General features: G+C 38.9%; 4 protein-coding genes across 11 annotated transcripts in view; 2 read left to right on the forward strand and 2 right to left on the reverse strand.

Moving 5' to 3' along the window:
* Nucleotides 1-10,589, reverse strand: part of CLEC12A (C-type lectin domain family 12 member A) — an 11,937-nt gene extending 1,348 nt beyond the window's left edge. Inside the window, exons 1-6 of one of the 3 annotated variants that reach the window (XM_019436406.2) lie at nt 10,386-10,487; nt 8,539-8,772; nt 5,276-5,374; nt 4,791-4,979; nt 3,713-3,864; nt 2,222-2,328 (exon numbers count right to left, since the gene is read on the reverse strand). In XM_019436406.2, the coding sequence (XP_019291951.2) occupies nt 2,222-2,328; nt 3,713-3,864; nt 4,791-4,979; nt 5,276-5,374; nt 8,539-8,557 (566 nt within the window). In that variant the 5' untranslated portion in view covers nt 8,558-8,772; nt 10,386-10,487. Of the gene's footprint in view, nt 1-2,221; nt 2,329-3,712; nt 3,865-4,790; nt 4,980-5,275; nt 5,375-8,538; nt 8,773-10,385 lie in introns of all 3 variants that reach the window. The other 2 variants (XM_019436405.2, XM_019436407.2) reach the window with 2 other exon arrangements.
* An 11,459-nt stretch (nt 10,590-22,048) lies between these two features.
* On the forward strand, nt 22,049-32,650 carry LOC109259086 (early activation antigen CD69-like). Of its 2 annotated transcripts, none has more exons than XM_019436418.2 (5): nt 22,049-22,210; nt 22,709-22,828; nt 27,864-28,051; nt 29,005-29,111; nt 32,473-32,650. In XM_019436418.2, the coding sequence occupies exons 2-5, from the start codon at nt 22,756-22,758 to the stop codon at nt 32,585-32,587; spliced, it is 483 nt and encodes a 160-aa protein (XP_019291963.1). In that variant the 5' UTR covers nt 22,049-22,210; nt 22,709-22,755; the 3' UTR covers nt 32,588-32,650. The 2 variants fall into 2 exon arrangements, with proteins under 2 accessions (XP_019291963.1, XP_019291962.1); XM_019436417.2 differs by having other exon boundaries at nt 22,739-22,828.
* Nucleotides 32,651-35,501: 2,851 nt separating this feature from the next.
* CLEC2A (C-type lectin domain family 2 member A) lies at nt 35,502-53,924 on the forward strand. Of its 5 annotated transcripts, none has more exons than XM_053895255.1 (6): nt 35,570-35,669; nt 38,002-38,083; nt 45,439-45,513; nt 49,461-49,630; nt 51,542-51,645; nt 53,411-53,924. In XM_053895255.1, the coding sequence occupies exons 3-6, from the start codon at nt 45,462-45,464 to the stop codon at nt 53,517-53,519; spliced, it is 435 nt and encodes a 144-aa protein (XP_053751230.1). In that variant the 5' UTR covers nt 35,570-35,669; nt 38,002-38,083; nt 45,439-45,461; the 3' UTR covers nt 53,520-53,924. The 5 variants fall into 5 exon arrangements, with proteins under 5 accessions (XP_019291964.2, XP_019291965.2, XP_053751230.1 ...); XM_019436421.2 differs by lacking the exon at nt 35,570-35,669 and adding an exon at nt 35,952-37,031 and having other exon boundaries at nt 37,095-38,083; XM_019436419.2 differs by lacking the exon at nt 38,002-38,083 and having other exon boundaries at nt 35,502-35,669.
* Nucleotides 53,925-59,620: 5,696 nt separating this feature from the next.
* The window catches only part of LOC109259096 (killer cell lectin-like receptor subfamily F member 2), a 15,523-nt gene continuing 3,684 nt past the window's right edge, over nt 59,621-71,459 (reverse strand). The window contains exons 3-6 of the mRNA XM_019436439.2: nt 67,713-67,760; nt 63,613-63,761; nt 63,231-63,346; nt 59,621-60,674 (exon numbers count right to left, since the gene is read on the reverse strand). Of these exons, the coding sequence (XP_019291984.2) occupies nt 60,557-60,674; nt 63,231-63,346; nt 63,613-63,761; nt 67,713-67,760 (431 nt within the window). The 3' untranslated portion in view covers nt 59,621-60,556. The remainder of the gene's footprint in view (nt 60,675-63,230; nt 63,347-63,612; nt 63,762-67,712; nt 67,761-71,459) is intronic.

The following is a 71,459-nucleotide window of genomic DNA, read 5'->3' on the forward strand; positions in this document are numbered from 1 at the left end:
TCCTGGGTCTCCCTTGTCTAAAATACATTTTAATTATTATTTGGAGCATGAAGAGTATCCCAGCTACTCATATGTATCAACAGATAGGCAATAGCTAATGCTATCTTATTTCAGCATGCCTCTTCCGGTTTTTTACACCTGGAATATTTGCTGTCTTTTGCTTCCAGATGGTACCGCCTCCTTTCTCCAATACTTAATATGATTTAGAGTAATACAATTTTATTAGATTCTCCAGTCTGGCCGCAGTAGTAAATCTTCGACAATGTCTCTTCAAATATTTTTCATAATCACTCAAATCAAGAATTAACCTAATATGTGACACCCTCAGTTCAACATCGTCTCCAAGTGACATTTCCCCCCAAGCCATTTTTCAGAGATTTTATTCCGAAGTTCTGAATAATTACCAGCTCCTAATATAAGATTACTGAGCAAGGACCATGCGTCCAAGACAAACTTACAAGTTGAAAATATTATCTTTTGGAAAAAAAAATGTAGTATCAATGCTTGGGTCAACAAATAATGATCACCAATAATCATTATTAATGATTAATAAGTAAGCTCATCGGTTAATAACAAATAAGTTCATCAGTTAAATTTTCAAAAGTGAAATTTCCTTATTGGAAGTGACACAATACAGATGTCATTGATCACAACCCCTTTCCAGAAATAAATCCCAAAAATAACATTATTAATAAAAAACAAAATGAAATATACATTCATATATACACATGTATATACATTCATATATATTCATACATATATGTATATTCATATACATTCATATATATTCATATACATACATATTCATATATATTCATATACATCCATATATACACATACATACATTCATATATAATTATATATTATATACGTATATAAGTATATATCGTATATATGTTATTATATACTTTTTTATTTTTGTATTATTTCTTAATAATTAAAAATATATACTATGCTTTCTATTCCACCATAGATTATCTTCCCATTAGCAATAATAACAAATAAACTCATGGAAATTCTTCTTTTTCAAAACAAGATTTCATCTGTACTCTCTCCTGATGTACGCATTACCGTTACTGCTAGTCCTTTACCCCAAATGAGATTTTAAAAATATATATCCTTCTGTCCTCCGTTTGTACACATAGTATCCCTCCTTTATTCTGTCATTGCAAACTCCCAAAGACACAGCTGCTTAGTCTTCCTGACCCATATTCTTACATCTACTATTCCTATCTGAAGGAAAAAAAAAAAAAAATTCATCAATACTTGCATTTGCTTCTGGCCCACTGTGAGGAGTGTGCAGGAATCTCAGGGTATTTAGTGTGGCTGGACCCCAACATAACTGCCCTGCAGTCATACCTGCTTGACGTGTCCTCAGCCGACAAATATGTATAAACGTGTGGGCTTGTGGCAGTATACTGCAGATTGATGTTCTGGCTTCTTTCTTTAGTCTAATCCTGTCTCTTTCCCAATTTTCAGGCATTATAAAATACAAATGGGACTTTTGACATTGTTTTTATATGTGCTTTGTCTGTCTCTCCTCCCCTCATTATAGGTAGAACAAATATAACATATGAATCAATTTATAACGGTATATTTATAAGCACTTTCTTAATATATTACATGACAAAATATTTTGTGTATGCCATATATATAATATACCATGCCCATGCTCATTATCTTCTTTGCTGGAAGTGTTCTAGTCTATCTCTAAATTTTTCACTCAAAACGGCCATTTTAAATGTCGTTTACAACACAAATTTCAGAGCTAAAATTTAACTTTGGTTGTTCTATGTATTCTTACTGAAGGATTTATCACATTATATCCTTTTTATATATAGAATTGTTTAGTCTGTGCATATAATCAATGGTTAAGTAATGAAGGGAAGAATCAGTCTTTCTTTCACCTTTGAATCTCAGCACTTAGTCAAATTTTAAGCACGAGGGTAGAGCCCAGTGAATTTTGTTGGCCTCTATAATTTTCTGAGTTAAAAGTCTCACGGAAATTCCCTTTTATTGTACTACTACAAATACGTTCACTAGTGACCTGTCAAGATAATGAGAAGACGTTTGTGGCAACGTTTTTGCATCATTAAGAGCATTAAAGATGTTGAGGGTGCAATTTCAACCACAGCTCGTTTAAATTGTAATCTATAATGCTAATGGAGAGCACACCTTTACTCCAACCAACTACAAAAGTTCAATAAGAATAAAGACTTACCAGTCAGAGGAGAAAATTGTCTCATCCACTATCTTGTAATCTGCATAATATTTTCTGGGAGATAACCCCAGCCAGTATTTACGTAAGTTCCTGGATTTTACAAATTCCTACAAGAAATAGAGGTTGAAAACAAAAACAAAAACAATTGTCTCCCATTTCTGTGTATTACTTCACAACATAATTTGTGACAAATTACTGTTTTAAGGTAACATCTTTTGACATTATACTACTGCTTTTTGAGGTCATTAAAAAAAAATGAAACAAAGTGCCCGTTACTATAAGATTCCCTGCAACACTTATATATCATTTACTGCTTCACATGGAAAAGTATCTACCGGTCCATGCATTACTTTAACTTAGGGTTTGTGAAGTTCACCAACTTCAAGATTCAAATATAGAGCAGTAGTCTAGGGGCAAAGGAGGTGGTTAACCACTAAAACACAAGTTAAGAGAAACAGAAAAAGCAGAAGAAAAACATAGCAAAGTCAGACGAGAAGTGGTTACAGACTAGAATTTAGATCCAGTCCAGACTTTTGTAGCCAAAGTAAGATTTTCTCACTCATATCCAGACATTTTTTTTTTTTTTTTGAGTAAATAACTATGAGTGGATCCTTTGAGAAGGACGGGGTGTAGAAGTGACCATAGTTTCCTTTCCCCTGCTGCTATAAAGGCGGACAAAGATTCTCACAGTAGGGAAGCCGAGACTTTTGGGAACATGAGTTTTTTTCCTTAAATAATATTATCCAATATTATCCAATTATTATTCATAATAATATTATGAATATTATCCAAGAGAACAGAAATGCCAAGGAATAAGTAATGATATGGAGATACCACTTAGATATTAGAGAAAAAGAAAATGAATAAATATAAATACATAAATACACACATACATCTTCTACAGAACTCACTTTTCCTGGAACCCAGGGAATCAGTATAACATATCCGCTTGGCACTTGCCTTTGACATCCCATCTTAATCCCTACTTTTTTATACATATGTTATCCAACCTATCTTCTTATTGTAGGTTGTGGCGTTGACTTTTTCTCTTAGTTAAAAAAATACAAAATGGTAGAAACAAAGAATCTTCTCTATGTAAATTTTATGGAATTGGTAACCCTTAAGAATGATTTCCAGGTCTTCTATTTTTTTAGGTAAATTCTCAGAAATTGTGTTCTGAAAGTTGATTCTAAAGTTCTGGTTTGGAAAGCCTCACAGCCCAAAAGATTCTGGGTACCCCAAATCTACCCATCTGCCCAACCTCTGAGATTCCCTGGATGTTAAGGTCCTAAGCTACGGTTTTGGATCACACCTGAGATATACTACCTCGCAATAAACGTACTAAGTGTCAGTCACCTCATACCCTAATTAAAATAAGTGAGAATCATGTCTGGATTAGTACAAATTTTCTCCAACACGCCTCAATCCTCTCTATTCTATGATGGGAAAAGTGACTTCCTTCTTCACAGGCAGAGATACAGGGGATCTTACCAATACACTTTTGTTCTTAATCATCAATAGGCTGGCATTTTGAGCAGAACAGAACATGGCATTCTTTTGCCATGTTACATAGTTCTTAGTTACTAGGTAACAGTTGTCCTCATGCCATATCCACTTCTTTGGGCAAGGTTTACATTTGTGCTCTGAAAGAAGAACATAGTTTCATTTGGTTTGGGTTGATGATCTTCATTACTCTCATTATTCCCATTGTCCTCTGTGTTGAATTTACCAAATTTACTTGTCTTTCTTGCTTTTACATGAAAGGTGAAGAACCTGAATCTTGTGTTCCAGGTCCCTGTATACCACCGCAATGCATCCAAAACATAATCTGAACAATACATTCCAAATTAAATGTCCAGGGTATTTCAGTGTATTTTCCTAACTCCGGAGTCCAGAATAATGATGAATTAATTTACTTTTCTCTCTTTGCCATTTTTTAAATTACTACATGGCAATGAAAGCTAATCACAAAAACATTGTGTGGTAAGAATCAACCCCGCAGCCTGCATCAACCCATCTCCAACTAGGGCGTTTCTGGCTGTCTGACATTGAATACTTGGGGGAGTTTTCAAAAGCACAAAGAACATATTTTAGTTGTAATAACTATAGGAACTTTAGAGATATTGAAAGACCAATTACTCCCAATTCGAATGGCAAGACTTAACTATTTCTTTGCTATTGATTCTCATCAAACATTGACGTTTAGGAACAAGGTCACCTATAAAGACCTTCTCTTCTATCCTTTAAGAAAGATATAAAGACGTGACTTATCCTCTCCTCCTTATTTTCTATTGACCTCAGTGCTGAGAATAATAGTAAATTTCAGATTAGAGAAACTGTATGTGGTCTAATATTTTATTAGTTGTTATCCTCTGATAATTTGGGGCCGACAGTTGTTATTTTCTTATTTTTCTTTGCACAGTGAGTCCTTTGTCAAGTAAGTTTAATTCCTCTCTCCAAATAATGGCATCCCAGGGAAAGGCTGCTAGCTTTTGATGAAATAATTCTCAGTGACTCTAAGGTTTTGTTCATTGTCTAATAAATAGCTCACAGAGGAATATAGGATTACCTGGTTCTCTTTGGTAAAGCTCATGACATAATTTGGTGGCTATTTCTTGCAGTGTGAGAGATAGGTTCCTGATCATCTGGGAACTATTCATGCTATGCATCAATTGTAGAGAAACATTTCTCTGAAGTTCTTCTTTGATATTTTGTAGTGTATTCAATTTTCTCATTTCTTTCTTCAAAGTTATGTAAACTTGAGGTAAAAAAAAAAAAAAAGAAAAGAAATGGCAAAATATTTTAATCCCTCAACCCACCCATCACCTTCTTTCTGCTGAACTAGTATTATGCCCTTGGGCTATGGAGGGAAGGAGTCACTTCACAGGAGTGAGGGAAACAGACTACCGTATTTAAGTACCTAGCTGTCAATACCTTTTGTGGGTATCTCACCTACAACCATCCCAAAGCCTCAAATCAAGAGTATCCTGTCTTGTGAAACTCATAGAATTCTAAGTGTCTTTCCCTTTCCGTCAAAGCATAGGTAATACGTACATACGCTTCCTAAGATTCCTAGTCCAATCAGCAGCAGAAGGCATAGGAGAATCAGAGCCAAGGCTCTCTGATGCCACACATGGGAAGTAGCAGCAGGTTCTGTGGAAAGCAAAATGAGCGAACAGGCCGGAAATGGTATGCATCTTCATTTGAATAATTCATTCATTCATTCATTCATTCATTCATTCATTCATTCATTTTGCCTTTATTTCTTTCTGACTCTGGTAAAAGAGTGAGTAAAAACTCCAGGCCATTTAAAAAGAGCTTTTCAAAGAATAAGTAAAAAACATGTTGCTAATTGTTTTGCACGCAAACTCGTTCTCACAGGAGAGGCCGTTAATTGGTAGGCTGATCCAAGACACAAGGAGGCAAAGATGGGATTTAAAAAGGAGACTTGAGAAAACCAATGTATAATATATAATGTATCTTTTCTGTACAAATTTGGGGGAAAGGGGGAGCTAGTGACTAATAGAGAGGTCAATCAGAGCAATCCTGTCTTGAGTAGATGATTGTGATTGTCAAAGAAAATCATTTGTTATTTAGGTTCTTCCTCCCCAGATCCTGAGAATTTGGCTGTGGAACATAATTGATAGACTGTCTCTTGTAATGTCTCCGTGTGTCCTCCCTTCTGCCAAACCTTAGGCCAGATCGATATCATTTCTACATCCGAATTTCTTCATATTATTAGCAACAAACTTCTGTTGGATGTTTCTCTTTTGCTAAACACAGAAACCCTCGAATAGATCATTTCCCTATTTAAAAAAAAGCAAGAATTGCAAACTTTATATTATAAATTATTCATTATTAAATCACTACCTGATTTAAATTATCATCATTGGTATATACATGGATACTAGATGTTTCCAAAAGTATAATTCAGGAATAACATGATAACCTCATTATATTTCTGATCTGTGTTATGTCCCGCATCTCTTAGTTGCTGCTGTAACATTGTAAAGTTTAGAGAGAATTGAAAGTATAATGTAAAACAAATTTTTAGACTTTGAACAATAGTTAACGGTGAAAGAACTGTATAGTCAGGATCTTTTCTAAGGTGAAAAATATGACTTCAAGTGCTATCTTTCATAAGAATTATGTTCTCATCTATTTATGTACTCAATTAGTCAAAAGTTCTGTTCAATAGGAAAGGTTTAATGAAGAAAGGAAAATAATTGAGTTGTGTTTTGCTTGTTTGTTTGTTTTGTTTTTTTTTGGAAAGATCACTGTTACTGCCTCTGGACAACAAATTCATCATAGGGCTCAGTGTTGGAAGCAGGGAGAACAGCAAGAAAACTATTGTAGCATGCCATTTGAGAGAGGATAGTAGTTTGCTTTACTAGGAATAGAGAATGTGATGACCCATGAATCCATTAAGAATACATTTTGAAGTTAGAATCTATAGGACGAATTTATGAAATGTTTCCAAGACGTTTTTTCCTTGACAGAGGCGGTAGATAAGAAACATACACACTTAGAGGCAGTATAGTGAAGTAACAAAAAAAAAAAAAAAAAAAAAAAATGCGCAGCACATTCCTAGGGCTAGTGTGCCTGGGTTTGGTTTTTTTTTTTTTAATTTTTTTTTTAACATTTATTTATTTTTGAGACAGAGAGAGACAGAGCATGAATACGGGAGGGTCAGAGAGAGAGGGAGACACAGAATCTGAAACAGGCTCCATGCTCTGAGCTGTCAGCACAGAGCCCGACGCGGGGCTCGAACTCACGGACCGTGAGATCATGACCTGAGCCGAAGTCGGACGCTTACCACCCAGGCGCCCCAGTGTGCCTGGGTTTGAACGCTGGATAAGCTACTTTTCACATGGGACCTTGGACAAGTCATTGAATGTCCCTGGGCTTACTTTCTGCATTTGTTAAAAAAGAAAGCCATAAAATACCAGAGATTAAGTGATCTAGTATTGGTAATACAATTAGAACAGTGCTGGCACATAGGTGATTGTATTTAATATGTATTTGTATTTATATTTATATTTACATTTATATTCATATTTATATTTAGATTATTTATATTTAATGAGATGAGGATGATTAGGGAAAGGAAACAGTTTTAGGGGATTTTTTTTTTAAATACGAAACTTTCAGGTACAGTGTGATTTTGAATGGTATATTTTCCAATATTTCTTAACCTTTTTTCTCCCTTTAGTACTCTATGTGTCTTTCATTTAACTTAACCTCCAAAAGAAATAGAAATTTGGGGGTGATATACGCTTACTTAGTAGAAAACCAAATGACATTTTTTAAAGTTTTCTCTGTCTCTCTTTTTTCTCTCTGTTTCTGTCTTTCAGATACACACACACACACACACACACACACACACACATACACACTTTTCCTTTCCTTTCCTTTCCTTTCCTTTCCTTTCCTTTCCTTTCCTTTCCTCCTCCCTCTCCCCCTTTCCTCCCTCACCCTCCCTTTCTTTCTTTTCTTTCTCTCTTCTTTTCTTTTCTTTGCTTTGCTTTTTTTTTTCTTTTCTCTAATAATTAGGCTTAACATACCAGAATTGTGGTGTGTGTATGTATATGAGTATTTTGTAGCCTCCAATAAACATTTTTTTTTTTTCCTTTTCTAAATGATGAGTTAGATTCTGGAAACATTAACTGCATCGTATGGCTATAAAATCACATTGAAATCAAGTATCAAACTATTAAGTTCTGCTGAACAGTTCAACCAAAGCAGTCACTTCTTTTTAAATTAAAAAAAAATTTTTTTCATGTTTATTTATTTTTGAGAGAGAGAGAAAGAGACAGAGCATGAGCGGGGATTGGGCAGAGAGAGAGGGAGACACAGAATCCGAAGCAGGCTCCAGGCTCTGAGCTGTCAGCACAGAGCGCAACGTGGGGCTGGAACACACGAACGGTGAGGTAATAACCTGAGTCCAAGTCAGACGCTTAACCAACTGAGCCACTTAGGCACCCCCAAAGCAGTCACTTCTTAAATGCCATATATAAAATGAGAAAATTTAATCCAAAATGTAACCCATACTAGGGGAACTAAATTAAGTAAAGATTTATGAAAAAGAGCTCTATCCCCATTCAACCATAATATTCCCTGAGCTATTATCTCATCATTCAAAGAATGAATAGACCTAACAGTAAGCTAACGAGATGTGATATAATCTGATTTTACGAATGATATGTCTAACAGTATAGTAACACGTTCATTCACAAAATTTGAATTTGTAGATCTAAACACTATTATCTCACTCTTTATCTACTGTTATAGTTTAATGTTAAAGAAAACTTCCTCACCTTTCAGTCTGAAGTTCATGCACTCCTATGTAATTACATATTGCTACAGAGGACTGCTTAACATCCTTCTCTGAACAAAATTTGATTTCTCAGATGGTAATGGTCAAATTGGAGCAGTTAAAAGTAACAGAAGCTAAATTCCTCTTAATACGCCTTTCCGAAAAATCTTCTTGACCTTATTTATTATTGTCATTCTTTTTGAGAGCCTCTCATTTTCATTTTTGGCACTTGGAACTGAAAAGTATGGTTAACTTGGGGCACCTGGGTGGCTCAGTCGGTTAAGGGATCGACTTTGGCTCAGGTCACGATCTCACAGTTTGTGGGTTTGAGCCCCGCATCGGGTTCTGTGCCGACAGCTCAGAGCCTGGAGCCTGCTTCGGATTCTATGTCTCCCTCTCTCTCTGCCCCTCTCCTGCTTGCAGTCTGCCTCTCTCTCTCTCTCTGAGAAATAAGTAAACATGAAAAAACATTAAAAAAAAAACAAGTGTAGTCAACTTTAAATATTAAAGAAATATGTACTAGGTTAAATGAATAAGCAAAAAATGATGAATGAAATCCTGGCCAAGAAGAAAACATTTTACGGGCACTTGGGTGACTCAGTTGACTAAGCTTCTGACTCTTGGTTGGGGCTCAGGTCATGAACTCGAAGTTTGTGGGTTCAAGCACCTTGTCAGGCTCTGTACCGGCAGTGTGGAGCCTCCTTGGGATTCTTTCTCTCTCTCTCTCCCTCTCTGTCCCTCCCCCACTTCTCTCTCTCAAAAAGAAATGAACATTAAAAAAAGAAAACCTTTTATTGGTGTATTTCCCATCTTTATTTATCTATCTTTCATTGAAACCTCACAAAATAATCATTAAACATGTTAGCCTTTTTCAAAAGGGCACAATTAGCATACACCAAATTATGGCTGCAAGCTCATAATTAAGCAGGTATTGTTATCCTATTTTATAGATGAGAGCACAGAGCTTCAAAGGGTCAAATGAGTTATTCACCTCTGATCGGTTCCAAACCCTCTCCTCCATAATTCCGGCAGGTCAATAAAGTAGAGAGGCTTCCCCAGTCCCCAGACATACATGTGACACTCAAGCACACCCTGTCCTCACTGAACCCTTGTTTCTCTGCTGAAAAAAGGCGACGCCCAGGATTATGTCATAAGACAAATAGGATAGTGCTTGTCACAAGGGGGGGGGGGTGGAATGAAAGCCAGTTTTCTTATTGTATTTGTGACTAGCATTTTCTTAGCAAAATGAAGAATATGCATGACCATGACTCTCCTGGGCAACACGTGCTTCTTGTTCTAAGACTTCATTTCACTGAGGGAAAAAAAAAATGTTTCACCATCCGGTAAAATCAAAATATGAGTCTATCCCAATCATCTTGAGTGTGATGTTAAAACACAGAAAATTCGCAGAAGATGGAGGGTTCGATGTACTAATTAGCACCTTTAAGAAAAACCCTTTATAATCATTTTGTACATTAGTAGCTTTGGTCAAAATGAGAGGCTTAATTTAAAATTTCATGGAGGGGCACCTGGGCGGCTCAGTCAGTCAAGCGTCTGACTCTTGATCTCTGCTCAGGTCATGATCTCACAGTTCATAGGTTCGAGCCCCAACCTGGGCTCTGCGCTGACAGAGGAGAGCTTGCTTGGGATTAATCTCTCCCTCTCTCTCCCTGTCCCTGCCCCGTTTATGCTCTCTCTCTCTCTCTCTCTGTCTCTCACAAAATAAATAAATAAACATTTAAAAAATAAAATTCACACTGAAGGATCATGGTCAATTCACTAATACCTAAGGCCTTCTACCCTTCCACTCTTACCAACCTGCAACACTTCCCAAGCTCAGCGTCTTACCTTTGATTCCAACTGTGCCAAACTCCTGGATACTTTTCTTTCTACCGGAGTCCTGAAAATTGAGGTCTGCGTAAGTAACCTCTTCAGACATTGAGGCTATGAAAAGGAATCCCCCCCCCAAACTATTACTCTTTTAAAAAGATGAAAGTGAACTAACGGAGTTGAATGTTACACAGGAATTGTGGCTTTGAACTGCTGTGTGTAAACCAAAACTTACGCTTAGAAGCTTACACTTCTCTTTTCGCTGTACCAATCCCGGGAGTCTACAGATGAGCTGCAGCCTATGAGAGGCCTTAGACAGATACAGACACAGTTGCAAGACTGAAAGTATTTTTTTTTTCTTATCTCTTCCTTTTTCTCATTTCTCAATATCTACCAACTACCAAAGTGGCTTTCAAAATTGTTTTGGATATGATCAGTGTCATGCAAGGGGGCGCGGATCACCAGCAACACAGGTGCAGATATACAGAATTTATCGGAGAACAACCTTCCAGCAAAGAAATAACAAAAGGACACAGTCCTCCAACACTCATTGTTCTACAACGATGGCCTGGCACAGACGTTCTCTCTCGGTCCCGGCCTAGGTCCTGATAGGATTTGCCTTTTTGGGAGACCGCACAAACCCAGAGCACCCCCAGGGAGACACAGAGGACAAGCCCCACTCTGTAACTCTGTTACATAGGAATAGGTTAGCCTAAGAGGAGCGAGGGGACATCTAGTTTCTCTAGTAGCAAGAAATAGATTAAGGGATCTGGGGCCCAGGAACCACACCACGGGGTACACATGCTAATGGCCAAGGTGGGTATATCAGAGGCCCCAGAAATTGCTTTGTAGTCCGGGAAAACCGACGTAAGTCTTGCTGTCTCTCCACAGACTGGCTCATTCTTTTGTGAGCCAGCTCTCAGCTAAAGCCTACTAAAAAGGAGATGTAAATGAGTCTCCGGGGTCATGCAGGTCAGGATCTCATAAGGTTGATGCAGTCTTCCTAGGAGGCAGGGGTCCATTCATTTACTGATCAAGTGTAGAAAGTGAAGGTGGAAGTTGGGGCATGATTGTTTCTGAGTAAGTTCTTCCCTCATTCTTATTAATAAATCTGATGTTTTCAGTCACATGATTGAGGAGTTGAGAGACCACAGTGAGAGTGACATACTCAGGTTCAAAAAGGAGACCCACAGTCAGGATCCAAAGACAAAAAGCAAGTATATGCATTGAAAGGGGAGTTTGAAGAGAGTAAAATGAAAGGACAATTTGTAAGATGTGGGTAGGCTCAAAAGAATATAATAATAATAACAATAATATTTATGTATTATATAATATATAAATATATTTATTATGGAATATATAAAATTGTTATTATTATTATTATTTTCCCTTGAGCCTATCTACATCTCGCAAATGGTCCCTTTACTTGTATTTACTATTTGAATCTGTCACTGTGAACAATATTAACTGTTGCTTTAGGGGCATGGGAAACACTGTCGCCAATAGTGACCTGCCTCAATTTCCAACTTAACAGAACCGTGATTGTACTCCTTCTACACACACCAAACACTCCAAACCCTAGTCTGGCAAACCAGCAGCAAAAATTCGTCTCGTGAGCTCTCACGTATAATACATAGAACAGCTACTTCTGCTTCCAAATCAGTTCCCAGACAACACGCTGTGAATATAGGGCGTTGACCATATTCTGACAGGTGTTTTCAAGCATGTACAGTAGGTTATAAGGGGGCGCTCCAAACCCCTACACGACCATCTCCCAGGTTCTTAAGTCTTAAAAAGCATTCCAGTCACTTCCCTGTTCTACCAAGCTACCTGTTCTGAAGAAGTGGGCCATGCATTAAGTCCAGTGAGTTGTTAGTCACGGCTCCCTTCCTTGGCCTTGAAATTAATTTCTTTGTCAGGAGGCATGTTGTAAGAAATGCCATGGAGATTAAGAAATTGATCTGTAAAGCCATGACTAATGGGGCTGTCTGATGCATTGACTAGAAGAAAGACAAATCTGGGTCTGCATCAGTGTTCCAGTTTTTTTTTTAAACTCAATTTTCTCTCGTTTCTCAAATATCCCACACACGCACGCACGCGCGCACACACACACACCCTAGAGTCTCATCAATCCAGTCCAATCTGAATTCTTCTCTTTCATTTAACAAAACAGCAAAATGGATCTCATTAAGCTCATAGTTAAGATTGTACTTTCACTACATCCATCGAGTATTTCTCATATATCATCTTAACTTACAGGTAAGAAGTTTATCTGGCACAACATTTTTAGGAAAGAGTATCACAGATAAGAAGCCATCACAGTTCCTTAACTTTCCTTTCTTAGAAATATTTGAAGCCAATGGCTGCTCCTTTCTCTTTAAACACTTTTCTTTCTTGGATTCCATCTTGCCCTCACTTAATCCTTAATCAAATTATTCTTAATTTCAGTTATTATTTATTTCTATTCTAGGGTTTTCATTCGACTCTTGAATTATTTCCATGCGTTGACATTCTTTATATTTTTTTTCTCTTCACTTAAACACACTAACCATTTTTGTTTTAAATTTCCTGTCCAATATCATCACTATCTGAAAGCATTTGCAACTCATTTTTCTTTTTATTAATATAATTTATTGTCAGATTGGCTTACATACAACACCCAGCGCTCATCCCAACAAGAAGCTCATTTTTTCTCAGTTTGGCTTGTCAATTGGTGTTTTGCCAGTTAGCTTTTTCTTTTCTTTTTTTTTTTTTTTTAGGATGCCTCATATTTTTTTTTATTAAATGCCAGATATCGTATGCAAAAACAGCAGAGATTATGAATATTTTTTTTATTAAAAGGTGGGTTTTGTTTCCTGTTTTCCTGGCAGGCAGGTACAATAGAAACAGTAAGCCTTGATCCGTTCGAGTCCCTCAAGTTCTGTCTTGTTGGTTCTTTTTATAAATTTTGTTCAACCTTTATACTGATCTTTTTGTAGGAGGTTTCATGTGATACCGGCCATGGTTCTATGGCCAGAACCCGAGATCTCCTGGTTGCTCACTGTGTAAAACCTACTGAACACATGTATAAGAGCTAGTGGTCAAGCAATGCATCTACTCCGTTTTTTTTCCGAAACAACCCATACTAGGGACAGTATCACAGATGCAGAAGCATTAGCGGTTACTGTACTTCCCTGTCACCTGTTACACTATAGGGTCATGCACAGGAATCCGGCAGGTCTGGACGTGTCAGACTCCAGGTGGGAGATTGTGACGCTGCGCACGGTTGTTACAGGTGCAAGGCTGGGGAATCCTCAGCCCCGCTGCGGGAGCCAATGAAATTAGCTAAGAAATTTGGTCATGACGTTATGACATCGTGGTCAAGACGTCTCTGACGCTGCTGCCTCAGTATGTTCACCACAGAAACCGCCAGCTCACTCCTTACGTCTGTAACTGGAAGAGGTGTCGTGATTCCTCCCGTCACCCACATGGACTGTCTTAATCACTCGACTTTAGCCGGTTAACTCTGCAGATTCGCGGGAGCTAAAACGGAAGCAAATCCGTATTGGAGGAGGGAATGCTTTCCTCTCCTTCTTGTCCTGACTCTAAAGGGTGGCTGACGTTTATTCCACCGCAGCTGAGCAAACATTTCAACCTGGAAAGGCTGCGACGCTGGATCACTGGGACTGGCAGCCAGCCCCTGGAGGGGAAGACTCAGTTTCACTTAGTGTGTAGAAAGCTGGAAAGGGCGTCACTCCTGCTGTTACAACAGCGTCCGTCTAGATGATCTGCAAAATGCATAACTTCCCTGAAACCCCTCAGAGACCTGAGGTCAAGGGCAGACAGCTAAGCTAAACTTCTAAGAGACAGGGCTTACTTAACTTGGGGCAAACACTCAACTCGTATAAGCTGATGTAAAGAATGAAGCTAAAGTTTTTAACAAGTTGCTTAAGAGTGTGGGTTTCTATGATTGCTACAAGACACCAGGGTATGTCATACCCACGTGCAGGCACTTTACAGACCCCACCAGATGCTGGAACTTTGAGGACCGTTGGGGCAACATTAGACAGTTTCCTTTATGTTGAAAGGTTGGGGGGAGGTGAACAGCAGTCACCGTACAAAAGACGTGAAGTCCCATCTGGAAATGTCTCCCCTGCGGAACAAAAGCGTCCCTCTCAGGCCACAAGTGGACTAGGTGCAGCTCAAACTGAGACAAATGTGTCTATACTCCCGGGAGGGGGTGGGAACTGGAAAGAATCCTGATCGTATTCATACCCGCTTCTAGACTTACTCTGCTAAATGATGCTCTAGGCTCTAGTTACTCACAGTGGCTGCTTGTTTGACACCCAATCTGTCTCACTTCCCGTTTCTTCAGTGTTTCTCTCACCTTCCAGAAAACACAGCCTGCACCAGCTTCTTCGGGTCTTCTGTTGCCTTTTTCCATTTTCCCTTTCTCGCGCCCTTTCCACCTTTGAAGGGGTAGCAACGCATCTTTCTTGCATAGTCATCGCCTATCCTCAGTCACTGGGTTGTGTCCCTATGTGAGGGTTCCCAGAGAGCTGTAAGAAGGGAATCAAGAAAAACCCCACACCAAGCCCTGGAGCACCGACCCATTTCAAAGATAAGAAAAATCGTTGCGCCCTGAATAGGGCTGCCCGAAAAAAGGCAAGACCTCTAGTGCAATCTGAAATTCGGCCCCGAAATGGTTTATTTATGTCGCGTGCAGTGTTTTCATTTGTTGTGTTTGTCATATTTGTTGTTGATCTGAAATTCAAATTTGACCAGGAATTCTATATTTTAATTTGCTACGTCTGGGCACCCCTCCGTAAGCGGGGTGGCTAGAAAAATGGAGACAGCCATGTAGAGGTTGCAAACATTCTTTCAGTGAGAAGGAAGGTTTATCCTGACCACTCGACCTACCGTATGTTCTCTCTACACCCCTGCACACACTTATCAGTCGACATATCCAATACCCGAGCCCATGTTTTTTCATGGTATTTATCAAGTACTTAGGTGTCCAATTAATATTTTCCGAGTCACTGAAAGGCATCGAGAAATTACTGTGTTTTGTTTTGTTTTGGTTTGTTTTGTTTTAATGGAATGGCTTCTTGCTACTTTAGGTTCTGGCCTTCACAAGTCACAGAAAGCTTACTGAATGAGGGAGCCCCACAGCCACTGAGGTGTCTGCCCAGTCAGTTTTCCAGGAAAAGAAACTATATAGCATGAACCTCTAAACCCAGCCTGTCACAACAAGTGGAATAAAATAGTGCAGAATCGAACCTTGTATACTTCTGTACTAGAGAGCTTTATCCGGTAGTGAACATCTCTACCTTCGCTTACGTCTCAAGACAACTGGGGACCTGGTGTGGGACAAGCACTCCACAACTGCAGCGCAGAATTTGCTGGAGAGGAGACTGGCCAAGGGAATCTTGCCAGGCAACAGGCTGAAGCCTAGACTGTATTCGGATCATTACTCAGGAGACACTGGTCAAGCTCGTTGCCTGGAAACACTCTCTTTGCCAATCTCACCCTAGCACCTGTTGCAACACCGTCTTCTTGGTTCCTGCACCCCAAAGCAGGTGGATTCCATATTTCGCAAAATGTTGCCATGAGTAATATAATTGCTTTCTCCTTTCTACTTGGTATCCGAAACGTTGAAATGCTCATTGGAAAGTAGCTCTGCTCAACACCCAGGACTGTAAACGTGCAAAATGAGGAAAAAAGGTTTAGAGGATACAGTACGTTCTGAAAAATCTGAAAACACTTCCTTAAGGGAGAGTTAATGAACTAAACAGAAGAAAAACTCAGCCATGAGATTCCAGGAAAACACTGTGTGTATTTCAAACATAATTTTTACGGCTGGGATATTTCTTACGGTTCTGTCGGCCTTCCCTCCCACCTACCAGGAACTGATCGCCAAGTTTATCGTCAAGGAGGAACCGTAAACCCGCAACCTTCAGCTATGTTCATGAAAATGGGAAGAATGTACAGACAGAGATCAGAGGCTAGGAAAACAGATGAATCTGGTGTTTTGTAAGGACTGTAGCTCTGCGTGTGTGCACAGAAATGAACTTCAGTCTTTCATTGCATAAAACTCTCGGAGACTTTTTTCCCCCCGCACCTGAACAGTTTGGGGTCAGTCTCATAGCTTTTGTGGTTCTTTTCAGAAATCGTTGAGAGTCTCATTTCAGAAATTATTATGTCCAGCAGAATCTCCAAACTCCAAACTCTTCTATTCAAACTTAAATGTAAACCTCATGTTAAAAACACTATTCTCTGCCTGGGTGGCTCCGTCCGCCAAGCATCCAACTTCAGTTCAGGTCATGATCTCACAGTTCGTGGGTTCGAGCCCCGCAGCGGGCTCTGTGCTGACAGATCCTTTGGATTTTCTGTCTCCATCTCTCTCTACCCCTCTCCCACTCACACTCTGTCTCTCAAAAATAAATAAACATTAATTTTTTTTAAGCGCAGTCTTCCTCCAGCCTATACCACTTCAGACCTGGTAGCCCACAGGAGATGGGATGGGCTGTGTGTTTCCAACCTCACATGGTGGAAGAGAAAACTGAAGAAGCACAGATGTGTGCTGCTCAGAGCTACCTTACTGAGTGATTCCGTGGGTTTTTCAGAAATCACCGTATCCACCTGTTGCTTACTTCCTGTCAGAGATTTTTCTGTCTCACCTTTTGGAGTTTTATGGATTCTCATTTATGAGGGTTTCACTGCCTACAGTCCTCTTCGGTACCATTCTAAACATATTTGTGGCCAAATACACGTAATAGAAAATTTCCCATCTTAACTGTTTTGAAATATGTAGTTTAGTACTGGAAAGAGCATTCACACCATTTTGCAACCAGTCTGCAGAACCTTTTTGATGTTGCAAAACAGAAACCTTGAACGCCTTAAATAACAACTTTGCACTTCCTCCTCCCCACCCCCTCAGTCCCTGGCAACTATCATTCTACTTTGGTCTCTATGAATTAAACTACTCTACATACCATATACAAGTGGAATCACACAGTGTTCGTTTTTCTGTGGCTGGCTTATTTCACTTAGCATTACGTCCCCAAGTTTCATCTACGTTGTCAGAATCTTCTGCTTTTTCGAAGCTGGGGAACATCCCACGGTAGGTATATATCACATTTCATTCATTCATCCATCGATGGATCCTCGGGATGCTTTCACATTGTGGCCATTGGGAATAGTGCTATTATGAACATGGGGTTTACAAATATCTCTTCAAAATCCTGCTTTTAATTCTTTGAGAGTATATAGCCAGAAATAGAATTGCTGATTCAGATAATAATTCAATGTTTAATGTTTTGAGGCATCTCCCTATTGTTTTCCCTAATAGCTGCACCATTTTATACCCCCACCAATACTTACCATAGTGCATACATTGTTGTAATGCATCTTTAATGTGCCCTAATCATCAGATAAGTAGACAAAAATAAGCATAGATAGGAAATACACACGCGCACGCACGCACATACACACACACACACTCCATTATGGGAACTCTACCCCCATTATCTCATCTAAACCCAATTACCTCTCAGAAGCCTCATCTCCTAATACCATCACATTGAGGGGGTAGGGTTTCACCATATGAATTTTGTAAGTACGCATTTAGTCCATAACATAGATATAAAGTATATATGTACATAATGTGTGTGTGTATATACGTATATACACATATATATATGTGTATACACATATATATATATATATAATGTGGGTGTGTATGTGTATATATTTTTATTTTTATATGTACCTTTACAAGAGAATGTATGTATGTGTTAGGGGTGATTGTACATTACTTTTTACGGTCTGATAGGCACAAAATTCATCTATCATGGTTGAGTTAAATACCACCATGTTCCAGCTACATGTTTCAAATTTTAGTTTTCCAGTATAGTTATGCATATTTATAATATATGCATGGTATATTTACTCTAATTGTATAAAGTACAATCTTCACTGCTAGTCTTTCAGCCTGCGAATCACAATGTATAAAGTAGATATGCATGGTGATCAATGACCAATCATGTAATGTCCTTGTAAGTCTGTCAATGACTAATTAATGTGCATCTGTTTTTAGTTAACACTTAGACAATTGTCATGTTACGTTACCGCTTCATCTCATAATGATAAACTCATGTGATATCTTACAAAAATAAATAAGCAAAAGAGGGAACTGGTCAAAAATCATTAAAATGTAGCAAAGAAACAAAAAGTGATAGTGCTGAATGAAAGCGAAAGTCAAGTCGAAAACAGAAAGTCGAGTAAAAAGAAATAGCTGATCATGAGCATATTAATACTTCCACTTTTGGAGAAACTCTAGACATGCAGCCAGAGGAATTTTGTTCCAGATGCAAAAAAAAAAAAAAAAATGAAATGTGGAAAGCCCATACTTAGAAGTATGAAAGTTTAAGAAAGCATAGAAAAGATGCTTGGACCGTGTTATCGGTTACAAAGCAAGAAGGCAAGACTGTTCAACTTTTGTTTTAATGCAAAACTTTTTTTTTTAATTTTGTTTTTTTAATTTAAAAAATTGTATTGAGGTATAGTGGGCATACAATATTGTATTAGTTTCACGTATACAATAGAGGGATTTGACAATTCTATAAATTATCCAGTGCTCACCACGACACGTGTAATTATCATCTGTCACCATATCATTATAATATTATTGACCATATTCCCTATGCTGTACTTTTCATCCCTGTGACTTATTTATTTTATAACTAGAAGTTTGTACCTTACCAACAGCAACCCCCTTCCCCTCCCCTCTGGTATCCCCACTTTATTATCTATATTTATGAGTCCATTTCTGCTTTTTTTGTTTGTTTATGTGGTTTGTTTTTTGTTTTTTTTTTTAGATTCCACATGTAAGTAAAATCATATGGTATTTGTCTTTCTCCATCTGACTTCTTTAAAAAAATATTTTTAATGTTTATTTTTGAGAGAGAGCAACAGAGTACGAGCAGGGGAGGGTCAGAGAGAGAGGGAGACACAGAATCTGAAGTAGGCTCCAGGCTCTGAGCTGTCAGCACAGAGCCCAACGCGGGGCTGGAACCCATGAACCATGAGGTCATGACCTGGGCCGAAGTTGGGCGTCTAACGGGCTGAGCCACCCAGGCACTCCTCTCTGTCTGACTTCTGTCACTCAGCATAATACTCTCTAGGTCCATCCATGTTGTCACAAATGGCAAAATTTCATTCTATTTTATGGCTGAGGAATATTCTATTGTGTATATGCTATATCTTCTTTATCCATTCATCTATCTATGGACCCTTCGGTTGATTCCATATCTTGGCTATTGTAAATAAAACTACAGTGAACATAGCACTGCACACATCTTTTCAAATTAGTATTTGCATTTTCTTTGCATAAATACCCAACAGTGGAGGGGCACCTGGGTGGCTCAGTCAGTTAAGCCCCTGACTTCGGCTCAGGTCATGATCTCACGACTTGTGGGTTCAAGCCCTGCGTCGGGCTCCGTGCCGACAGCTCAGAGCCTAGAGCCCGCTTCGGATTCTGTCTCCCTCTCTCTCTGCCCCTCCCTGGCTCATGCTCTGTCTCTAAATAAATAAATAAATAAATATTTAAAAAATTTTTAAATGCCCAACAGTGGAACTACTGGACTGTATGATATTTCTATTTTTAATATTTTGAGGATCTTCCTTCCACACTGTTTTCCACAGTAGCAACACCAATTTACATTCCTACCAGCAGTTCACAAGAGTTCCTTTTTCTCTATGTCCTTATCAATACTTGCTATTTCTTGCTTTTTTTATACTAGCCATTCTGACAGGTGTAAGCTGATATCTTATTGTGGTTTCGATTTGCATTTTCTTGGTGATTAGTGACACTGGGCATCTTTTCATGTGTCTGTTGGCCATCCGGATGTCTTCTTCAGAAAAATGTCTATTCAGACCCTCTACCCACTTTTAAAAATATGATTATTTGGGGGGTTTTGGTATTAAGTTGTATGAGTTCTTCATAGGTTTTGGATATTAACCCCTTATCAGATATATCACTTGCAACTATCTTCTCCCATTCAGTAGGTTGTCTTAGCATTTTGTTGAAGGTTTCCTGGGCTGTGCAAAAGCTTTTTAGTTTGATGTAGTCCCAATAGTTTATATGTGCTTTTGTTTCGCTTGACTGAGTAGGCATATCCAGAAACATGTTGGTAAGTCTAATGTCCAAGAGATTACTGTTTACATTTTCTTTTAGGAGTTTTATGATTTTAGGTTTTACACTATGTCCTCAATCCATTTTGAGTTTATTTTTGTGTATAGTGTAAGAAAGTGGTCTGGTTTTATTTTCAGAGCACTCTTCATAAGTTTTTAGGCTTTTTAAAAAACAAAATAAGGGGCGCCTGGGTGGCTCAGTCGGTTAAGCATCCAACTTCAGCTCAGGTCACGATCTCACGGTCCGTGAGTTCGAGCCCCATGTCGGGCTCTGGGCTGATGGCTCAGAGCCTGGAGCCTGCTTTCGATTCTGTGTCTCCCTCTCTCTCTGCCCCTCCCCTGTTCATGCTCTGTCTCTCTCTGTCTCAAAAATAAATAAACGTTAAAAAAAAACACAACAAAATAAAAGACTTGAATTCTCAATGTTTCTGATGTTTTTTTAAAAAAATTTTTTTGATTTTATTAAAAAAATTTTTTTTAATGTTTATTTATTTTTGAGAGAGACAGGCAGAATGCAAGTGGGTTAGGGGCAGAGAAAGAGGGAGGCACAGAATCCGAAGCAGGCTCCAGGCTCCCAGCCGTCAGCACAGAGCCGGATGTGGGGTTCAAACTCACAGAGCTGTGAGATCGTGCATGACCTGAGCTGATGTCGGATGCTCAACTGACTGAGCCACGCAGGCGCCCCTTAAAATTTTTTTTAATGTTTATTTATTTTTGAGAGCAGAGAGAGACAGCGTTTGAGCGAGGGAGGGGCAGAGAGAGGGGGAGACACAGACTCTGAAGCAGGGTCCAGGCTCCGAGCTGTCAGCACAGAGCCTGACACCAGACTAGAACCCACGAACCACAAGATCATGACCTGAGCCAAAGTCGGATGCTTAACTAACTGAACCACCTAGGCGCCCCTCAGTATATCTGATGTTTTAAATACAGTGTTGTAAAAAAAATAGCTTTATTGGTTTTTTTATTCCCTGTATGTTTTTGAGGGAGAGTAACAGAGTTTTCAATATTTCAAAAAAAATTTTTTTAATTGAGGAACAATCATAATTTCCCCCTTTGATTATTAGAGTAATATGGCTTGGTTTTTGCCTGTGTGTCATTTTTTATCATCCCATTCCACTGTGGAAAGGGAAGACTGCCTATACATGAAACTAATTTTCATTCAAGCACTAAAATTTATCCAATTGTTCCTAAGCAGTCCATAGGGGGAGCTAGAACTCAAAAACTGAAAAGAATGGGGGTGGGGGGGGGCAGTATTTGAAAAAAGTAGGAGGGATAGCAAAACCACCTTGTGGCTAGGTTTCAGGCTGTCGGTCCACATGTTGTAAAATTGTCTCAGATTTGAGATTTTAGGGTGACTATATAAAGCCGTCCAAAATGAGGGGAATCGCCCTCCCCTGCCCAGCTGGGGGGTTAGCAGGTGGGAGGGAAGGAGCCAATCAGAGACTGAGTTCTCAGAGTTGTCTCTGTGGTCCAGCCAATCCCAGGCTGTTGAGCCCTGGCCCCTGGGGTAAAGGTAGCGGTTGACGCCTGCCCGCAGGCCGTTACTTCCCCAGCCTCAAAACAGAAGAGCCTTGTCCGTGAGTGAGCCTCCGAGATGGAGGGCAGTAGGGCTGAGCATAGCGATGATACTGATGGGATGCAGGCCATGGAGCAGAAGGTCACGAGGCCAGGTAAGGGGCGCCACGGAGCTTGACCTTGGGTACAGGAACTGAGCCCTCCCATGATTAGCCTACCATCCCTTCTGGATCCCAGCTTGCAGTCCGAGCAGTTTTTCTTTAACTGTCCATAACCTGGCCCTGAAATAAAAGCAGGCATCATTAATAAAACAAAGGATTCAAAGAAACGGTGGATCCACCCCTCTGCACCCGATTTTTTCCTTCTTAGAAGAGGCAGAAATTCATTAAAAAGTCCCAGGATGAAGTTTGGTTTTCTATTCTGGAACCGGGGCAAGAGCACTGAGTCAATAAAATAATGGTCAGAAATGGCGCCAAAAAGTGGAAGCCAAGCACTGCTGAGACTTTTGCTGCTGAAAAGGTCCAGCTCTTAGTACCCTTTCTCATTCTCCCATTTTCCAATTGCCGGGTTGTAAAGCACCTAGAGCAGGTAGAGAAAAAGACAAATCTCACGCGAGTTTTCTGTTTGTTTGCTTGTTGTTTATTTTTCTTTAGAAGATAAACAATGATATGCATCTTCCTTAGGTATAGTAACAAAGAAAATGCTAGTCATATCAAGTATATGTGGAGGCATCGCTTTACTTCTGTGGGTAATGTTAGAATTTCCTAGAAAATGTAAGTAAACGATTTCTGCTAAAACTATGTTAATTGTATTATCATTGATTCAGTCTGGTACCAGTGACTACTAGCCTGTTCTTCTTCCCTGACATTGAACAATTGGAATCAGAAAGCATTCTCCTTGCCAGAGCATCTAATTGTTTTTCAAACCCAGTCATCTGCTTTGCCTTCTAGAATGTTCATTGTCTTAATATCTATTGAACTTCAGGCACGGTGCTAGGTGATGATGTTACCAAGATGAAAGAAAGAAAGAAAGAAAGAAAGAAAGAAAGAAAGAAAGAAAGAAAGAAAAGAAAAGAAAAGAAAAGAAAAGGCGGTGGGGGGGGGGCGGTGGATTTTGGCCTGAAAGGAATTAATACTTGATGGAAGAAACAAGTATCTATGCCGATAGTAACTGTAAAATAATTGTTAAATACAAGTATGTTCAATGTGAAGAGGAAGAAAAGGAGATTATGAATCTGCCCTTGGTAGGTAAGACTTTATGAAGGTAGGGGTATTTGCACTGAAACTTAAGGTCAAGTAGGTATTTAGGAGAGAGTGCCTTCGATGAGAGAAAGAACACGAGTGTTAGAGAATCACACCAGGAATAACTGTGATAAGCGTTCAAAAAATTGGAGTGAAGACTGACAGTCGTATCACGTTTTCGCTACTGCGTTAACTCTCTCCCATACATGATTATTTTATACTTTCTTTTCTCTCCAGACCTTTCATGCCTTTTTCTTCATCTTCACTCTCGAGTCTATGTTTTGCTTTTCATTTTACCTCATCAATTATAACAATTACTAGAAAACTCCCAAAGACTCCCATGACCACATCTACTTTTTTACCTCTATCCCTACCCATATACTCTGTCTAGATTCCAGGTACTGTAGATGGAGTATTTGTGCCCCACACTAGATTCTATAGCCTCTCACCAATCGGTTATATTACTCGGGTAATATTCCCCTCTCTCCTACATTATAGTTTTTTCACACTCAACTGAAACGTCTCCATCAGCAATACATGATGGTGATATCTCTCTTACCTTGAAAATAAAATTCATTAGCCCTTACTCCTTCTTTAGCTACCAATTTCTTTCTTTATTTTCTTCTGTTACAGCAACCACCTTGAATTTTTTGCCAATTTTTTTTCTAAATTCTGTCTTCCCATTTTCTGTTAAACGTACTCTGGTCAGGTTCCACTTCCTTTTCTGTCTACTGAATTTGTCTTTCAAGTTCATTGGCAACTTCTGTGTTGCCGCATGGTATGCTTTCTACCTAATTTATTGGCTTCTTCCAGCTTTACTTTGTTTATTCTTTCTTCTCTCCCTGACCTCTTAACTTTGGGGCGCCTTGGGGCTCAGTCCCTGAGCAGGTCCCCTCTGTATCTACCCTTGCACCCTGGGCAATCTGAACCATGCTTACAACTCTAAATGTCATATAATTCTGATCGCCTCCAAATACACATCTCCAATCTGGGTTTCGTCACTGAATTTCAAATATTTCAATCCACCAACTTGACTGTCTAATACATTACCCAAGTCGAAGTCTTAGTCTGTCTCTCTCCCATAACCTCTTCTACCTGGGTCTTCCTTACCTCAGGAAATAGCAACTTGGTCTTTCCAATTTTCAAACCAAAAATCTTTTTTTTTCCAGTAAAATTTTTTATTATTTATTTATTTTTTATTTATTTATTATTTATTTATTTATTTATTTATTTATTTATTTTTATTTTATTTTATTTTTTTAATACATGAAATTTATTGTCAAATTGGTTTCCATGCAACACCCAGTGCCCAAAAGATGCCCTCCTCAATACCCGTCACCCACCCTCCCCTCCCTCCCACCCCCCATCAACCCTCAGTTTGTTCTCAGTTTTTAAGAGTCAAACCAAAAATCTTATAGCCATGTTTGACTCTTTTTTCCAATCCACTAGCCTCCAAAATAACCGGCAAAGTCTTCCTGGTCTTTCAAAATATAACTAGTATCTGAGTCCTTTTCCCCACTTCTACTGTTACTACCTCATACCTTGCCAGCATCCTCTTTTCTAAATGTTCTTCCCTCTCCCACCCTTTCCCTCTTAGAGCAAAGTTATCCACTGAAAATGTGATGGGGACTACAGACAACATTTATATTTTAGAAGCCCCAGTAAGAAAGTGAAAAACAAATGAAAATTGGTTTAATTGTATTTTGTATTTAACCCAGTGTGAAAACTGAAATAATATGGGGTCACTTATGTCAAGGTGTTTAAAAGGCATCCAGGAGGTCATTAAGGAGGTAGGCCTTATGCACGTCCTCCTGAACAGCTGAACTGGACCAAACCCCAAATAGTCCAAGGACTCCACCAGAACACCTGCGATGTGCTACAGTAATGGACTTTTGTTCAGTGACAAACCACCTGTGCTTAGCCAAGATTAATTTTTAGCTACCAGCACCAATTAAAATTCTTCGTAAGCAATATATGCTCTCGGGGCGCCTGGGTGGCTCAGTCGGTTGAGCGTCCGGCTTCAGCTCAGGTCATGATCTCGCAGTTTGTGGGTTCGAGCACCACATCGGGCTCTGTGCTGACGGCTCGGAGCCTGGAGCCTGCTTCGGATACTGTGTCTCCCTCTCTCTGTTCCTCCCCTGCTCATGCTCTGTCTCTCTCTCTCCTCCAAAAATAAAATAAATAAAACAAAATAAAATATTAAAAAAAAAAACAAAGCAAAAAACATTGCTCTCTCATCTTAAAGAACCCCTGACTTTTGTTCCCAAGTGCAATGCTATTTTGGATTGTACTCAAGTCTGTGTACCCTGAATTGCAACTCTTTGATTCCACAACAATGCTTTTGCTTGATTATTGCCTCCTGAAAAATTCAGGTTAACAACTGTATGGTCAGTATATTATCACCTCACCACATATCAATAGATTAATCATTCATGATATTTAAAAAATTGTTGTAGTCTGTTGTTGATATTCCGTGTGTATTTTACGCTTCTGGGACATTTGGAATTGGACGGGCCACATTTCAAATGATTGATAGCCATGTGTAGCTAGTGGCCATCGTACTGCTCAGTACACTTCTACAATATATTTTAAACACATTTTTTAAAAAACAAATCAGATCTCTTTAAAATGCTGCATTGGTTTTTCATTCACTTGGAGTAATGCCACATTCTTGCAGATGGCCTCCAGACTCTGTTGGGTCCAGTCACCCAATTACCTTTGTGATCTCATTCCCTGCTACTTACTTGCCTCTTCACTCAGTCGTCTTCAGTTGTACCAGCATCCTCACTCTCTCTCTTTTTTAAAATTTTTTAACTTTTTAATGTTTATTTGTTTTTGAGAAAGAGAGAGTGCTAGCTGGGGAGGGCAGAGAGAGAGAGAGAAAGAGAGGGAGACACAGAATCCAAAACAGGCTCCAGGCTCTGAGACATCAGCACAGAGCCCGATGCGGGGCTGGAACCCACAAACTGTGAGATCGTGACCTGAGCCAAAGCTGGACGCTCAACTGAGCCATCCGGGCACCTTCAAGCATCCTCACCGTTTTATTTTATTTTATTTTTTTTAATTTTTTTTTTTTTTAACATTTATTTATTTTTGAGACAGAGAGAGACAGAGCATGAACGGGGGAGGGTCAGAGAGAGGGAGACACAGAATCTGAAACAGGCTCCAGGCTCTGAGCTGTCAGCACAGAGCCTGACGCGGGGCTCGAACTCTCGGACCGCGAGATCATGACCTGAGCCGAAGTCGGCCGCTTAACCGACTGAGCCACCCAGGCGCCCCCCTCACCGTTTTATTAACAAGCCAGGCACTTCACCTTGGTCCTTTGTACTGTTTTTTTTTTTTTTCTTTTTCTTCTTTGCTTGGGAAAATCTCCCCCTAAATGTGCATATTCCTCACTAGCTTAGTTGGTTCAAACTTTTAGTAAATATTAACCTCTGGTTGAATCCTATCCTGACTACTGTGTTAAAATTGCAAGTCTTTCCACCAATAATCCTAATCGCCTTCACTCTGATATATTTTATGACAAACTATATAATTCAGTAGACATGCAAGTCCCATCAAGCAAGGATTTTTTTTTTTGTTTTGCATGTACACAGTTGTATTCCTAGAGCTACAAAAATATCTGCCACATGATAGAAACTCAACTGGTAGTTGTTGAATGAATGAATGAATTAGTGAATGAACGACAAAACTTGGTTTTCTGGTAACCCAGGTTCTGAACCAAACACTTGAGTTTTGTACAAGCTTTTTATTTCAACACCAAACTTTAACATCATTTTGAGCTTGATACTTTCAGATAATTTTGGTGACCTGATTTTTCCACTTGGTTTTTATACCGGGGCTCATGTGAATAGTCCTACACTGTTGTTTTCTTTCCCATTTGAAGATTCTCTCATTCATAGGCCTGACTATAAACCCGTCATATATTTCAGATGTGAAGAGGTGTCCTTTTGGTGAGCCTTCTGTTTCTCAGGGCTGTACCTTAACAAGTAACTTCATCTATCTAGTTGCAGTAAGTTGGAAAGTAAAAAGTGGATGGTAGAAAACTCGTAAAATCCTGATCTTTATTTCCCTGCATTCTTTTGTGCTTAAGAACAAAGGAACACCTCCAACTCCTGTGGGAATGTTGTTCTTGAAAGACAGTCAAGTTTCAATTAAGTCAGCAATAGGAAACCACCCCTCTGATGTTATGGATTTATTTACAATTGGTTTATTTACAGTGGAAAGGAAGTGGATGAATAGGAAAGAAATGGATGAATAGAGAAAATGCCAGTAGTATAAAAAATGGGAGGAAACTGGCTAAAGATTAGTTTCTGGATGTTTATTTGTCTATTATTGCTAATCTTAAATTATACATACACCTTCATTCTTCAATGGCGATTTCTTTCATTCTATGTTCTTGATCTTTTCTTTTTTTGAGCTGAGGTTTGAAGTTAAATCATTTGAATTGAATATGGAAGTAAAATACATTTTCTCAATCCAAAATATATCTTTTACCCTAAATGTGAGACTCTTCCTTTGTCCTATACTTTCTTCATTTTTTTTTCTACCATTGTGTTAATTTTAGTTAAAAAGCCAAAGATACTTAATGACAGTACATGCTCTGAGGATGAAACTATATGTCCACAAGACTGGAACCAAATCAATAATAATTGCTTCTTTCAATCTGAACGTGAAAAAACTTGGATAGAGGGTCAAGAAAACTGCATAGCCTATCGTGGATCTCTGGCCATATTCAACTCCAAGAATGAAGTGGTTAGATTTCTCTTTCACAATATAAATCTCATTTAATTTATTGACTAGCTATTATATGACAAGTATACTTCAAGGGTGTGATAGATCAGTCAACAAAACAAAGACTTTTGCCTTTATGGAGCTTAGATTCCAAAGGAAGCGACAGGGAATAAAACATAATCGTAATAAATATGTTAAAATATATTAAATATATTAAATATATATATTAAATATATAAATATATATATAATATAATATAAATTAAATATATTAAATTACATAGTATTTTAGAAGGTAGTAAATTTTTATATACATATACATGATTTATGGATATGACATATATGAATATGATATGATATGATATATAGATATAGATATATAGATAGATACATAAGCAATATTATGAGTGTCCTAGGTGGATAGGCTGCAAGTAGGATAGTCTTATTTCGTTGAGATGATGACACTGAGCAAAACTGTAAAGTAGTTAAGAGAGTTGGTTAGAGGAATATCTGGGGGATAAGCTTCCCAAGAAGAAGAAACATCTGGAGTATGGACCTTAAGGTAGGTGTATGCCTGGAATATTCAAGGACCAGAAAAAACAAAACAAAACAAAACAGCCAATGTGCCTAGCATGAGGGAGTGAGTGAGGAATGTGGATGATTAGGGTCTTGGAGGCTATTGTAAATACTTTGGTCTTCCTCCAAGTAAAATTAGGGAGATATTGCAGAACTATGAACAAAAGTGAGACATGATCTGACTTGATCAAGTGAGACTTGATCTGACTTGAAAGCATCATTTGCTTTGCTGTGATGAGCTAATGAGTGGCAAATACAAAAGCAGAGTGCCATGCTACAAGGCAATTGGGATAACCCTAGCAAGAGGATAATGGGCCCGGAGAAGGACCATAGCATTAGAGGTAATGAGAATGAGAAAACTAGGAGAGATCCATTATAACACCCTGTATTTCATAAAAGGAAATGTTGATGCCCCATCTGGGAACTTCTTCCTATTGGATTGGACTGAAAAAACTCAATGCAAGCACACCGTGGATGTGGGTAAATGGAGATACATTCAGCAATTGGTAAGCCTTCATGGCATTTATTATTGAATGTGTTAAGTATAGTAAGGATTCTGAGTCTATAATCAGCTACCCCTATAGTTGCCTCCACGTTATGTCCCCAAAGACTGTCAATATATGGATGCCATATTCAAACAAATATACAGTCTTTAGTCGGGGTTTGGCATTAAATATCAACATCTACTTCTATAAGGTAAGGTGGACTATATATACGACATATGTACCCCAAGTATTGTTTTTATCCTAGCCTAGAGAAAAATCAAAGTAGTTTGATCCTTGACTATTTCCTCTTGGGGTTTTGCCTTTGTTTGTTGGGGGTCTGTCATTGATAGGGGAGTCTGAGAAAGTATACTCAAGCTTACACTTACCACACACACTAGTGGCCTGAAATGGAAGGGAATGAGTGAGAAAGAGAAAATGTACGCTCTATTTTTTTTTTATTTAAAAAAATCTTTTTAATGTTTATTTATTTTTGAGAGAGAGAGAGACAGAGAGAGACAGAGTATGAGCCAGGGAGGGGCAGAGAGAGAGGGAGACACAGAATCCGAAGCAGGCTCCAGGCTCTGAGCTGTCAGCACAAAGCCCGACGTGGGGCTCGAACCCACGAACTGTGAGATCATGACCTGAGCTGAAGTCGGACGCTTAACCGACTGAGCCATGCAGGTGCCCCAATGTACGCTCTATTTTTAAATAATAGACCTTTGTTTAAAATTCTTGAACTTCTCGGGGCGCCTGGGTGGCTCAGTCGGTTAAAGCGGCCGACTTTGGCTCAGGTCATGATCTCGTGGTCCGTGAGTTCAACCCCTGCGTCGGGCTCTGTGCTGACAGCTCAGGGCCTGGAACCTGTTTCGGATTCTGTGTCTCCCTCTCTCTGACCCTTCCCGTTCATGCTCTGTCTCTCTCTGTCTCAAAAATAAACGTTATAAATAAATAAATAAATAAATAAATAAATAAAATTCTTGAACTTCTCTATGTTCCTTAGCCTGAAGAACTGATTGTACCTCTTGAGTCTATTTTTGCTTTTGAAACACTTAAGACATTTTCCAACTCAGAGAGGAGAAAGGAATAGAATATTGAGTTCCCCATGGAGGAAACTTCTAGCTACAGTTTATTTAGCACCTAGTTAAATAGGTACTGTACTAGTTTTATGACATACTGTGCTAGATATGATATGAGGCATATGACATGATAAAGGAAACAGCAGGACTTTCTAAATATAGAGAAACTTATCCTGTTATCATTGTATTTATATCCAATTTGGGGTGAAAATACCCACACAATGATTTGAGGATAAAAATATAGCCAACTTTGAAAAATGTAAGAAAAGGTAGAATATAAATGCAACTTTCTGACTTTCAAATGTAATACTTATTTTCTGGCAAGAAAATATTGGCAGTTTAACATGATATTATATATTATATATAGTCCCGTTAAAAAAAAAAAGGTGAGGAAGGAGTAAAAATAGAAGTTGGTTAAAGATGGTGTATTAGGGACGCCTGGGTGGCTCAGTCGGTTGAGCGTCTGACTTCAACTCAGGTCATGATCTCACGGTCCGTGAGTTTGAGCCCCGAGTCGGGCTCTGTGCTGATTCGGATTCTGTGTCTCCCTCTCTCTCTCTGCCCCTCCCCACCCACCACACTCTGTCTCTGAAAAATGAACAAACCTTAAAAAAAAAAAAAAAAGATGGTGTATTCGTTTGCTAAGGCTCCTGTAACAAATACCACAGACTGGACAGCATAAACAAGTTCTGGAGGCAAGAACTACCAGACCAAGGTGTCAGGAGGGCCAATTTCTTCTGGGGCCTCTCCCCTTGGCCTGTAGATGACTGTCTTCTCCTTCTGTGTCTTCGCATGGTCTTCCCTCTGTGCACATGCCTATCTGGGTCCAAGCCTCTTCCTATGAGGACACCAGTAACATTGGATGAGGGCTCACCCTGAAGACCTCATTTGAACTTAATCACATCTTTAAACACATTATCTCTTCATATGGTTGCATTCTGAACCACTATGGGTCAGGTCATAAACATACGAACTGGGAGAGGTACAGAATTAAGCCCGTAACAATTGGCACTAGGGTATGTGAAGGCCCAGAAATATACCTGTGTTTTGGAGATAAGCAGGATGGAATGTTGAAGGCAACCTAGAAATTAGGAGAGTAGGGGCACCTGGGTGGCTCAGTCGGTTGAGCGTCCGACTTCAACTCAGGTCATGATCTCACGGTCCGTGAGTTTGAGCCCCGCGTCGGGCTCTGTTGCTGACAGCTCAGAGCCTGGAGCCTGTTTCGGATTCTGTGTCTCCCTCTCTCTGCCCCTTCCCTGCTCTGTCTCTCAAAAATGAATAAACGTTAAAAAAAATTAAAAAAAAAAAAGAAATTAGGGTTTACACCAGTCTTACAAAGTTCCTCAAAAATGAAGGGCTAAAAGCATTTCAGTTGCCATATACCCAGGTATTTATCCTAACAACATTCTCTTTTTCTTTTTTCTCACTCTGAGTTTTCAATTTCGTGTATTTTATGTGACCTAAGATAAGAACTTAGAAAACCCTTTCTAGATATTTTATTTATGATTATTTACCTCTGTCATAGTCCATCAAGTGAAGAATACTTATTTCACTATTACTATGGTCATGGCTTCAAAAAATGGATCAGGGAACACTTATTTCGGCCTTAAGATATATCAGTGTTTTAAATGTGTGCAGGGGGATTCAAATATCAGTCACACTCTCCCTGTATGTGATCTTTAAAAGGCTGAATATATTTATTTACTTATTCTTATTTCAGTGTATAAAAAGAAGAATCTAACCCTTCACAAAGTGATTTTCCATGTTTACTACATTATAATACAGCATAAAGTTCCAGGATTCTTTGTTGTTATTGCAGTAAAGTTGCCTGGTGTTCGTTTCTTCCCACCCTCCCATCCTGGGGAGAAGTTTGGAGGTTGAAATAGAGAGAAGCAGCTTGTTTCATCCCTCTATTCCTTTTGCATTGCACATTTTGGTTTGATTTTGTTTTTCTTTCTTTCTTTCTTTTTTTTTTTTTTAGTGTTTATTCATTTTTGAGAATGGAAATCTGTTCGAGAAAACAGAGAGATACAGAGGGCAAGCAGGGGAGGGGCAGAGAGAAAGGGAGACACAGAATCGGAAGCAGGCTTCAGGCTCCGGGCTGTCAGCACAGAGCCCGACACGGGGCTCAAACCGATGAACTGTGAGATCGTGACCTGAGCTGAGGTTGGACGCTTAACCAACTGAACCACCCAGGCACCTCTACATTGCACATTTTGAAACATAATCAGCAAAGTTACCTATTTTAGGCTGTGCCCGGTTAGTTTTCATGAGGTTCGGTAAATAATCTCCTTATTTTGTTCCAGGTTCAATATTGAAGGAAGTGGAATGTGCGCCTTCATGCTTCACAAGAGAATAAGCAGTGCCAATTGTGATAACACAATGAAATATATATGTGGCAGAGAACCCCGTTGTCCTTAGACAAAGGGTTCCCCAGAATACAGCGAATAAAGTAATGAAAGACAAACTTTTTTATTCATCGTACATTCATGTATATACGTTTTTCTTCTTATCAGACATATGTTTTAAGATGCTTGGTGAAGTTTTCAATGACTTCTCTTCATTTAAATGGTAATTTAAGAAGTCAAGAAACTACACTGAGGTTTTACATGACGTTGCTAAGCCACATAAGCTGTTGTGTCTAAGCCTATGGGTACGATGGTGGTCGTGTTCATAACTGATTCAACAGCACGCCTCAGGGGAACAGATTGGAGGGTAAAGAGAAGGCAGTGAAAGATTCCTTTACTCCTCTGAACTTCAACTACATCTGCCTACAAGAGATAAGACATGAAGCATGGAGTGAGCATTGGGTGTTCCACTCAGCCTCCAGTGGTATGTTAACACATTTAGAATTCGGAGAGAAGGCCATGGGAGAGGTGTTCAGAGATTAATTAGGGTTTCTGACTTTGCATCACCATCAAAGACCAAATCCCCTGAAAATGAATTTATACTGAGCCATGCACAATTTTTCACGGTTTCCTAGATCTTTATTCAGATTACCGAGCTGAAGAATTGTATCGCAAGGATTTGCTGTCGCTGAAACCACGGAAGGAATCGGGCTTTGGGATGTGGGTCGTGGTGAGCAAAACATGAATATTTAGAGAGCAGAATGTGAGGGAAGATGCCCTTGTGACTTGAAGAAATCATGGAAATCTATCTTTCACAAATCTATGGGATTTAGAGCCCAGATCATATGTATTTTTTAAAGTTTATTTTTGAAAGACAGTGCAAGGGTGGGGGGGAGGCGCAGGAGAGAGGGAGAGAGAATCCCAAGCAGACTCTTAACTCTCAACACAGAGCCCACCTTGGGGCTTGAACCCATGAAACCGTGAGATTGTGACCTAAGCTCAAACTGAGAGTCAGACATTTAACTCACTGAGCCACCCAGGTGCCCCTAGATCCCAGATCATATTTAAATAGGAACCTGAGGGGCAGAGGGAGAGGGTCAACATTCTAGTTTTCAGAGGGTTGATGGGGGGTGGGAGGGAGGGGAGGGAGGGTGATGGGTATTGAGGAGGGCACCTTTTGGGATGAGCACTGGGTGTTGTATGGAAACCAATTTGACAATAAATTTCATATATTAAAAAAAACATTCTAGTTTTCATTATAAATCTGTGCACATCTTACTATTTTAGTCTATATTTTCTTTCCTTTTACATTTACAAACGCAATGAGTGATGAAATATTCTCAGAAGAAATTTTCTTAAATTTTTCTTAAACAAATGAGCAAATGAAAGCTTAGATTATTTGTAGGTTTTGTTAAACTACTCAATTGCCTCAGTCGGGCTTGGAGGAGAAAAAGAAACAGTAATTGCAAAGCAAAATGTGAGGTGCTTTAATATATGTGTGTGCAAGGTTGAAAGGGAGCATGTAAGGGGAGAAAAGTTGTTCAAGTTCACTGAATGTCTACCATGTCCTTTCTGTGTCCAGTATACTTTATGCCATCTCATGTAATAGCCTTCCAAGCAAAATGAGGAAAGTATGTGTTTCCACAAGACCTATAAAGGAAGCCAATGAAGGGAGTTCTTGTAACTTTCCAGTAGCCAAAACAACTAGCAAATTCTGGACCCAAGATTAGAATCAGGTCTTCGTGATGCCAAAAATGGCTCTTTCCAGAAGTCCAGAAGGCATGGACCAACCATGCTGAAGGTATTCAAGCCTCCAGCGTGATTAAATAAAACTGAGGGGATGTCTGCTAGGGTCTGTAGATAAGCTTCTTAATCTTACAGGAATGAACACAGGAATGGCTCTGCACAGAGAGCTGAGACAGGCACACATTTTGGTTGTCATAATTGGGCAAATTTATATAACAAATCCAGAGAAGCATACTGACTCTAACCAGTAAGTGGATCAGTGCTCCAACCAGTGAATGACTTCAAGGTATAAATTTTTAAAAACATAATACAGCTTCATACACAAAATCTTCAAGGAATATATAGTTCTATTTTAGTTCATACATATGCTATAATTCATAAGTAGGTTTTAAACTGATACACATACCAGAATGTGTGTGTGTGTGTGTGTGTGTGTGTGTGTGTGTATGGATGGATGGATAGATAGAAATAGATGATAGATAGATAGATAGACAGATAGATAGATAATAGATGGATAGATAGATAATGGATAGATAGATAGAAATAGATGATAAATGATAAAGAGAGAAAGAAAGAAAGAAGAAAGAAAGAAGGAAAGAAAGAAAGAAAAGAAGGGAAGGAATAGAAAGAGAAAGAAAGAAAGAAAAAGAAAGAAAGAAAGAAAGAAAGAAAGAGAAAGAAAGAAAGAGAAAGAAAGAAAAGGAAGAAAGAAAGAGAAAGAAAGAAAAATGCCAGGCATAATGCCAGGCAATGATTATTGTAAGCATTCTCCATGTATAACCTCATTTGATCACTGTAACATTCCTACAGGTAAGTAGAATTTTGCTCTCAATTTTACAGAAGGGAGAACTGAGCATCGGAGTTTAAATAGCTTTCTAAATGTCACACAAGTAATAACTGCATTTGAACCCATATAGACTGAATAATGTGTGGGTGTAGGTAATTACTATTAATGATTTGGCTTTCTATAAAGATGAGAAATGAGATAATTCCAACAAAGAAATATAGAGTGCTATAAGGCGATGGATATTATTTTCCATGTGTTCCACTCAATACGCCACATAGGATATTTTTATTCTTTAAAGACAAAAAGATTTTGCCAATTTCATGACACTCCTTTGCTTATTATGGATGAGTCAACTTCCCACTTATCCTAATGAATCTGTCTATTTTTATCTCTGGTCTGAACTGGTTTGACAGTTTACTCATACCACTTCTCCTTGGTTCAAATGAGCATTGCCAATTTTTCCACTACAGTTGGACGTAAAAGCCTGCTGATTCTTTTTCTTTGTTAGCGATGTATGGAGGTAGCCTTCTAGTTCTCTCCTGTTGATCTGGATCAATCACAGATGTCATGATCACCCCAGAGCTGCGTGATGCGAGGCATGGTAACCGGATATGCAGGAAAAGTAAGTTTCCTTGGGTGACGGAGAATGAAGGGAAAATCAATAAAAAACAAAATATAGGACAGTCTAAAAATGCCGAACTCTTTCCTAAGGGAGGAAAACTACTCAAGTTTATGAGGTAGAGGAAACAGCTCTGTAAAGTAATGCAAGATTGGGGAGAACGTGTGGAGTTTTATATCTGTAAGAGAGTGAGCATAAGCTTGTGAGAATGAAAATATTTGGGGTGAATTTTATGGTGTGTGCATTATATGCCAATAAAAAGGGTTTTTTAAAAATGTACTCTTACAACAGAGAAAAGTTATTTGCCACAGTTTTGCCCAATCCTGTAACTGAGATTGCATTCACTCTCTCAACTAGCACAGACCACGGATGGATTGAAGTAGCTGATGTCTTGCTAAAGTGAGTGAAGATATTTCTAAATGTTTCTGCTTGGGTCAGGTGGATTTTCAGAATCGTTCAGTGTCCAGTGTCTTTATTGTTTCCCCAACATCATCTGGATAAAAGTTGAGAAAATCTGGAAGATGGCTTGAAGATACTTACTAGGGCTGAAAAGGGCTTTTGAAGTGTAAGGATTGACTGAGTCTAAAAATTATGGTAATTTTAACTGGATTGAAATGCAAACAGGCAAATTAACAAATGACAATGAGGCACAATGAAACGAAACAAAACGCCACCATTCACGACAATTGATAGGGTTTCTGTTAGACAACATGAGTGAACCGTTTTGCCAAATTACATGATTGGAATAGGAAACCTTTCAAAACTTCATGAAAAAGACAGTGAAGAGAAACAAATCATTTCTGCAGTTTACCGGTATGAATTCTAATAGCAGCTATCCAGCGAGTCTCTTAATAAACAAATCTAGTAATCTTAAAAGTGGAGGAGACTTCAGTAGTCACTTAATAAAACTTCTCACTTCGTGTGACATTTCTAGCAGAAATTTCTAGGCCAGAATACTTGTAGTGATAACATCTCTATCTTACAAAGCGGTCTGTTTCAATTCTGAGCAATTTTAATTAGAAGTGTCTTTAGCAAATGCAATGTATTATTCACTTAAAAGCAGGTCAAAGGCTAAATTTTATTTTGTTTTTTACCACAATAAAATAAATTCAGTCTTTTCTTTTCAGCATGGCTTTTGAGCACTCATCACGCACACTCGGGAGGCCTGGGTGATTTCTTGAGCACCAGAAAATGTAATAATTGTCCGAAGGCCAGAGGGAAGGAAGCAAAAGCAGAAATCCAAAACTTGCCTTGAACATATTTTCTTTTTTGTAGCCTCACGCTGCTGTATCTCCCAAATGCAAGCCCTGAGCCTTATCACTCTTAGCATTCGTGCACACTCATGCACACACACAATGCTTACAGGTATAAACTAGCCTTAGATCTCCAAAGGGCTTTCTAGCAGTCCCTTATGTTGATTTCTTACAGGTATAAACTAGCCTTAGATCTCCAAAGGGCTTTCTAGCAGTCCCTTATGTTGATTTCCCAAATCTCTGTCTTTCTCCTACCTCCGAACTTTCCTCAGTTATTTTTTTAAGGGTGAAAGCAGATACCTGAGGATTGCCATTGTTTCATCCACTAAGGAATTTGTTCAAGAATGGATTGCTAATAGAATGACTAATTTTTCTTATCAGATAGAATTTGTGTCCTTATGACACTGAATAATTCTCTTTGATATTATTGAAAACTAACAAAACAGGGGCGCCTGGGTGGCTCAGTCAGTTAATCCTCAGATTAACTTGATTTCGGCTCAGGTCATGACTCACGGTTCCTGAGTTGGAGCTCCGAGTTGGGCTCTGCACTGACCCTGTAGAGTCTGCTTGGGATTCCCCACCCGCCCTCTCTCTCAAAATAAATTTAATAAAAAAGAGAGAAAGAAAAATAGTGGGACACGTGGATGGCTTAGCTGGTCAAGCCTCGGATTTCGGCTCAGGTCATGATCTCAAGGTTAGTGAGTTTCAGCTCACTGTGCTGACAACCCAGAGCCTGGAACTTGCTTCAGATTCTGCGTCTCCCTCTCTCTCTGCCCCTCCCCCGCTCACACTTTGTCTCTCTCTCTCTCAAAAATAAGCATTAAAAAAGAAAAATAGCACAACAATAAATGTAAGTGATAAGTAGAAAGTTTAGGGGCGTGGTATAGAGACGAGTCCCAGAAAGAGTGAAGTATAAAGGGACGGGGTTATTTTTAGCAGTAGCAGAAGAAAAAGTATCATAACAGAAGAAACCTATGCTCCTCAAATTGGAAAAAGCATGCACAGTGATGAGCAGAAAGATTAAAAGGATGTTTCTGGTAATTTGATAACTGCTACTGAATTTCAAAACATCAAGTACAAAGAGGAAATCTTGGAAGCCTTCAAAGAGAAGGAAAACACACAAACCGGATGAACCCTAAGAAACCGAAAATCCTCCTCTGGATGGTAAGTTTCTCATCAGCGACAGCAGCTGCGTAAAGAGAATAGTGCAACTTCTTCACATGCATAAAGGGGTTTTAATTCAGGTTTTTCACTCAGTCTAGCAGATGTTTGAGCAAATTTTCAGATGTAAAAATTTTAAAATGATTGCGACGCGTCTCCCGAAATGAATTCACAGGAAACAAAATCAAACAAGAAAAATACAAAAAGAAGTAGGGCACAAGAACGATTAAAAAGCCAGAGGACCGAAAATACTAAGTACAAATAAGTGATTTTTTTATAGTACTGCAATGACCTCGGATGAAATTATTAATCTCTCTGAGCATCAGTGTCTGCATTTATAAAATAAGGATAATTCATCTTGTCTCACAGACGTTGTTATGAGGAATGAGTCAGGTTTTCCGTGAAGAGATCTAGTTCATTGCCCGATAAGTATTCAGTGCTTAGGAAAAGGTAACTCTGCATATATATACACACTTATGCGTATTTGGCCTTACACACAGATGGATGAAGCAATAAACTGAAATCTTAAGCACTCTCCCATGCTACCTTCATATCCCTGATTATCTTCTAGTTAGTGATCTTTAACATAGATATGGCACATGTAGAAGGGATGCTCTCCCAACAGCCATGTGAAGCTAACAAAAAGACTGTTAATATGTAATTGGATAGACTCTGAATTCAGAGAAAACATACATTGAAACATAATTCATTGTTAATATGAATTAACAGCCGAAGTTTTGTTTTCCCTCATTCTTGCATGTCCATACCGGGACGAGATTTCTGCAGTCTGCTGTCCTCATCTTCTTCCAGTAACCTCATCAGAATCCTTCATATCTTAACTCTTTCCATTGTGCAGCGATAGGAATCTTTCTCCTCTTTACCCTCGTTAAACAGATCTGTGACCATACAAAGCCGACTGATTTATTTGGCCAAATGTATTACATTTTATTTATTTATTTTTTTGTAACACTGATGTCCAGCGATCTACAATTCAGAATCATTTTGAAAATTCTGTCAGTGTTTGCTTCCTATATTTTGGATATCTGGTGTTTGGAATGTATATGTTTATAATTTGGTTAGATTGCATTTTAATATAGTACCCTTGCAGGCTAGCCAGGAACCTTATTATATTAATTCCTCTATTTCCTCTCCTCACAAACCCCATGGATTGGGATTATAATGTAAAAAGATGGCCTTCCTCAAGTACTGCTTTTTTCATAGCCTTTAAGGTTGAATTCTGGACCAGAGAAGCTTTCCTGTGAGGTAGAAACAGAAAGGGGCTGCCGACAGTAGTCTGTTGTGTTTATAACTCACAGTCTTGCACTCCAAGGTCATGAGGTCTCCTCAAATTAAAACATTGGCCTTCAGTCATGATACTATATGAGGTCACTGATGCTTGGAGAACATGTAAAGTAGCTGGGGACCTGAAAAAGGTAACCCCTCTAAAACACAATAATTCCTAGAATATTCCAAGAAGAAAACTCGAAGAGTTATTATGAGAATTAAAACATAATAAAAACACTCAACAAGATTGGGAAAACCAAGTGGAAATATTAAGCATGGAAATATATTTGAAATAAAGGACATTTTGTAGAGTTGATCAGTAGAATTGATGCCATTAAGAATGAATTAGTCTAAAACGCAGTAGAAAAGAAAACAAAATGGAAAATACAAAAGAAAAGCTGAGCGATATGAAATGCAAGTAGAAATGCCAACTCAAGAGAGTAAGAGAAGGAGGATCTGAGAAGGAGAGAGGGATGGAGAGAGAGAGACAGAGAGAGAGAGAGAGAGAGAGAGAGAGATGAAATGGAGGATAAATTAAAGAAAGCCAAACACAGAATTATGGGGTGCCTGGATGGCTCAGTTGGTTAAGCATCCATTCGGCTCAGGTCATGATCTCATGGTCCGTGAGTTCGAGCCCCACGTCGGGCTCTGTGCTGACAACTCAGAGCCTAGAGCCTCCTTCGGATTCTGTGTCTTCCTCTCTCTCTCTGATCTTCCCCTACTTTCACTGCCTCTGTCTCTCAAAAACATGAATAAAAGTTAAAAAATAAAAAAGGGAGAGCCAAACACAAAATTAAAATTGGTATTGGGGGGTGCCTGGATGGCTCAGGCAGTTAAGCATCTGACTCTTAATTTCAGCTCAGGTCATGATCTTACAGTTCGTGGGTTCAAGCCCAGAGTCAGACTCTACACAGATAGCACCGAGTTGCCTGGGATTCTCTCTCTCCCTCCCTCTCTACCCCATCCCCTGCTCTCTCTATCTCTCTCTCACAAATAAATAAACGTTTAAAAACCATAAATATTAAAATTTAATGAAATATTTTGAAAATGATTCATCAGTTGTTACAGGTTGAATTCTGCCCGCCACAAACTCATAGGTTGGCGTACAAACCCCCAGTATCTCAGACTGTGATCTCATTTGGAGATCAAGTCTTTACTAAATTAAAATGAAGTCAGTGGGGGTGGACCCCAATCCATTATGACTGATGTCCTTATTAAAAGGGGAAATTTGGAGATAGACTCACATACAGGGATAATGCCCTATCAACATAGTGATAACTATAAGCCAAAAAAAAAAAAAAAAAAAAGCCTAGAACAGATCCTTTCTTTACAGCCCCCACAAAGAACCAACCCCACCAACACCTTAGTTTCAGACTTCCAGCCTCCAGAAATGTGACACAATAAATATCTGTTGCTTAAGCCACCCAGTCTGTGGTGCCTCATTAGGGCAGTCCTAACAAAGTGAAATACCCATGCATTTATCAACTTAGATAACAGGATCAATGGATTTTGGGGAAAGATAAAATGCCAAAACGAAACGTGAAAAAAGAAATAAACTAAATGTGGAAAGGGCACCACCTGTGTACCTGGGTTGAGCAACCAACTCTTAAATTCGGCTCAGGTCGTGGTCTCATGGTGCATGAGATCGAGCCCCGCTTCCGGCCCTCCCTGGCAGCACGAAGCCGGCTTGGGATTTTCTCTCTCTGTCTCTGCTCATCCTCCACTTGTGCTCTTTCTCTCTCTTTCTCTCAGAAATAAATAAATAAGCAGTTTTTTAAAAAGACACCTTTCCCCTTTTACTGTGATCATGAAACTGAAGGAAACCAGAATGCGTACCCCCAAATATGTCTCTTTGACATAAAAAATATTCTGAACCGAAAGCAATCAGGAAGCAATGAACACGAGAGAAACTCACCCTACTCCACCTTTTCCACCTAAAGATATAAATTCTCCTTTCACTACACCAATTCTTATTAGCCCCTGGAAAGCAAACCGTACTCCATTAGCTTCCCACAGAGCGCCACCTTAGGAAGAAGACTAAACCTGCTTTTCCTTCTGCTGTTACTTCTCTCCAAAAGTATTGTTCATTGTGGAAGATGCTAAGTAGGCTGGCTTTCTAAAATCCCCTTGGATTTCCTCTTCGTTTTGGCTTCTCCCATGTGATGGGTCAGTACCTTGTTTTTCCCTTATTAATCTTTTTGTTAAAAAGCCCAGCCGAGGGGTGCCTGGGTGGCTCAGTGGGTGAAACCTCTGAGCCTGGAGCCTGCTTCCGATTCTGTGTCCCCTTCTCTCTCCGCCCCGCCCTCACTTGTGCTCTGGCTCTCTCTGTGTCTCAAAAATAAATAAATGTAAAAAAAATTTTTTTAATAAAAAATAAAAAATAAATAAATAAATAGCTTTCATTCTTTTTATGCCACTATATATGTATGTACATGTATATACATACATGTGTGTGTGCGTGTGTGTGTGTGTGCGTGTGTGTGCGTGTGTGCGTGTGTGAGAAGAGATACACACTACCTCTTCTTTATCCATTCAGCAACTGCTGACTGTGTCCATAATTTTACTATTATAGATAATGCTGCCATAAACATTGGGGTGGATATACCCCTTTGAATTAGTATTTTCGTACTCTTTAAGTAAATGGCTAGCAGTACAATCGCTGGATCATGAGGTAGCTCTATTTTTAACTTGTTGAGGAACCTCCATACTGTTTTCCAGAGTGGCTGTGCCAGCTTGCATTCCCGCCAACTGTGTAAGAGGGGTCCCCTTCCTCTGCATCCTCGCCAACACCTGCTGTTTCCTGTGTTATTCATTTTAGCACGTTCTGACAGAGTGAGGTGATATCTCATTGCAGTTTTGATTTGCATTCCCCTGGGGATCATTGATGCTGAGCATCTTTTCATGTGTCCGTTTGCCATCTGGACGTCTTCTTTGGGAAAATGTCTATTCATGTCTTCTGTCCATTTTTAAAATGGATTATTAGGGTTTTTTTTTTTTTGGTTTTGAGTTATATAAGTTCTTTATATACTTTGGAAGCATTTAGTCTATTTATATTCAAAATAATTATTGATAGATATGTATTTATTGCCATTTTATTGCTTGTTTTGTAATTGTTTCTAGAGATTTTTTCTGATCCTTTCTTGTCTTTGTCACTTTTGGTCTCTCCTTTGCATTTAAAGAGTCCGCTTTAGTATTTCTCGCAGGGCTGGTTTGTGGTCATGAACTCCTTTAGTTTTTGTGTATCTGGGAAATCCTTATCTCTCCTATTCCAAATGATAGCCTTGCTGGATAGAGTATTCTTGGCTGCAGATTTTTCCTAGTCAGCATGTGGAACGTATCATGCCCTTCCTTTCTGGCTTCCAAGTTTCTCCTGGAGAGATCTGAATCTAGCCTTAAGGTTCTTCCCTTGTAAGTTAAGGACTTCTTTTGTCTTGGTGCTTTTAAGATTTTTTCTTTGCACTGTATTTTGCAAGTTTAATTACAATGGGCTTTGTTGTTGGCTTGCTTTTGTTAATTTTGATGGGATTTCTCTGTGCCTCCTAGATCTGGATGTCTGTTTCCTTCCCCAGATTAAGGAAGTTTTTAGCTGTTATCTCTTCAAATAAGTTTTATGCCATCTGTTCTCTCTTCTCTGGGACTCCTATAATACAAATGATATTACTTTTGATGGAGTCACTGAGTTCCCTAAGTCTATTCTCATTTTCCATAATTCTCTTTCTCGCTATTGTTCAACTTCATTATTTTCCATTATTTTGTCTTCTAGGTCACTAATTCAGTCCTCTGCTTCTTCCAGCCTGCTGTTCATTGAATCAAGCCTGTGTCCAATCTTGCGTATTGCACTCTTCATCTCTGATACTTTTTTGACTCTTTGATTTCTGTGGCAAGGGTCCCACTGATGTCTTCCTTTTTTTTTTTTTTTTCTTCTCAAATCCAGTTGAATATTGTTATAGTTGTTGCTTTAAATTCTGTATCAAGCATGTTACTTATATCTGTTTCGCTTAGATGTCTGGCAGTGGCCTTACCTTGTTCTTTCATTTGGCATTTTGTCTAAGTCTCTGCTTTCTTCTTTGTGTTCGAAAAGCCAGTCATGTCTCCTGCTCCTCAAAGTAGTGGCTTTATGAAGAAGGAGTCATGTAATGTCCAGGGCCTGATGCTTCAGGGAGGATCCCTGGTTTGTGCCGCTTGTGCTCTGCTGTTGTGTTTTGCAGGGGCTCTCCTTGCCTACTGTGGGCAGTGTTTGGTCCCTGGCCTGAACGTGGTGAGTTTTAACTATGTGTGCTCTAGTCTGCTGTGAAATGAGACCTGTCACCACCCGCACCAGAACGGAGGCCCTGCAGAACTCTCTGGTCAGGAGATGTGGTCTGGACAGGCATTTGTGCTGATCTTCTATAGGAGGGGACCAGTGCCCTGGGACTGATGCAAGCATGACTAGGAAGGGCAGTCCTGCCAGAGTTCAGGGGTGTGGGACTTGATGTAAATAAGTCAGACGGACAATGTTGGCATTGCATTGTTTCTTGCAGATGGCTCTGTCTTTATGCTGAGGGGCTGGGGGGGTGGGAGGGGCACACACCAGCATCTTTGTTCCTATGAATGTTGACTCTCAGTAATGAGTTCTGAGAAGTGTAAATAATCTCCCCTTTGTGTGCCCCGGCATTCTTGCAATCACAGTTTCAACACTGTCTCCCTCCAGATTGTTTGCCTGCCTTGTCTCCAGGAGCAGTGCAGTGCCCTCAAGGCTCTATTCCCGCCAAGCCTCCTGACCTTTAAAAATCCAGGCTTTAAGCTCCACTGGTTGCAAGAACTGATGAAATTCAGCCCCTCTCATTTTCCAAGCCAATGTCTTTGGGGAGATGTTCTCCTTGTGCATTCTCCTGTGTGCTCCCCTGTCTCTCCCTCCCTTTCCTGCGACCAGTACTCCCTCCCCTCCATAGCACCCTCCATCTATTTCTCCCTTAAAACATGTCTTCCCACCTTCTTCAATGTGGCCTCTTCTCTCCCTTTTCTTGTGGAGTTTGTTTTGTCAGTCTTCAGGTCAACTTCTAAGGTATTTAGGACAATTTGACAGTTTTCTTTTTTAAACTTTTTTTTTAAATTTTTTTTTAACGTTTATTTATTTTTGAGACAGAGAGAGACAGAGCATGAACGGGGGAGGGTCAGAGAGAGGGAGACACAGAATCTGAAACAGGCTCCAGGCTCTGAGCGGTCAGCACAGCCCGACGCGGGGCTCGAACCCACGGACCGCGAGATCATGACCTGAGCCAAAGTCGGCCGCCCAACCGACTGAGCCACCCAGGCGCCCCTAATTTGACAGTTTTCTAGTTGTGCTTGTGAAATGAGAGGAGCCTGTGGCTCTCCCACTTCTGTCACCGTCTTCCTGACTCCCCAAATCCTTTTTCCTGATATTTAAATGCATGCGAGTGAAAAACATTCTTTCCAGATTGTTTCTACATTTGCTAAGTAAGTGTCAGAGAAGATCACTACTAAAAGTATTACTGTTTGTTTTAATCTCTTAACATTTCCATGAATGCCAAATCGCCTCCCTAATTCATTCTGCTCACCACAAATTACTGCTTTTATCTTGACATTTCCTTGCTTAAATGCGTTAAATTTCTCCCTACTGCTTACAGAATAAATAAAAACATTTATCTTCATTTTTCTACCGTCATGTGATCCTATGACTTTCCTTTCTCCCCTATCTTTGATTTTGTTGATTTATGTTGTCTTTTATAGCCACTTGTCTGATCATAGCCCTTTTGTTGAACCTTGGACTTTCTTGATTACCATCCACTATTCACACTATTTCTACCTTTTGAAATAACCTTGCATTTCCTCCCTCCTTCCACCAAGTCTGAGTGATCTCTCCACTGCTGATGCCCCATCTGAACAGCTACAGCGGTCATTGGCACTTCTCTTCTTTGCACTTTATAAGGTCATTGTATCCTTTATTACTTTAAGATGTAGATGCTTTTAATGAGAGTTTTTAAATTGATTAGTATAAAGAGGGATAAACGAAAATAAATATTCAGGCTAGGTTTCTCTGGACATTTTACAATAAACATTTATTTGTTTTGCAGTTCACAAATTGAAAAAAGGCTGGATGTTACACCTTTGTATGTATCTCTCGCTCATACTGGCCATTGCCATACTAGGTGAGTAGCTTAGCTCATAAATTGTCTATGCTTCTCCATACACAGTAGGGCCAAACATATCTCAGACTTAATCTTGGATTTCTCAGTCCTGGAGTAATAAAAAGGTCTTGTAGAGACAAGTCCTCAGATTCCTACCAGTTTGGCAGGTTTTACCATATTCCTTGCCTTTCTCAAAAATGCTCTTGGGGCACCTGGGTGGCTCAGTTAGCTAAGCATCCGACTCTTGGTTTGGGCTCAGGTCATGATCTCATGGTCATGAGACTGAGCCCCACATCAGGCTCTGCTTTGACAGCCTGGAGCCTGTTTGGGATTCTCTCTTTCCATCTCTCTCTCTCGCCCCCTCCCCTCCTCTCAAAATAAAGAAACTTAAAAAAAAATACTGTTGAGTCTTTTCTTCGTGCTATCCATTCTGACTAGGAGAGGTGATATTCCATTGTGGTTTTGATTTACATTTCCCTGATGATTAGTGATGTTGAGCATTTTGTCACATGTCTGTTAGTCATCTGCACATCTTCCCTGGAAAAAATGTCTATTTAGGTCCCCTGTTTATTTTTAAATTGGATTATTTGGCTTTTTTTGGTGTTATGAGTTATTCCTATATTTTGGATATTAACTCCTTATAGGATATATCATTTGTAAGTGAATAAATAAAGAAGACACGGTGTATATACATAATGGGATATTATTCAGCCATAAAAAGAATGAAATCTCCCCATGATGATGACAAGGATGGACTTAGAGGGTATTATGAGAAGTGAAGTAGGCCAGAGAAAGACAAATACCGTATTATTTCACTTATATGCAGAATCTAAAAAATAAAATAAGCAAACAAAAACAGACACAAACTCAAAAAATACAGAGAACAACCTAGTGGTTCCTTGCCAGATGGAGGGAGTTCAAGGAATGAGCAAAATAGGTGAAGGGTATTAAGAGGTACAGACTTCTTAGTTATAAAATAAATAATCATGGAGATTAAAAGTACAGCATAGGGAATATAGTGAAGAATATCATAATAACTTGGAAGGTGACCAATGATAACTGCATTTTTCACAGTGAGCATTTTCTAATGTATAAAACTGTCAGATCACTATGTTGTACACCTGAAACTAATATATGACCATACCTTAGCTAAAAAAGTGAATTAAAAAAATTAAATAGGGTCACCTGGCTGGCTCGGTCAATAGAGCATGTGACCCTTAATCTCAGGGTTATGAATTTGAGCTCCATGTTGGGTGTAGAGATCACTTAAGAAAAAACAAAAAAAACCTAAATATTCTAAATATCACAATACAGTCATCTTAATCTCAAAGTACAGTCATTGTCTTGAATTATAGTTCTTAGTCTTTTTTTTTTTTAACATTTTATTTATTTTTGAGACAGAGAGAGACAGAGCATGAATGGGGGAGGGGCAGAGAGAGAGGGAGACACAGAATCAGAAGCAGGCTCCAGGCTCTGAGCCATCAGCCCAGAGCCCGAGCGGGGCTCGAACTCACAGACCGCGAGATCCTGACCTGAGCCGAAGTTGGACGCCCAACCGACTGAGCCACCCAGGCGCCCCTAGTTCTTAGTCTTTGAGTAAGATAATTATAAATTCTCAAATGACCGCCAGATAACAACACCAATAGTCATGTTCTTTTCTCAATGTTTGTTTGTTTGTTTGTTTTTTATCTTTTAAAATTTACATCCAAATTAGCATATAGTGCAACCGTGATTTCAGGAGTAGATTCCTCAGTGCCCCTTACCCATTTAGCCCATCCCCCCTCCCACAACCCCTCCAGCAGCCCTCAGTTTGTTCTCCATATTTATGAGTCTCTTCTGTTTTGTCCCCCTCCCTGTTTTTATATTACTTTCGTTTCCCTTCCCTTATGTTCACCTGTTTTGTCTCTTAAAGTCCTCATAATAGTCCTGTTTTTTAAATTGAGAGTACTTTGTGCAAGTTAAAGAACCAATATTAGTGACACCTGGGTGGCTCAGTCAGATGAACCTCTGACTTTTTGGTTTCTGCTCAGGTCATGATCTCACGGTTTCATGAGTTTGAGCTCCGCATTGGGTTCTGCACTGACATTGTGGACCTTGCTTGGGATCCTCTCTCTTCCCCTCTCTCTGCCCCTTCCCCACTCATTGTTTCTCTCTCTCAAAATTTTTTGTTTAAAAAAGAACGAATATTACATACACTATGCTTATTATTTTTATTTAATTCTCACAAGGCCATGACATAAGTATAATTATGAAATCCATTTACAGGCACAGAAATAGAAGCCAGAGTGAATGAGCTGCCTCTCACAAATGACAAATTCCAGAGCCAGAATGGAGATTCTTGTCTGTCTGGTTCTAATTCCTGATATTTTAACCACCATGCAATATTGTCTTTATAACTTCAATATTTCTTTGCTCTAATTTCTTTTGGATCAAGATTAAGTTATATTACTAACAGTTGTTCTAGGAAACATTTATGATGTAAAAAAAAAATGTCATAATGGCACAAGTGATTTGTTGCAAGATTTTCTCTGTTGGAGCAGCTTTGTGAAAATGAAGATTTTCACAATTTTCTTCTGGACACTGTTGGTTCGTTTTGTGAAAATAAGTCAAAGGTAGATTTTTAAATTCCTGAGCAGTGACTTAATAGTCTCAGAACTTGATTTTCCATTGTATGCTTTGCTTAATACAGCACTTAATTTAGGACTTAAGTTAAAGTAACACTTAGCACCCTTGGGGCACCTGGGTGGCTCAGTTTGTTGGGCATTCAACTCTTGATTTTGTCTGAGGTCATGATCCCAGGGTCATGGGATCAAGCCCTGCATTGGACTCTGTTGATTGTGGGGCCTGCTTAAGTTTCTCTCTCTCTCCCTCTGTCCCTCTCCCCTGCTCACACTTTCTCTCTAAAATAAAAACATAAAAAAACCAGTAACACTTAGCACTCTTTATTCTTGTTTTCTTTGTCATTCACAAGAGTACTGATATTCTTTTTTTGTATAGCTTTCTGTCACTATTAGAGTCCTGGGAGTGCAATGTTACTGGTATTTAATTATCTGACAGTTAATATATTTATGGAGAAGTGTTTCTATAAGAAGTCTTTACATTCATTCATTAATTGATTATTTAAAAAAATTAAAACACAATATATTTCATTACCTATCTGTGGTAGCCTGAATCTGCCTCTAAGTATTACCAAAAAAAAAAAAAAAAAAAAAAAAAAATTCATGGAAAAGTGAGGAGAGAAGGCTTTGGATTCGGCCTGACATTTAAACATTTACTTGGTTCTTTGCCAGTTACATTAACTTATTCAACCATTTGGAGGGCAGGGACTTTATCCTTTTCTGATTACTCATCACTTACCTAAAACCTTGAAACATAAAATTCTCAAAACATTCTGTACAGAAATAAATTCACCATTATTCCAGCTTCTTTGGCACTGAATATTGGTGAAGGAGAAAAATTTTTTACTAACTCATATTTCAGTGATTTGTTGTGATTTATGGTGAGTTTTACTTCCCTGTCTTGGATGTCCTTTTATGTCTAGGACCATTCATTTCTGTAAGGAAAGACAAGCCTTCCTTTATTACCCTGGTCCGTGAGACCGAAATGGTATTCATGTCTCTAGGTCTCTGTCGAGTGCTAAATTTTATGCATTATTTTGGGAGGACGTCAATATAGACTATGAGAGGCTGGTAGTTCCATTCTTCAGAGTAGAAGCCAGGGAAATCAGATGAACTATGGACTGCTCAATCCTTGAATGGTTTTCTTTACAGACAGCAAGGACTGGATTCATCCATCACTCCATGAGTGAATTTAATTTTAGAGACTGCAAACTGTGGGGGTAAAAGTGAAACTGATTCATCAGAATGAATAGAAACTCTCTTTAACTTATTTTTTGATTCTTTCTTTCTTTCTTTCTTCTTTCTTTCTTTCTTTCTTTCTTTCTTTCTTTCTTTCTTTCTTTTTTGTAGCAACAAAACTTTCAAAGTGTTCCCAAACTATGGCATGTGAGGATGAATGGATTGGATTAAGAAAAAAGTGTTTCTATTTTTCCAGTGATACCAAAAATTGGACAGCCAGCAAAAGATTCTGCAGTTCACAGGGATCAGAACTTGCTCATATTGATACACGAGAGGATATGGTAAGAAAAGGAGAAATTTCTCAATCGTTTCAGTGCTTAAGTGTTACTAAGAGAGAATTAAAATGATAAAAGTGAATACTCTATGATGATATATACCAGACAGTGTTCTAAGCACTATAACTATAAAAACTCATGCGATCTTCAATCCTGGTCTATGAAGTAAATATGTAAGTACCCCTATTTTAAAGATGAAGAAAGTGAGGCACAGAGATGTTGTGTAACATAGCCTTTGTCACAGAGCCATAACTTGGTGAACTGGGATTTGAACCCACACAAATTAGCTAGTCATGCTAGGTCCTTAATCACAATGCATATTGTTTATATAGCTAAATGTCTTTATTTAATGTTTTTAGATTATTAAATAGATTGTTTTAATACTTTTACATTTTTATTCTGCCGAGAATAGCCTGGAAAAATTAAAAAAATAAAAAAGATATGGCTCTTGGAATTTAGGATAAAGATCTGAAGGAAATAGCACAGTTTGAAGAAAATGAGACAATGAATAGAAGTGAAAGAGGGCAAAGGAAGGGAAACTTGGGCTGCGCGAGCACTGAGTGAGGAAAAGGGTTTGTTTATAAAGAAAGTTGACTAAAGAGTTTGTGGTCCAATACCAAGGAGCCAAGAGAAGAGAAACTAAATCCATCACTCAATATATTTTGTTGCAATAAATCATATTCATCCAGAAGTTAGTTTGATTTCTGATTATATGAGAAAGCATACAATAGCAATAATATTCTCATTCTGGTATCTACTCAAAGGACAGTTGACCCTTGAACAACACAGGTTTGAACTATACAGGTCCACTTACATGCAAATTATTTTCAGTCATTACAGTAGGGCACTGAAAGTGTATTTTCTCTTCCTTATGATTTTTTTAATAACAGTTCCTTTCTCTAGTTTGTTACAAAAAAAAAATTACATAATGTATGTAGCATACGAAATGTGTCAGTTGTTTCCATTAGCAGCAAGACTTTCTGTCAAAGGTAAGCCATTAGCAGTTAAGTTTGGGGGGAATCAAGGGTTACACTTGGGGGTGCCTGGGTGGCTCAGTCGGTTGAGCATCAGTCTCTTGATTTCAGCTCAGGTCATGATCCCAGGGTCATGAGATCAAGCCAAGCATTGGGCTCTGTGCTGAACATAGAGCCTGCTTAAGATTCTCTCTCTTTCTCTCTCTCCCTCTGGCCCTCCCTTGCTCATGCTCTATCTCTAAAATTAAACAAATACATACATAAAAAAATAAAATTGAAAAAAGAGTTACACTTGGATTCTCAAGTGCATGGTGCCGTTGTTCAAGGATCAACTGTAGTTTATGACTGAGTTTTCCCATTTTAACAGTACTTATACTGTCCATTAAACTCTTTCCCCCTGAAATCCCTCCTCTAGTTTTTGAGAAAGGACCTGTGGACAAAACAAAATAGAAGCATTAGTTCTCTGTCACCCTTAGAGAACATTCTGTGCTGGTTCCTACAGAAAGTGCTCACCTCCCAATTTTGTTATCCAAACAGACATAGCATCATATCAGTTTATGGTCTTTGTTATTCACTCTGGAGCTAAAACGTACTGGTGGTCTATGCATTCAAACTTGAGAAAGGAATTAAAATATGTTTTCCTCCTCAATAATGAGAAATAGAAATCACCCCTAAAGATGACCCAAGAGAGTGTAGCTCAGAAGATTTCAATGACTTGGTGGAAGTCACTCTATTGCTTACAAACATTTAGGAAGTATAAGAGCAAAGTGAAAATCTTGCTGATAAAACTAATCTCAATATCCCTACCTGTTGCTATAGAAGCAGGAGGGCATGTAGATTAGGAGGCCAATCATGAAAGAGGGAATAGTGGGGGTGAGAAGCATGTTCAGCAATATGCTCGAAAATATTCAGCAGCAGATAATGCCCTGACTTTTTGTGAAAGAATTTTTTGAGGAAGCACGCAGGAACTTCTATGCACTGGATCGGATTGAACAGAAAACAAGGAGAGTCTTGGAAGTGGACCAATGGCACCATATTCAATCCTTGGTGAGTTTCCAATTTAGTAGGAAAGGTTTTATGGTGGTGTTGTATACAAATTTAGACCATTTTAAGTTGTATTATTACAAAGAAATCTTTCTATTTGTTACGTGCAACTGCCTTCGTTAGTGTTCACCCTGTAACATGTGCCCTTTCACATTGAAACATACCTTAGAGAAACCCATATCTCTTCTACCTTGTTAAATGACACACAGTGAGGGGAGCCTGGTAGCTCATCAGCTAAACGTCCAACTTTGGCTCGGGTCATGATCTCATGGTTTGTGGTTTGAGCCTCCCGTTGGGCTCTGTGCTGACAGCTCAGAGCTGGGAGCCTGCTAAGGATTCTGTGTCTCCTCTCTCTGCTCCTCCCCTGCTCATTTTCTATCTCTCTCTATCTGAAAAATAAATAAACATTAAAAAGTAAATAAATAAATAAATGACACAGTGAATTTTTTTGTTATTTTATTTTATTTTATTTTATTTTATTTTATTTTATTTTACTTGTATTGCCAGAGTCTTGCTAATAAACACCTCTCTTGATAATGCAAATTCAACTCATTTGCAAATTCTATTTTTTTTTTACGTTTATTTATTTTTGAGACAGAGAGAGACAGAGCATGAACGGGGGAGGGTCAGAGAGAGGGAGACACAGAATCTGAAACAGGCTCCAGGCTCTGAGCTGTCAGCGCAGAGCCCGACGCGGGGCTTGAACTCACGAACCGTGAGATCATGACCTGCGCTGAAGCCGGATGCTCAACTGACTGAGCCACCCAGGCGCCCCAGCTCGTTTGCAAATTCTAAACCAAACCAGAGGTATTACTTGCACCTTTTGAGAACTAATTGTATTTATACAAGATCTCTTTGTTTTAAAGAATTAGTGATCACATAGTTGTCTTTAACTTTCCATATGCCCATCATAAACAATATTATTTAGTTGGGTAACCATTATTGAGTGAATGTTGCTTTCTCACTTATGTACTATTGCCCCTGGAAACAAGGGCTGTGTGACTCTTCTCTTGTAGCCATGTACTCCTGCCTTAGCATTTCATTAAGTTCTAGATAAACAATGGAATGAATTAAACAAATACTAAAATATGTGAGACGTGACAAATTACACTTACTACAGAAAATGGAAAAATCGATCATCAGCAGAGCAAATGAATAGAGACGATTGCAATTAGTCTCTTTGGGTTCTATCTCAGTATGTGTCAAACGCATCAAATGAATATAAAACTTATTCCTTACCTTCAAAAAGGAACATCAGCTAAAAACATGCCAAGAAAATGCTTTAAAAAAAAGACTCTAGAGATCTTTGGATTTAGCAAACACAGTCTCTCCTGATAGATGGATAGAAATAGACATAGATAAATGTAGACAGATATAGATATGGATATAGATATAGATATAGATATAGATATAGATATAGATATAGATATATAGATGATATAGATACAGATAGATAAATGTAGGTAGATATAGACTTATATCTACCTCTATGGCTTATCCATGTCTATCTATATCTATATGTATATCTGCCTTTCTACTTATTATCTTAAATAAGGTTACAGTTTATACTAATAATTATAATAATTAAGTATCTACCTTCAGTCTTCTATTCCTTTAATGTAGCAGATATTTTTGTATAGCATATAGTGATGGGGGAGTACGGAGCTGAATGTTTTGTATAAAATGTCCCAGATCACTTGAATCTTAATTTGATTTTTGATTACAGCTGTCAGTGGTTCCCAAACTAATTTTAATTATTCCTTTTCAGGTTTGAAATTAGTGGGAATGGATCCTTTGCATTTCTGAATGCTGACGGAGTCCGTAGTTCTAGGGGATTTATTGATATCAAGTGGATTTGCAGCAAACCTAAGTTTTAATAGAGCAAAGAACTGAAAAATGACCGTGGTACATCTAATGGCTATACCGTGGATTAGGAGATTATAGGGAATGCATTGCAAAGCAGAACACTGCTTTCTGGCCATGCTGAAAACAGCTTATCTAGTTAATGTATATCCAGGGGGGACACTACACTTTTCTCATCTAGTTAATGTATATCTAGGGGTTAAGTCTTGTGTATGCTCATAAATTCTTTAGACCATGGTATCACACGGAATACTTTATCCTATCTTAGCTTGTTTTCTGCACATTTTTGATATGTTCATTCTGGCACGTAGCCCACTGATGTATTGCACATTGTTTCCCTGAATGCATGCTTAATAAATATGGGAGCTTGAGAGCAGCTCCGGGAGACTTCCCTTAGTCTTCCTGTCACCTCTTTTTTTTTTTTTTTTTTCGTTTATTTTATTTTTGGGACAGAGAGAGACAGAGCATGAACGGGGGAGGGACAGAGAGAGAGGGAGACACAGAATTGGAAACAGGCTCCAGGCTCCGAGCCATCAGCCCAGAGCCCGACGCGGGGCTCGAACTCACGGACCGTGAGATCGTGACCTGGCTGAAGTCGGATGCTTAACCGACTGCGCCACCCAGGCGCCCCAGCCTCTTTTGATTTGCATGGAGTCTTGAGTAATCCTTTCTGCCATCTTCCGTTTTGCTGGACGAAGCCAAAACCCAAACCCACAAATGACTATCACACTTCAGAGATAAAGGAAAGGCCTAGATAGGCAACACTTACTTCTCACTTGTTATGCTATTGAATACAGAATTTTGTGGGGCGCCTGGGTGGCTCAGTCTGTTAAGCATCTGACTTTGGTTCAGGTCATGATCTCAGTGTTCATGAGTTTGAGCTCCGTGTTGGGCACTGTTGATAGATCAGATTCTGGAGCCTGCTTCAGATTGTGTCTCCCTCTCTCTCTGCCCCTCCGCTGCTCATGCTCTGTCTCTCTCTGTCTCTCTCAAATATAAATAAACATTAAAAAAAAGATTTCAGAATCTTGAAAATATTAAACAAAGACACTAAAACCTGTTGAATAAATGAACCTCATCGATTCAAGATGCATAGCTTCCCATGACAAGCCAGGAAGCTTCTACTAAAAAGAACCAAATATAATAATCACAAACAAAGTGATAACCTATACCTAAAATGATGGTTATAAGCAACTTTAAAAAGATTGATATCAGTAGGCCAGCCAGCATTTACACAGCTTAAAAGATAGACAAATACATGTGCTCTGTATGTGTAAATATTATAAAATATTAACAATGGTAACTCTGGTTTAAAGAAATGTTACAAGAGGGGCGCCTGGGTGGCTCAGTCGGTTAAGCGTCCGACTTCAGCTCAGGTCACGATCTCACGGACCGTGAGTTCGAGCCCCGCGTCGGGCTCTGGGCTGATGGCTCAGAGCCTGGAGCCTGCTTCTGGTTCTGTGTCTCCCTCTCTCTCTGCCCCTCCCCCGTTCATGCTCTCTCTCTGTCTCAAAAATAAAATAAAAAACGTTAAAAAAAAATTAAAAAAAAAATAAAGAAATGTTACAAGAGAAACACCCATGAAAAGACACTTACTTCAATAATATCCTGAAAATAAGGAAAGACCCACCAAGAAGGAGCCTAGTTCTATCAGTATGAATCGCTGATAAATGATCAGAATTATGCATTAAATTATAAAGCTTTCTCAAAGTAATCTACAGATTGAATGCAATCTCCATCAGAATACAATGGCATTTTTCATAGAACCAGAACAAAGAATCTTATTTGTATGGTATCATAAGAGACCCCAAATAGCCAAAGCAATCTTGAGAAAGAAGAACAAAGCTGGAGGAGGCATACTCCCTGACTTTGAACTACACTGCCAACCTGTAGTAATCCGAACAGAGAAGTTCTGGCACAAAAACACATGGATGAGTGGAATCGAATAGACAGCCCCAAAACAAAAGCCATGCTTCTATGGCCAATTAATCTAGGACCAAGGAGATAAGAATGTACAATGGGGAAAAGACAAGTCTTTCAACAGATGATGTTGGAACAGCTGGACAGCTACATGCCAAAGAATGAAACTGGACAACTAGCTTACACTATATACAAAAATAAATTCAAAATGAATTAAAGACTTACCGGGGCGCCTGGGTGGCTCAGTCGATTAAGCGTCCGACTTCGGCTCAGGTCATGATCTCACAGTCCGTGAGTTCGAGGCCCACGTCGGGCTCTGTGCTGACAGCTCAGAGCCTGGAGACTGCTTCAGATTCTGTGTCTCCCTCTCTCTCTGCCCCTCCCCCGTTCATGCTCTGTCTCTCTCTGTCTCAAAAATAAATAAACATTAAAAAAAATTAAAAAAAAAAGACTTACCTATAATACCTCAAACCATAGAACTCTTAGAAGAAAACATAGGCAGTAAGCTCTTTGACATTGGAATTTTTTTTTTTTTTTGGACCAGTCTCCTCAAGCAGAGGCAAGAAAAAGCCAAAATAAACAAATGACATTACTCAAACTAAATAGCTTTTGCACAGTGAAGAAAACCATCAATGAAATGCAAAGACAAATTACTGAATGAGAGACCTTTGGAAATCATACATCTTGTAGGGTTAATATCCAAAAAACATAAAGAACTTATACAATGTAATATAAAAATGATTAAAAAATGGACCGAATAGACATTTTCCAAAGACACTCAGATGGCCAGCTGGCACATGAAAAGGTGCTCAATATCACTCATCATCAGGAAAATGCAAATCAAAACCACAATGAGATAGCATCTCACACCTGTCAGATTGGCTATGATCAAAAAGAAAAACTAACAAAGTAAGAATTATGTTGGCAAGGATGTAGAAAAAAGAGAATCCTTGTACACTGTTGGTGGGAAGGTAAATTGGTGCAGCCACTATGGAAGTCAACATGGAGTTCCCCCCCCCCCCCCCACCATATTAAAAATACAACTACGGTATGACTCATCTATTCCACTTTGGGGTATTTTCTGGAAAAAAACCCCACAATTCAAAGAGATATATGTACCCCTATATTCATTGCAGTATTTACTGTAGCCAAGATATGGAAGGAACTTAAGTGTCCATTGATAGATGAATGAATAAAGGTGTGGGATATATATATATACATGTATATATACGTATATATATATATATGTATATATACATGTATATATATACATATATATACGTATATATACATATATATGTATATATGTATATGGACTATTACTCCATATATATATATATATATATATATATATATATATATATATATATATGGAATATTACTCAACCACATAAAAGAATGAAATCCTGCCGTTTGTGACATGAGTAGACCAGGAGGGTATTATGCTCAGTGAAATAACATGACAGAGAAAGACATATACCACAACGAGTTCACTTATATATGGAACAAAAAACATTTTTTTTTGTTGTGTCTGCAAAACAGAAACAGACTTATAGATACAGGAAACAAACTGTTGGCTGCTAGATGGGGGAGATATGGGGGGGGCAGGTGAGATAGGTGAAGGAGATTAAGAGGTACAAACTTTCAGTTACAAAATAAATAAGTTATGGGGATGTAGTGTACAACATAGGAAATAGAGTCAATAATATTGCAAGAACTCTGCATGGTGACAGATAGTAACTAGATCATGGGGATCACTTTGTAATGTTCAAAAATATTAAGTCACTATGATATACACCTGAAGCTAATATGATATTGTATGCCAATTATATTTCAATTTAAAAATTACAAAGCTTAGACAATAGAATATAAACTAGAAAAATGACATCAAAAGTGACCAAGCAATCCAAGGGATACAGGTGTGCTGTTTCAAAGGGACACATGCACCCCCATGTTATAGCAGCACTATCAACAATAGCCAAAGTGTGGAAAGAGCCCAAATGTCTATCGATGGATGAATGGATAAAGAGAATGTGGTATATATATACAATGGAGGATTACTTAGCCGTCAAAAAGAATGGCATCTTGCCATTTGCAGCTACGTGGATGGAACTGGAGGGTATGATGCTAAGTGAAATTAGTCAGTCAGAGAAAGACAAATATCATATGACTTCACTCATATGAGGACTTTAAGACACAGAACAGATGAACATAAGGGAAGGGAAACAAAAATAATATAAAAACAGGGAGGAGGACAAAACAGAAGAGACTCATAAATATGGAGAATAAACAGGGTTACGGGAGGGGTTGTGGGAGGGGGTGATGGGCTAAATGGGTAGGGGGCACTAAGGAATCTATTCCTGAAATGATTGTTGCACTACATGCTAACTAATTTGGATGTAAATTTAAAAAAATAAATAAATAAAATAAAATAAATTTTTTAAAGTGACCAAACAATAAGTTATTAAAAAAAAGAATCAGTTTCCCAGGTAAGGAAAGGAAACGGGATGGGCTTAGGACATATTCCTGAGTGAGGTCATAAAATTCAAATTCTGCAGGGCATTTGAAAAACTATATCAGAACCACCTATGTTACATTAGCTTGAGTTTAAATTCTTGCCTACGTAACTAGGAACTACTATGAGTAACTAGGTAACTGTAAATGACTCATAATCTATGAGTGCAAGAAAGAATGTGAATGTAGGCAAAAGATAAACTGTTAGAGTAGAGAGGCTGGGAGAAAAAGAGTATCTACATTACAAACACATTACAAGCATACAAACAAGTTCTCCTCCCACATCTTTAACTGAGGAATACTTCTTCAGTTAGATACAGTTGGAACTTTCTGATAAATTAAAAGGAGGGGCGCCTGGGTGGCTCAGCTGGTTAAGAGTCCGACTCCTGGTTTCAGCTCAGGTCATGATCTCACGGTTCCTGGATTTAAGCCCCGTATCAGGCTCTGTGTTGACAGTACATAGTCAGCTTGGTATATCCTCTGTCTCCCTCTCCCTCTCTCCCCCTCCCTGCTCTCCCTCTCTTTCTCGCAAAAATAAATAAATAAACATTTAAAGGGAGATTTAAATGTGAGTCTACTAGTCAATGTTGACCCCAGTACCATATGGGAATACAAATGATTTGGCAAATATCAGCATGTTTTCAAGTATGTTGTCACCAAGAAAAGTGGGAAATAATGAATTTTGGGATGCCATTGTGTATTGATGTATTAAATTCTGGCTCAGTCTAAGTTCCAGTTTTACTTGATTCATAATACAGGTTTTATTTTTAGTGTTGGTTCTTGGTTACAAATTAATTTTGTAAATTGCTTAGCAAATTAGCGTAAGCCATCTCCTTTTTTTTATTTTGATTCACAGTTATTAGGGTATAAATTCTCCATGGCTTATAATTTACTATAGGCATCTTGGAGGAGTTAAGTAACTAACTACCTCACTTACCTGGTGGACACAAACTGTTGCATTTATTTATTTATTTTTTAATTTTTTTTTTTTTAACGTTTATTTATTTTTCAGACAGAGAGAGACAGAGCATGAACGGGGGAGGGGCAGAGAGAGAGGGAAACACAGAATCGGAAGCAGGCTCCAGGCTCTGAGCCGTCAGCCCAGAGCCCGACACGGGGCTCGAACCCGCGGACCCGCGGACCGCAAGATCGTGACCTGAGCCGAAGTCGGACGCTTAACCGACTAAGCCACCCAGGCGCCCCTGTTGCATTTATTCTGAAATACAAATGTGGCTCTGTGCTGACAGCTCAGAGCCTGGAGCCTGCTTCAGATTCTGTGTCTCCCTCTCTCTCTCCCTCTGCCCCTCCCTGCTTGTGCTTTATCTCACTCTCAAAAATAAACATTATTATTTTTTTTAATTTAAAAATAAATAGGGGTGCCTGGGTGGCTCAGTGAGTTAAGTGGCCGACTTCGGCTCAGGTCATGATCTCACGGTCTGTGAGTTCGAGCCCCGCGTCGGGCTCTGTGCTGACAGCTCAGAGCCTGGAGCCCGTTTCAGATTCTGTGTCTCCCTCTCTCTGACCCTCCCCCGTTCATGCTCTGTCTCTCTCTGTCTCAAAAATGAATAAACGTTAATAAATAAATAAATAAATAGATAGATAAATAAATAAATAATGAGAGGAAAATAAGAAACTTCAGTTTGCACAGAATTTCAGTTAGAAAAGAAACGGAATGGGATCATTCATAGCATAATAATTTTAATATAAATTTAATTAAAGGAAAATAAATTGTGGAATCACGTTGAAAACAAGATCGTGTATTACCTCAAATAGACATCTCATGCTTGCAGCATCTGAGTACTTTATCACCAGTTGAAAGTTTAATTTCTTTTTGATAAAAATTGAAAAACAACCTTGGGGAAAAGGCCCACCATGAAGAAAAAAACGGTATATCTGTCTGCTTAGGCTATTTCTTCACCAAATGCTCAGGATTTCAAACCCAATAGGACACAGACAACGAATAAGGCAGGATTACAAGTTGAAATTTAATTATCTTTTTAGACATTGAAACAATAGGAAAGAGTGTTTTCTTGTTTAAAAATAAATTATATTTCATTATTTTGAAGTATTATTTCTATATGGAGTATTTGAAAATTTTTTGTTTGTACTGTGAAAAAAGAGACAACAGGCCCAAAATGGAGTCATTCATGCTAAGCACCTGTCATGAAACCAAAACTTAATACCTAATCTGACTGCAGTTTTGATCTCCCCAAGAATACAATCTTAACTGGTCAGTCAAGAATGTTCTGGTCAACCCTAATAAGGCAATCCACCTGATGGCCCATTTTCATGCCCTAAAGAAAGGTGACCTTGCCCCAAATAATCTTTTTATTGTTTCTGATTTCCTTCTGTCACCCCATCTGCCTTTAAAAAACCTTTCCTTCTCTGTAGCTCATTGGAGCTCTTTTTTTACTTGCTTGGTGGGATGCTACCCAGTTCACGAATCATTGAATAATGCCAATTATATCTTTAAATTTCCTCAGTCGAATTTTGTTTTTTAATAGTATAGAAAGGAAACAAATTTGCATTCCGCTAAAAAAAAAAAAAAGATAGGCACTATTATCCATATGCATTTGCTTCAAATCTTTGTTTAAATGCACAGATTTGTTTTTGTTGTTCAGACAGCGTCTCTTTGGCAAATGCCACTAAAGTTGGAGTTACAGTCTTCAGAATACACCTGATTTCTTGTTGTGACAGCACAGCTTGTGTGATCCGTTGGTCCAATCATGAGAAAACTAGGAGATAAAGCATAGACATTAGAGCATTTCTCTTAAAATAACGGTCCCATTTCTTTTTTTTTCTTTTTTTAAAATTTTTTATTTTTAAAATTTTTTTAACGTTTATTTTTGAGACAGAGAGAGATAGAACATGAACAGGGAAGGGTCAGAGAGAGAGGGAGACACAGAATCTGTCAACACAGAGCCCGACGCGGGGCTCGAACCCACGAACTGCGAGATCATGACCTGAGCTGAAGTCGGACACTTAGCCGGCTGAGCCACCCAGGCGCCCCTGTGGTCCCATTTCTTAACGTTTCCTCCAACCCAACTTGTATAGGCAGCCGAGATGGAATGTTCCAGAGGTTTTAGAATGGACCCTTCTTTTGTGGTCAATGGTTGCATTTGGGCACTCTTGATTTGCATACCCTCCACACCCTCTCTTTTGGGATGTCTCTCTTACCAGAGGAACATTACCATAGAACCTCAAGCCCAAAGATTACAAGCATCCCTGTCTCTTCCTACCCCCTCACCTTTTCAAATTGCATGTACCAGCAAATTCTGGTATTCTACATCGAGATTGGTCCTTATACCCATTCACTCCCAGCCTAGGCTGCGATTGCCTCTCCCTTGTCTCTGGTCACAGCCTTCCTACTGAACTTCAGTTTCAGTTTTGCTTCCCATCTATTCCTTCTCCACACAGCAAAATAATTTTCTATAAAAGGTAATTAGACGTTAAAATGTAAGTTTTGGGTAATGACTGCAAGGTGATAGATATCTTATACCAATGGGAGTTACAAAACAGTAACCCGCGGGGGAAATGGCTTTTAAGTTAAAGTAAAACCTGTTTAGATGACTTAAATTCTTCCTTACCTTCAATAGTATGATGAGGAACATATGTGAAGAGAATATTTTTGGAGAAAACTATTTCCTTACCTATACTTTCTAGTTGCGATCACAGCTTTGAGATTAGGACCTGAGCCGAAATCAAGTCGGACACTTCACCAGTGTCCAACCGAGCCACCCAGGCACCTCTAAATAAAAGCTTTATATAATGCTCCAATAATATGTTGGTTTCCAAAAAAAAAAAAAAAGTCTAGGTATTCCTTACCAATTTTTGTCTTAAGATCGCTAGCAAAGCAGGGCCCAAGAATAAATACTGCTTCATACTTGAGTTTTATGTTCAGGAAAGATGATACTCTGTGGAGAATGGAAGAGTCTAGGAGTACATAAATAGTAGACCAAAATGGACTATCGCTCCATGGCCTTTGCTTCAAACTTGCCACAAGCCGGGTGCTCTAGTGATGTGTAAAGAAAACAGGGGCGCACAAGAGAAAGCGTAAATATGTGTGAGAGTTTTAAAGCACCCTTACATGCATTACCTTATATTGGTCACACAAGAACATTGTGAGGGAAGCTTTGCTATTCTTTTCATACAGATGAAGAAATTGACGTCAACCAATTGGGAGAACACGCAGGGAGCAAGCTTTCAAATTCACACTTTCTCACTTCTGAGACATTTGTATACATTCTGGATGCTTTTATTTATAGGGGCATTTGATCTGCGCATTTACTATATACAATAAAAATTATTTTAAATGAGATTTAACTTGGCTTAAAAGTTATAAAGTCGTTATTATCTCCTGACCATGAAAATTTCCAGACGCCATCGTGAGCACTTGCTAGCCCTGTTTCTCATTAGTGCATGTTAAAAGAAAAAAAAGGGGAAGCAAAAAGAAAGAGAAAAAGGCCTGAAAAAGAGAGATAGGAAAGGAAAAGGGGAGGGGGGAAGAAGAGAGGAAAGGAGGAAGAAATATAAAAAGACTGGAAAGTATGGAAGCTTATTAAAAATACTTTGGGGCACCCGGGTGGCTCAGTTTGTTGAGCACCTGACTTTGGCTCAGGTCAAGATCTCACAGCCCATGGGTTCAAGTCCTGCATCAGGCTCTGTGCTAACAGCTCCGTGCCTGAAACCTGCTTGGGATTCTGTGTCTCCCTCTCTCTGCTCCTTACCTGCTTGTGCTCTGTGTCTCTCTCTTTCTCTCAAAAATAAATAAACATTTTAAAAAATTAAAAAAAAAAAAACACCTTTGTAGGGGCGCCTGGGTGGCTCAGTCTATTGAGCCTCCAACTATTAATATCGGCTCAGATCATGATCTCAGGGTTCGTGGGATCGAGCCCGGGTCAGGCTCTGCACTGAGCTCAGAGCCTGCTTGGGATTATTTCTCTCCCCCTCTCTCTGCCCCTCCCCCCTCGAAATAAATAAGTAAACATTTTTTAAAAATACTTTGAAAAATACTATCCTATAGGGGAGTCTGTGTGGCTCGGTTGAGTGTTTGACTCTTGATTTTGGTTCAGGTCATGATCCCACGTTCATTGGATGGAGCCCCATGTTGGGGTCCTTGCTGAGTGGAGCCTGCTTAAAATTCTTTCCCTTTTTCCTTCCCAACGGCCCCCCCACCCCCACCCCACGCTCCGGCATGCTCTCTCAAAAACAAAAACAAAAACATAAAAAAACCTGTCTATAAATAAGGCAACATGACTGCCACCATTCTTTCCCCCCAAATAATTACTTACTTGTTTTCTTCCACAAAAAGGTGTTTATTTATCCACATCCATTGTTTTCCTGGGGATGCAATATGTAGTCCAATCCAAGCAGGATCTCCAGGTTTTAAACTCTTCTGTATGAACTCCTATCAAGGACATGGTGTATTCATTTATAAATTTATTCAAAAATATTCCAATGCCCTCTATAGACTAAGGCACTGTGCCAGGCACTGATGGAATGGTAAATAATCATTTATTTCACAAATGATAGGGTTTTTTTAAAAATAAACAATAGTAATTATATCATGGCTACCGAACGTTCAAAAGCAATGATTCTAAACCACCCACACTTCTTATAACTGCACCTAGAAAGTCTTCCTTGGGTACTTAGATCCTGTTTTCGATTCCTCACCAGCTCTTTCAAACTTTGGATCACCGGTAAATGTGCCTGTAGGTATGCACAATCATGTTGACTCTCATTCCAAGTTTTGGAAGGCATTGAAAACCTGTAGCATTTCCCTTGGTTCAGCAGCCAGTCTTTTGGGCACCCATGATTATTTCCTGAAGGAAAATGTAGAGAAAAAATTAGACTCCACCCTGAATAAAGTGTGAATAGTATCCTGTATGATTCAAAGGCAGCTCTATTAACAGAACGAGAATGAGATTGATTCATTAATATGTCTATTTCTGGAATGGGGGCAGGTTACTGGGTGAGGAGTTGGGGAGAAAGAAGCATGCGAATTCTGACCCCCACAACTAGAGGACACCAATATGTAACATTTTGCTTATTCATAACTAACAGAAGTGAGAGCCTGTTGTTTAAATCTCCCTACTGTCTGGTCTATTTCCTTTTTCTTGAGGTCGTCTTCACAGCCTGGATTTCATTTCTATGAGATTACTTACCATTGACATTACTTACATGATTGCATTGGATAGTTTGATCCTCTGTTCAATTGCATTTCCACCTCAAAAGTAAAGCCTTTAACCAGTCATAATTTCTGCTTCCTATGGCCTAGTCATTTGTGAACGTCTCATTCCTTGTCTTTTACCTGCCTGGAAGGTTGTTGAAGTGACTGTCTTTGACTTTCCTATCATCTAACCCTTCTTAAAAACTTTCTTAATATTTATTTTCGAGAGATGGATAGAGACAGAGCACCAGTGGGGGAGGGGCCAGAGAGGGAGACAAAGAATCAGAAGCAGGCTCCAGGCTCTGAACTGTCAGCACAGAACCTGACACAGGGCTCAAACTCACAGACATCGAGATCATGACTTGAGCTGAAGTTGGCCACTTAACCAACTGAGTCACCCTCGTATAACCCTTTTGATTTAATGGCTGATTTAATTGTTGATTGGTGATGACTGAATTAAATGCCCATATGTTAAAGCATGTCATATTTTTCATTGCTAATATTTTAGTCAGTGATAGATAAGCCTAAATCTTTGTAAAAAAATTATTGTAGGAAATTGAATGTATATTGTCCAGCTAAAATGGAAAATAAAAGTAACATCAGGAAATACTACTTAAAGAAAACTATCCAGGAATAGTTTTCTATATATAAAACTTTACATATATTCTTAACTCATTAATACATTCTGTACCAGGGCAAGTATTGCCAATCCTGAATAATTACAGTTTTGCCAGAATATTTGAAGACTCAGGATAACTGGAGTCTCACTCAGTTCTACCAGTACATAGTTGTGTGTTAAAAAGTATAAAATGACCTCAAGTATCCTTTCCAATTTATGATTTGAAAGGGGCTATCTATTCATTATTATTATTGAGAAAGAGGCATTAGGACTAAGTAATTGCATTACGTGGCGATTGACAGTGGTCAATAAAGTACAGCTGTAGAACTACGAAGATACTCTAAAAATGCTCCAAATGATCAGTGTCAATGTTGAAATATCAAAAAAAAATGATGCAAAATGTGGATATTAATTGTCGAAAAGAGTTCTTACAGTTAATTCAGATTCAAGTGCCATCTTTTAAAACAAGAAGAGGGGCACCTGGGTGGCTCAGGCGGTTAAGCGGCCGACTTCAGCTCAGGTCATGATCTCACGATCCGTGAGCTCGAGCCCCGCGTCCGGCTCTGTGCTGACAGCTCAGAGCCTACAGCCTGTTTCAGATTCCGTGTCTCCCTCTCTCTGACCCTCCCTGTTCATGCTCTGTCTCTTTCTGTCTCAAAAATAAATAAACATTTAAAAATGATAACAATAAAAAAAATAAAACAAGAAGAAATATCCTAGGGATCAAGATGGAGTAAAACATTTAGTGAGCAACACTTTGTATCAATTCCTGTATCAGATGCTTTACATAATAATAACAGCAGACACATAGAGTCACTATAGTGGACCAGGCAGGTTTCTAAGCACCTAACATACTTAGTTTTTAAAACTACTTGATAAGACAGAGGAACATGTTAAATGGACACGAACATATGAATAAATACCATGGCCATATGAACAGAAAAATCCAGAATATGAGAAATGATACATAACCACAATCCGTTTTTTTTTTCTAACAAATAAATGACAAAGAAACTATGAAAGGGAGGTAAAGAGGACCTACAGATTAAGTGGCTGAAGAGACATTTTAATCAAATGCCAATTATGGTCTTTGTTCTGAGTCTGATTCTAACTAATCACATGAAAGAAAAAAAGACATTTAATTTAAAAAAAAATTTTTTTTTTTAAAAAAACCACGAACCACGAGACCATGACCTGAGCCGAAATCAAGAGTCTGATGCTTCACCAACTGAGCCACCCAGGCGCCCCAAGGGAAAAAAAAAAAAAAAAAAAAAGACAATTTAATGATGATTGGATCATAGATGATCTTAAGAAGATATCGATGATTTTGTCTTAGGAATTAATGGCAGACAGAAGTCAAACGTTCTTAGGGAAATTTTAAAATCTCCCCCAATTCCTAGCATACCTGCTGTATGAAATTCACTTTCTTTGGGTGTGAGTCAACTCTCTGAATATGATCAGATATCACTCCCATGATTAAGTTATATCGTAGGATAAGATGAAAGAGTCTTGAAGACTAGAGAAGGATCCCCAATCAGTTGATTTTGAGTAAATGAAGAGATTATCCCATGTGGGCCTGGTTTTTTTGGGGTGTGTGTGTGTGTGTGTGTGTGTGTGTGTATGTTTATTTTTTTTAGAGAGAGGGAGAGGCCATCTCAAGTAGGCTCAGCAACAGAGCCCAACGTGGGGCTTGATCTCACAATGCTGAGATCATGACTGGAGTGGAAATCCAGAGTTGAGTGCTCAACCCACTGGGCCACCCAGGCACCCCCCACCCTACATGGACCTGATTTCACCAGGTACCAGAGCTCAAGAAGGGGACTGGGCCTTTTCTAAAGAGAAAGGTAATTTCGATTTTCTTCGAAGCATTACGCTTTCACGTCTTGAGGGCAGGTGCAACAGTGACACGATGCACGGAAACGCAGGGGCCCTTTTGGAGACTAGAGCAGCCCTGGGTGACAGGCAGCGAGAGAGCCGTGATCTCAGTCCTACAATTCCAAGTAACTGAATTGTCGCAACAACCACGTGAGTCCACAAGAGGAACCTCAGCTCCGGAAAGGTGTGTGATCTCATCAGCACCTAAACTGTATCCCGTGAGACTCGGAACAGTAGACTGAGTGGAGCCGTGCCCAGGCTCCCCTGGAATGTGTGAGGTAATTAGTAGCTATTGCCTTAAACTGTTAACCGAGTGTTAATTTGTTACGCATCCAGAGAAAACTAGCACAGGCTGTGTGGCGATATCGCGTTTGCGTTTTGCAAAAGGAGCTGGGAACGGTAAAAATCACGTACTGATATATTTAAGCATTAAGCTGTATGATATCTGACAATCGCTTTTAACGGAACCTGGTCTGGAGAAGTGATGACAGGAGGAGACGTAAATAATATTATGTGCCAGTAAATGTTGATGCTGTTTGAAAGGGAATTATGGAGCTTCATTATAACAAGTCTCTACTTCCACTTTTATTTTCCATCATAAACGAATCTAAGAATATGATAACAGAAAATCGTATGAAATAGCTTTTGTCATCTAATGTGCGGAACAGGCTGGCAAGCTGGAGCCCCAGGGAAGAGACGATATTGCTGTTTGTGTCCAAAAGCAGACTGGAGGTCAAATTCCCTCTTCCTTTGGGGAACCTTCGTATTTTTTCCTCTTAGGGCCTTCAGTGGATTGGATAAGGCCCACGCACATTGTGGATGGTAATCTGCTTTGCCCAAACTCTACTGATTTATATGCTAATCTCATCTAAAAAGTAATTTCACGGTAACACCTACGCTAGTTTTTGATCAAACATCCGGGTACCAGTATGTGGCCGAGATGACACTCAACCATCACATTGGGTTTAACCGACGCTACATATTCTATGGTGTAAGTATTATATCCCCACTTGAAAGTTGAGAAGACTCATGGTTAATTTGCCTGAATTCACGTGACCAGTTGGAATCTCTTCATTCAAGCATAGAGCAGACAAAAAAAGAGAGCATTACCTGCTAGACGGCTGATATTTACTTTCTGGGAGAAATCCTTTTTTTCCTCTGTACTCAGTGCAAAGAAAAAAAATACAATGAGAAACATGCGAAAATGAATAGCCATCTAGGTATGTGAGAATAAAAACAGTAGCACAAAACGAAGACACGCAAATAAAAATTCACTCTCTCTTCTAATCTGCCTCCGTTCCTGTCTTTGCCCGCTTTTAACCATATCTTTAGATGCCAATCACAATTCTAAATATTGTATGCATTCTTAAACCTCGTATCTATTACTCTTTTGTAAATTATTTTCTTCTTATCAATGAATTTTTTAATTAATGCTATTTCTTCTTGGTCCGGACCACCCTCCCCCCTCCCCATCTCCCTTTTACTATATCAAGTCCCTTCAGTATCTTGTAGCATCATTTGTAGATGGTTTTTGTATAGACTGAAATCATTGCTTTCCAGGAACGTAGAACACCTGATAACCTGAAATGGCTTTTTACCACATTCTTGGGCTGGCTTCAGTCTATCTAAAACCAGCATGCACACACACACACCCTCTTTATTTGTTTAAAAATATGCATTGAAAAATTATACTGCTTGATTACTCTTTTTTTAAAGTTAGGTTAAAATAAATTTAGCTCATAACTTTGAAGGCATTGCTACAACAGTGTCCTTTTATGTACATTTAAAACTCCTGGTGCCAATATGTTTCTCTTTGTTTAGGGAGGAAAGCAATTCTTTATGTAAAACTTTAGGGTCATGTCTCTGTCCATGGTGCCCCAAAATATGATGAGGATCTATCTATCTACCTATCTATATCTATCTATCTATCTATCTATCTATCTATCATCTACCTATTTCTATCTATCCATCCATATCTCATCTTCTATCTATCATCTATCTATCTATCATCTACCTATATCTATCTATCCATCCATCTTTCATCTTCCATCTATCTATCATCTATCTATCATCTATCTCTACCCATCCATCTATCATCTATCTATCTATATCTATTTGCATATCCTATTCTGAATTTGGTAGGCTTGCATAAGCTGGAAACTCATAGTTTGGGGTTTTGCTTTTCCTCCCCTGAAAATTTTTTAAATGTATTCTTTTATTATTTCACATCTACTTTCCCCCCTGTTCTCTTCTTCTGGGAATTTGTTAGAGACATTATCTTTTCTAGATGGACAATATTTTGTGTTTTTGTCTCGGATTACTTACAGGTGTTTATATTTATCGATTTTTCTTCTGGATGCTTTTCTGTACCCTCCGGGGTATTTTGTTCGCTATCATGAATTTTTAGATAGAAAGAAGACAGGAAATAGCCAAGCTATGTGGAAATCAACACACTGTGCCCCTCTCCCCTTCCGGTACAAAAATAAGGGGACACATGCTTATTGCACCAACCACCACTCTCGAAGTGACGAGCCCTAAATTGTTCTGGTGATGTATCTCATTGTTTCTTTTTTTTTTAAACCTTATTTATTTTGAGAGAGAGAGAGAAAGAAAGAGAGAGAGAGAGAGAGAGAGAGAGAGAGCATGCCAGCGGGAAGGGCAGAGAGGGAGGGAGAGAGAGTCCTAAGCAGGCTCCACGGTGCCAGCACAGAACCTGATGTGGGGCTCAAACTCACGAACCATGAGATCATGACCTGAGCCAAAATCGAGAGTCGGAGGCTTAACTGACTGAGCCACCCAGGCGCCCCTGTATCTCATTGTTTTACAAGGATTTGTTTTTGTTTTTATTTTGGCATGATATAGTAGCAAATGCTACCGTGTGAGTGGAGTAAGAGGTTGTCAAGACAACAGTCTGAACGAGCATTCCCTAGAAAGTCTTCTACCTACTTATTTCCCTTTAGACTTCTCTTTACACTCTGTACTGTCCTTTCTGAAAAGAGTGCTGCCTGGGTTTTGCCGTGAGGAATAATTTCATCTACACTGAGCTGTGTGCTGTGCCTTCTCTACACTGATTCTCTCCGTTGATTAATCCAATAGCATTATCCTGTCTGCTTCTCATTTCCTTTCCAATTTTCTACCCTTTCCATTCTTTGTGCCTTTATTAATTTATTCTATTTTGATGTCTTTTACTGTTCTAATCCAGAATCTCAGGAGAGGGCAGATGTATGTATGTATGGTCAATACTTTGTTTTGAACTGGAGGCCATGGAAAATATTTTTAAACTGGTAAATTGGAAGCACAAGGGACGCCTGGGTGGCTTGACTGGTTGAGCGTCCACCTTTGGCTCAGGTTATAATCTCACGGTCGGTGAGTTCGAGCCCCGAGTCGGGCTCTGTGCTGACAGCTGGGAGCCCGGAGCCTGTTTCGGATTCTGTGTCTCCCTCTCTCTGCCCCTCCCCCATTCATGCTTGCGCGCTCTCTCTCTCTCTCTCAAAAATAAATAAGCATTTAAAACAATTTTTGTAAAGCGTAAGCACAAATTTAATATCACTAAATATCACTAAAACAATATTACTAGAAACATATATTGTCCCTACTAATATTTCATCAAAGAGTCAAATTCTATTCATCTCTTCTCAATAGCATCGTTTTCTAAAGCAATGATTATTGCACCAATTATATTATCATTTATCTTCTACAGAAAAGATAACTGAGTTACAAGAGGTCAGTGGTAGCCTATATATACCATATTTAGTGTCTAACAAAAGACCATTTGCTCCTGAATTTTAAGGACTTAAAAAAACTGATAATTATTACAGTATGTACAATTTCTTAGAATTGCTGGTTAAAAGACAATAATACTTACGGACTTATAATTACAGACAATAATACTTATGGACGTATGAAAACCAATATTAATAACCTAATATTGACTCTCAAATAGGTGGAGAATCTCATTTTATTAGTTTGATTTCAATATAAATTTGAACACATTTGAAAGATATGATTGGTTGGCAACTTCGCGGCCAAAATGTTGTGCAAAGTACAGAAAAACTAAATTAATTAGAATATTCATTTGGTCTTAGAAATAGCTGATATTTTCCCCCTGCTCTATCAGGAAAAAAAAAAAAAACTAATTTAATCGCGTGATACAAAAATAGACTGTTTATTTTTCGTCTCCCTCAGGGAAGTCGCCTTGGGGCTCACCCATGTTTAGCCCTCTCCTCTCAAAAACCACAAGTTTATGTTTCCATGTCAGCATTACACATAAAACAGAGCCCCTTTTAGCCCTACATTTTTAAGAACGTTTCAAAGAAAAACAGAAAATTGTCGAAATCCATGTATCGGTCTAGTTGCTTCAAAAAGAACAACTATAGATTATGCACATTAAATATCACTTCAGGAAAAAGAAAAAAAAACAGTACAGAGGTACATCTAAAATGGTTTTCAAACAGGTTCTTCGTCTTGTTCAACCATCACATTAATCACATTAGTACATTCAACCATTATCTCTGAAAATAATACCAATGAGCATTTTATAAAAATACATCACTAATTTTTTTATAAAATAAGTTAACTTTTTAGTAACTGCTCTTCATAAGAAAAGATGCCGAATAAATGTTAATTTTATATTTAACTTTCTTAATTTTTTAATTTGAAATAATTTCGAATATGACATATATGGCTGGTCAGTTTAATTTACCAATTTGGGGCTACAATGTGGTGTTGATCTTGATAGTAAGAAGAATTAAAAATCGGGGCACTTGGGTGGCTCAGTCAGTTAAGCGTCCCACTCTTGGCTTTGACTCTGGTCATGATCTCAGGGTTCTTGAGACTGAGCCCCATGGCAGGAGTGCA

This window comes from Panthera pardus, unplaced genomic scaffold, assembly GCF_024362965.1.
Source record: "Panthera pardus isolate Hobbes unplaced genomic scaffold, ASM2436296v1 HiC_scaffold_6, whole genome shotgun sequence".
Classification (NCBI taxonomy): domain Eukaryota; kingdom Metazoa; phylum Chordata; class Mammalia; order Carnivora; family Felidae; genus Panthera; species Panthera pardus.

Excerpts from the sequence above, each read along its gene's own strand:
- CLEC2A (XM_019436419.2), top strand. The coding sequence starts at position 35,615 with ATGATCACCCCAGAGCTGCGTGATGCGAGGCATGGTAACCGGATATGC. Across the intron at positions 45,514-49,460 it reads ACTGGCCATTGCCATACTAG|CAACAAAACTTTCAAAGTGT; the intron begins GTGAGTAGCTTA and ends TCTTTTTTGTAG. Across the intron at positions 49,631-51,541 it reads TTGATACACGAGAGGATATG|AATTTTTTGAGGAAGCACGC; the intron begins GTAAGAAAAGGA and ends TTTTTGTGAAAG.
- LOC109259086 (XM_019436417.2), top strand. The coding sequence starts at position 22,135 with ATGGAGGGCAGTAGGGCTGAGCATAGCGATGATACTGATGGGATGCAG. Across the intron at positions 22,211-22,738 it reads GCAGAAGGTCACGAGGCCAG|GTATAGTAACAAAGAAAATG; the intron begins GTAAGGGGCGCC and ends CATCTTCCTTAG. Across the intron at positions 29,112-32,472 it reads GGAGATACATTCAGCAATTG|GTTCAATATTGAAGGAAGTG; the intron begins GTAAGCCTTCAT and ends ATTTTGTTCCAG.